Source organism: Nomascus leucogenys, chromosome 15, assembly GCF_006542625.1.
Source record: "Nomascus leucogenys isolate Asia chromosome 15, Asia_NLE_v1, whole genome shotgun sequence".
Classification (NCBI taxonomy): Eukaryota; Metazoa; Chordata; class Mammalia; order Primates; family Hylobatidae; genus Nomascus; species Nomascus leucogenys.
The window spans coordinates 67,783,164-67,855,252 of NC_044395.1; the positions used below are offsets into that span (position 1 = coordinate 67,783,164).

The following is a 72,089-nucleotide window of genomic DNA, read 5'->3' on the forward strand; positions in this document are numbered from 1 at the left end:
CTACAAAATTGTCCTTTGATGTGAATTATCCCCTCAAAAGAAAAGCTCTAACTTTATGTCCAGCTCTTAACTTTATGTCCAGTAAAAGCATGCAACTTTATTATAACAACACATTTAAAGCCTTCATTGTCATGTTGATATTAGGACGGTGCTAACCAAATTATACTCCACTATGTAAGGTGGTCACACAGCACTCAAACAATCATGAACTAAAATGAAAGCACAAGGCCTGAAATCAAGTTGGATTAGTCAATTAGAAAGTCAGCATCCAGGTGATCCAAAACCTGCTCATTTTCATTTTTATTTAATTACCATATAAAGAAAGACACAAGTTTGAAAACTTATGAACACCTGAGAATATATCTGTTGATGCCATTTTAAATGACAATGGTGTAAGGTTTGGAAGAAGGGTAAGTATGATTTAGAAACTTTAGTCTGTGGTTTCAAACATAATGCAAAGTGCCCCCCCAAGGTGTCTCAGAGGATGGAAAAAGGTAATAAAGTTGAGGGTTTTAAAAGCTCCAGGGAATGCCCTGTTGACATAATTCTCAGGACCTCACTTTTAATTATTTTCTCAAGGGAAAATACGTTGTTCAGAAGTGGAACCTAGGTAAATTAGAATTTGTACCTTGAGTAAAGTAAAAAGGCTTGGAATGAAGTCAGACTCCTAGGATGACTCTAGCACAGGCCTTGGGAGGAATTGCTCAGGAGCCACCCTACAAACAGACTGTCCTTGAAGTGTGGATCTGCAGACACAGAAGTTGCTCCCTTCCATACAAGATCCTTGGTTCCTTCACCAGTGACCTCACAGTGCTGTTCCTGTTTTGTCTCTGCCCTCAGGTGAGAGAGAAGAAGCCACTGATAGGCCTCAAACTGTAGGATTCTGCAATACTGACTGGGGGTTGGAAGCGGGCAAGGTATTGGGAAGGTGAACTTTGTTATTTTATCTCTTACACATCAATTTTTCCCTTGCTAGATTCCCAGAGACAATTCAATTCCCACTCTTTTCCTCCAGAATCCCAGCCTGAAAACCCTCCTCCAGATCTTCTCCTTCATGGATAAGACTGTTTTCAGAGAGATCACAGAGGCTGTACCCTCCTACATTACTTTCCTCTTACTGTTGAAAAGTACCTCTGCCTGATTCTCCTCTGCCCTTGGCTGTCAGCCCTTCGGTCTTCATTGCCTCCCTCAGTTTGCATTTGTTCCACCATCTTCCCTAGTGGATGGCCCACTAAATAGGCAAAGAGCTGGAAGGACACTAGGAGTCATGCTTTCAGAAGCTTCATCAAGAGCTTGGTCATGCCCTGGGTCTAAGAGATATGAAAGAACCAAGATTGCATGAATACACTGTTGTAAGAATGCTGGCACGGCTGGCTCCAATCCCCTGGTGGTCTAAGGCACATAGAGGAGAGTAGGTCCAATTACAATCAGTGCTGCCCTCCCAGCATGGGTAAGGATACCCACTACAGGTGCCATCACACATATATGCAATACGCAAATATGCTTCCCATACAAGTCAGACAGAATAAGTTCCCACGTGACTCAGCGTTGGTCAGTATCCAGTTGGCTCAGTACTTCCTCTGATACTGTTTATTATGTGGAAGATTTGGTAGCCATGGGGATGCATAAAAAGAATATAAAATAATTGTGTGAGAGTATCTTGAATATCTGCATGTTATGTGAGATATTAAGTTTGTAAAGCTGAGAGGAAGTCCATGTGGCTTGGGATGTGTGTGTGTGTGTGTGACAAGGAAGAATTCCCTTGTGTGCAGCTCTGTGCCTGTGTGAGACTCTTAAGATATCCAGCAAGGACATATTAATTAAAATGTTGTTAGGGCCTCAGAGAGATAACAGATCCATTGCTTGTCCTTTCAGTTTGGGGAAACAACCTGCCTTCCATATCTCTTCCTGTACTCCCTTTCCTCTTTCTGCCTTCTCCCTACATCTCTGAATTCCTGACTTCTGTGTTCAGCTTCCCTTCCCTGATTTCTTCTAAAGTCTATTCTCTTTATTCTATTTTTACCAGTTATTTTTTCTTCTTCATTTTCTCTCTGCATTAGATAAAGAGATACTTTTGTTGAATTAATTGGGAAAGTTTACAAAGTTACATGAAATCTTCAGAGTGTGAAAGTATAATTATCCCTGGTCTTCCTTGGAATATGAATGAGACTAAATTTCATCTTAGTCCTTTTGATTTATTTGACTCCTTTCCTGTTTTGAGATTAAGCTACATTCTTTCCAATCCACATATACACACACATCCTGTCTTTGAGATATAGATAACCATCCCCTATATACTCTACCTGAATTCTAAGTTTTTATTGTGTTTTAAGAATTATTAATGTGGTAAAGATTTTTTTTAACAGTCATCTCTCGCACACACACTCTCATTCTCTTTCTCTATACACACACATGAACACACACACACACACACACGCACCACATATATATAAATCATACCCATACATGCAATTTTGTAACCTACTTTTTAAATTCAACAGTATGTCAAACATCTTTCCATGGAAAATACATACCTACTTAAATTTTTAATGACATAAATTTATCATATTATCATCATAATAATAACCATCAACATTGCAGTCATTTCTTTACTGCAGTTTCCAGGCATAATGCAAATTTTCCACTAAGTTCTTAATTTAGTCTTTACATCTATATTATGAAGTTGTGGTTTTACGTTCATTTTACAAATTAGGAAACAGACAAAAAGGAGTTAAATTGTCTAAAGTTACAGAGCTAGGAAATGGGGAACAAAGATTCAACCAGGTATGTGTGATTAAGACATCTGCACTCTTACCCACTTCTCTATACTGTATAGGTTCTATTATATAGGAAAACTATAATTTATTTAACCCAACACTTATTATTTGACTGTGGGTTGATTTAGTCTGGAAATAATTCTGTGTGTGAGTATCCTCTGAAACAAAGCTTTGTGCATACCTGTAATTATTTCCAAAATATAAAGTCCTGAAACCTGAGCTGTTCACGAAAAAAGAAAAGTTCATTTTATAATTTTTAAATATCTTCAAGTTGACTTGCAGAGAGATTTTATAAATGTACATGCCTACATTTTTCATATCTGTTTGTTCTACTCTCACAAATATAGTGGATGATTTCAACCTATTTCATCTTTTCTAAAATGATGAGAAAGAAACAGTAACTACTTGTTTTATTTTACATTTCTCTGATTCTGAGTGAGGATGAACATTCTTTACAAAGTTAGCTTTTTGGATATTTGAATTTCTTTTATGAATTGCTCATTAACATTTCTTTTTCCATCCTTTCCATTGAGAAGTTCTTCGTATTCTTGATTTTTAAAAGCTCTTTGATGTGGTAGTTTTTCTATTAGTTACTTGCGTTTTACATATATGTGTTCTTTAACCATTCATTTAAAATAGTTGTATAATAAAATATACCAATCTTAAGTTAATGGTTATGGTTTTCATGATGTCCTTAGAAGGTCCTTTCCCACTCAAAGATTACAGAAAATAATTTAATCTTTACATCCATATTATGAAGTTGTGGTTTTACTTTCATTTTACAAATGGTTTTCATGATGTCCTTAGAAGGTCCTTTCACACTCAAAGATTACAGCAAATATTCACCTATTATTTCTCCTAGCAATATTAGGGGGTGTTTTTATTTTGTTTTGTTTTATATTGAGATATTTAATCCATCTAGATTTTGGAGAAGAACTGATGTGAGAATACTTTCCTTCTCAACAGATAACCAGATATTCTAACACCATTTTAAATAATACACCCTTCTATTGATTTAGATGATATCTTTATCATTTGTTCCCCTATATACTTGAGTTTGAGTCATTTCTCTATTTTATTCCATTGAGGCATTGATATCCACACTAGTACAATGCATGTAAATTATCCTAATGGTAAATCATAATATTGGATAGGTTAAATCTCCCCACCCTCCCCATGACCACAATTCTTTTTCATACTTTTCAGATTTTTTTTCTCTGAATATTTTTACATGTATTCATCTGGGTAAACCTTAAAATTATTTTGTTAAGTTTCCCATCAGAGATTGTTTATTGGCTTTGATTATAACTGCAGTTATTTTTTAGATAATTACTGGGGAATATTTCTCAAAATATGATTTATGGAATACTCATATCAAAATCACCAAATGGAGTTGTTAAAAGGCAAATTTAATTGTTCAACCATAAACCTACTGAGATTCTCTAGAACTCAGGAGCTTTTATTTTTAACAACCTCTCACAAAGAGAATTATTAGGGACGTTAATATATGAGAATCAATAATTTGTTAATGATATCTTTATAATATTTAAATCTTACATCTAAAAATTAGGTTTATTTACCTATTTACGCATGTTGACTTTTCCTGTATTCCTTCTGAACATATTCACGTTAAATTCACACCTACACATTTTGGCAAAATATCTATATCTATATATATAGATATTTTTTTGAGACAGAATCTCACTCTATCACCCAGGCTGGAGTGCGTTGGTGTGCTCTCAGCTCACTGTAACCTCTGCCTCCCGGGTTCAAGTGATTTTTCTGCCTCAGCCTCCTGAGTAGCTGGGACTACAGGCATGTGCCACCATGGGCAGCTAATTTTTGCAGAGACAGAGTTTCACCATATTGGCTGGGCTGGTCTCGAACTCCTGACCTCGTGATCCACCTGCCTCAGCCTCCCAAAGTGCTGAGATTACAGGCGTGAGCCACTGTGCCTGGTCATTAATTATATATTTTTAAAATTAATTTTATAATTAGTTCTGATTAATATATAAGAAAACCATGCACATAGTTACATATATATAACTTACCTGTTTACAGATTTTTTATTCTAATCAGTTTTCAGATTATATTAAAATTTACAAACAGAAAATCAACCTACAAGTAGTGATAAATTTACCCTCTCCTTTCCAATAATTATACCTGTCGTTTCTAGTTTATATTTCTAATTTTTATTTCATTAGCTAACTCTTGGCAAATAAAGACACCTTTTTTGTAACTCAGAATTTAATGTGAATATTTCTAGTATTTCACCATTAAGCATGATGCTAGCATTTTGTTTCAAATATCTATTATTATACAAAAGAAGAAATACTCAGATTTCTTCTTTAAAAAGTATACTTAAGTTCCTGTTTGACTCAAAGTACTTATCATGAATGAAATATGAACTTTATCAAGTATCTTTTGAGGCATTTACTAAGATATCTTTCCCATTCTAATCTATTAATATGAAGAATTGTTTTAATAAATTTACTAATGTTGGCCTAAATGAGCACTTATGGTAAAAGCTCACTCAATCACAATGCTTTATTTCAATGGAATACTGTTGTTATCTATACACTTTCATTTTATTTTGACTTTGCATCTATTTTATATGTATTCATTTAATGTCAACTTCATTAAAAAATTGACTTTCTTTTTTCTCTACAAATGAAGTAAATGAAATAGTAATCACCATTCCTTAAAAGTTCAAAAGAATTCTGAATTTGTTAAAACGTTATTTTTATTATAATGCAGTTTAAAATATTTTACAATTTCACTTGATTTCCTCTTTGACTGATGTGTTATTTAGAATTGTATTGATTAATTTCCAAATGCTTGAGGATTTTCTAGATATTCTTTTGTTATTGGTTTATAATGTAATTCTGTCATGGTCAGGGAAATATGCCCTATGTAATTTCAATCCTGTGTTATTGAGACTTGATTTACTGCCTAGCATATATAGTCTAACTTTGGTGAACATTCCCTTTGCATTTGAAAACAATACATATGCTGTACTTATTGGGTAGAGTAATCTATAAACGTCCTTTAGGCCAAGTTGGTTGTTCATGTTGTTCAAGTCTTCTGTATCCCCATGGATTTTCTATTTGTTCTGTCAGGAAGACTGTTGAAATCTTCAAATATTTCTCTGTTTTTTTTGCTAATTATCCTTTCAGTTACATTAATTTTTCTTTGTACATTTTGAAGTTTCATTGAGTGCATTCATATTAAGTATGGTTTTGTCTTTGTGGTGAATGATACTTTTATCATTATGAAATGTCTTTCTTTGTTTCTGGTAATACTTCACATTCATATATTCCAGTTTTTCTATGACTAGTGTTTTTGTGGTATATTCTTTTCCATCCTTTTATTTTCACACAACTGTTTTTATGTTTAAAAATGAATCCCTTGCAGACAAAACATTTTCTTCTTTTTTGTCCAATCTGACAATCACTGCCTTTAATTAGAATGTTTAGTCCATTTATTTGTTTATTTATTTATTTATTTATTTGAGATGGAGTCTCTCTCTGTCACCCAGGCTGGAGTGCAGTGGCACGATCTTGGCTCACTGCAAGTTCTGCCTACTGGATTCACGCCATTCTCCTGCCTCAGCCTCTCCAGTAGCTGGATCTACAGGCGCCTGCCATCATGCCCGGCTAACTTTTTGTTTTTTTTTTTTTCTTTAGTAGAGATGGCATTTCACTGTGTTAGCCAGGATGATCTAGATCTCCTGACCTTGTGATCCACCCGCCTCGGCCTCCCAAAGTGCTGGGATTACAGGCCTGAGCCACCGTGCCCAGCCGCCCATTTATTTTTCATATAATTATGGATACAATTTAAGTCTACCATCTTACTTGCTTTGTAATATTCCTATCTATTCTTTGTTCTTTTATCCTCCTTTCTTGCTTTCTTCTTGAGTACTTAAACATTATTCCATTTTTAGTTTTATTTTTAACTATAACTCTTATTTTATATTTTAATGGTTATTCCAGGGGTTACATTATGTATCCTTGACTCATCACGATCCTCTCTTACTGCCTACCCTCTCTGAGGTATCACCTTAGTGCCAGGGGTTTTCAATGAAGGTTCTTTACTCTGGCAGAGTGAAATTCCAAAATCTTGTAGGCTTCCATGAGCCCCCTGGCAGTTGCTGTTTTGGGACCTGGCAGTTCTATCCTGTGTATGTACAGCTTAATATTCAGCCAAGACTCAGAGAGATTCCTGAAGTCCCTATCTGCAGCTTCTTCCATTCTGCTATTCACTTCCATAATTCAAACTATCAATTATGGATCTCCATCTCTTCAGTTCAGCAAGGGTCTCATGCTCTCCTTAGGTTCCCACTCCATGGACCACAGTCCTGAAAGTGTCTCCAGGCATAAAGCTAGTGTGATCATAGGACTTACCTTGTTTGTTTCCTTGCTATATGGCATTATTTTCTGAGTTGGCTGTTTGTTGTTCAAGGTCTGAAAATAGCTGTTTCACATATTTTGTTTTATATTTGCTTTCTGCAAGAGGGCTAGTCCTATAACAGTTACTTTATCAAGACTTCTTATCAAGCAGAAGTAAAGAAGTGACTTTAGAGCATCCTCAATTAGGTGCTACTACATTTTTCCATTTTTATTTTTTTCTTATATTGGTAATATAGGGCTTTTTAAAGTATCAACACATTAGAAAAGAATAAAAGTAACCTACCCATAATTACAATACCCAGGGTCAACCACTCTCAACATTTTGGAAACTTTTTTCTTCCAGTCTTTTCTGTGCATTTTGAAAACATATATTAGCATTGGTCTCTAAGACAACAGCAAAACCACTTTTGGTAAGTACCAATGGGAGGTGATTCTCATTATTATTGATAATTATACTAATAATCATTATCTGTAGGATCCAAAGGAAATAGTAGTGATCATATAGACCTAGACAACCAGGGAAGGGGAAAAAGAAAATGACAGGTCCCAACTATTCTGGAGGCTGAGGTAGAAGGTTGGCTTGACCCCAGGAGTTTGAGGCTGTTGTGAGCTACAATAGCACTGCTGCACTCCAGCCTGGGTGACAGAGCAAGACCCTGCCTCCAAAAAAATAAAATAAAATAAAAAGAAAAGAAAGAAAGAGAAAAAGAAAAGGAAAAAAGGAAATGACAGACATTACTCTGGGGCTAACAGTGATATGTTCCTAAGAACACGTAAGTTATTCTCTGTGGAATTTCAGAAATAATTGCAGGAGAAGAGGTGGTTCTTCGAATAGGCTGTTTCACTAATTTTGATAACTCCAATTATAGCTAGATAAATAGATACTGTGCCCTTATAGTGTTGATATTTTGCCCATATTGTGCCATTTTGCAGCTACATATATTTGAAAACATGCTGTAAGTAAATTTTTGAGACTAAATTTTGAGTATGGGGCAGATTTTTCCCTGCTACATTCTATTCAGAACTGGGTCAAAACACATGAATATTTAAGACTTTTACTGTAATTGGCAAAATTACTTTCCAGAGAGAGTAATACAAATTTTCCTAACCACTTGCTTTTGCAAATGTGTCCTGTTTTTGTACCTTCATTATACAGCTAATTAATTCTATACTTGTTAATTGTATAATTTGGGGACAGTAACTTAACCTTTCTGTGCCTCAGTTTCCTTATGTACAAGACAAAATTCATAGTATTTTAATTTACCTCATAATGTTATTGGAAAGATATAATAATATAAAACCCTAAAATTAATGCTGTTATGGGTTCAATGCTTAATGAATATACTAGTTATTTTTTGTTAAGGTTTTGGTGTTAAAATCTTAGGTAATTACCCAAGTGAAAATTTATCTTTCATTGTTTTAATTATTGGGTTATAATAATATTGAATATTTTTATTATATTTAGTAGCTATTTGTATTTCTTCTTTGTAAATAGTCTGTTCATATCCTTGGCCCATTATTTATTGGACTTCACAATTTGTATATAGCTTTATACAAACTCTTAATGTAATCAGGTCATTTAATTTGACTTCTTTTCCTATTTGGATGCCTTTCATTTTTTTTCTCTTCTAGTACCATGTTGAATATGAGTGGTGAGAGTGGGTATCCTTATCTTGTTCCAGTTCTCAATCAGAATGGTTCCAGCTTTTGCCCATTCAGTAAGGTGGCTGTGGGTTTGTTACAGATATACCATCTTTCACCAGTCAGAATGGCTTTCATCAAAAAGTCAAGAAATAACAGATGATTGTGAGGCTGCAGAAAAAAGCGAACACTAATACACTGTTAGTAGAAGGTAAATTAGTGCAGTCACTGTGGAGAGCAGTTTGGGGACTTCTCAAGGAACTAAGAATTAAAGTAATATTTGACCCAACAATCCCATTGCTGTATATACACCCAAAGGAAAATAAATCATTCCACCAAAAAGACACACACAATTATATGTTCATCACAGCACTATTCACAATAAAAAAAGACATGGAATCAACCCAGGTGCCCACCAGTGGTGGACTGGATAAAGAAAATGTGGAACATATACACAATGGAATATTATGCAGCCATGAAAAAGAATGAAATCATGTTCTTCACAGCAACATGAATGCAGCTCAAAGCCATTATCCTAAGCGAACTAATACAGGAACAGAAAACCAAATACCACATGTTCTTACTTGTAAGTGGGAGCTAAACATTGGGTACACAGTGACATAAAGATAGGAACAACAGACACTGGGGACGACTAGAGTGGGGAGAGTGAGGGGGGTAAACGGCTGAAAAACTACTTCTTGGATACTATGCTTACTACTTGGGTGGCAGATTGATTTGTACACCAAACCTTAGCATTTGTACTCCAAACTTTGTAACAAACCTGTACATGTACCTTAATTCTAAAATAAAAGTTGAAGAAAAATAAAATTATTTAAATTTTTTTTCTGACGTCTCCCTCCAACATTTTTCTCAGTTTGTGGCTTATCTTATGATACTATTATCTCACAGAAGTCTTTCCATTTGTGTGGCAAATTCTGCACATATTTTTCTCCATGGCTTCTTAGAAAGTATTTGTGTTTTTCAAGTCTGGTCCTATCCAAGTATCACAACAATTTTAACTTATTTTTTCTTTTTGTATTGCTTTAATTTTATATCTTATTTCTTAATCCAAATAGTTTGGCCTTTAGTGTAGTATAGCTAAGGCTTTACTTTTAAACCCAGCAAAAGTCTGTTGCTTCTTAATAGGTCAAATTAAGTTTGATTCCTGAAAACTGCTTCACAGTTTTGAAGTATGTGTTATAATTAAATATGTGGTATTTTAAATAGTTAGTGGTAGAGTTTTCTGCATAAGGATAGTCCTAACAGTGTATACAGTCATTTCCTAACAGTATATTTATAGCCAGTTAGTAAAATCCACATGAACTCTAACATCCTTACATCAGAACTAGCCAAGAGGGCTTTCACAGTATCATACTTTATCTATTAAAAAGCGGCACTGTGGATAGAGGACTTGGAAAATAACTAAGTTGGTTTAAATTGCAAGCAACTAATAATAATAAATATATACATTTATTGTTAATTAGAACAAGCTGGATAGCAAAGAGCTAGAAATACTCAACTAGGTGTCAGTTTTAACATGACCCTCTTCTACAAGACTTGATGTCATAGACCCAACAAAAATGTGTTCTTTTTTCTTGTGCCAAACAGGTAAACAGGCAAAAATATCAATGGGAGAAGAAAACCAAACCTTTGTGTCCAAGTTTATCTTCCTGGGCCTTTCACAGGACTTGCAGACCCAGATCCTGCTATTTATCCTTTTCCTCATCATTTATCTGCTGACCGTGCTTGGAAACCTGCTAATCATCGTTCTCATCTTCCCGGATTCTCGCCTTCACACTCCCATGTATTTTTTTCTTAGAAATCTCTCCTTTGCAGATCTTTTTCTCTACTAGCATTGTCCCTCAAGTGTTGGTTCACTTCCTGGTGAAGAGGAAAACCATTTCTTTTTATGGGTGTATGACACAGATAATTGTCTTTCTTCTGGTTGGGTGTACAGAGTGTGCGCTGCTGGCCGTGATGTCCTATGACTGGTATGTGGCTGTCTGCAAGCCCCTGTACTACTCTACCATCATGACCCAACGGGTGTGTCTCTGGCTGTCCTTCGGGTCCTGGGCCAGTGGGGCACTAGTGCCTTTAGTAGATATCAGCTTTACTTTCCATCTTCCCTACTGGGGACAGAATATAATCAATCACTACTTTTGTGAACCTCCTGCCCTCCTGAAGCTGGCTTCTGCAGACACTTACAGCACAGAAATGGCCATCTTTTCAATGGGTGTGGTAATCCTCCTGGCTCCTGTCTCCCTGATTCTTGTTTCTTATTGGAATATTATCTCCACTGTTATCCAGATGCAGTCTGGGGAAGGCAGGCCCAAGGCTTTTTCCACCTGTGGCTCCCATCTTATTGTTGTTGTCCCCTTCTATGGGTCAGGAATATTCACCTACATGCGACCAAACTCCAAGACTACAAAAGAACTGGATAAAATGATATCTGTGTTCTATACAGTGGTGACTCCAATGCAGAACCCCATAATTTATAGCCTGAGGAACAAAGATGTCAAAGGGGCTCTCAGGAAACTAGTTGGGAGAAAGTGCTTCTCTCATAGGCAGTGACCTCTGAGTCTGACTTTTAGAGCTATGGTAACATCCTTTAAAAAGGAGCAAGATTTCAGTAGGCAATTATGAGTTAGGTTATGTCAGGAAAAAGTGTGAAAACATGTTCTAAAAACTGTGAATACTACGATCTAAACTAGAACATAGGGAAAAAATAAAAGCATGAAAAGTTAGGTCATTTCCTGATTGTAAAAGGTGTCGGGTGCTACTGTGAGGAGTTTGTAGTTAATTCAGCTTCTATGGCATGTTTTAAGCACAGTCACAATTGAATCTAGGAGGTTTCAACCAGATTATTCTGAAATAACAGCTAATACAAATTGCAAGCATAATTCTAACATCAAAGACATCTCAAGTTTGCATGTCTTCAGCATACAAACCTTAGAATAGGCTCTGATTAAAACAATTAAAATATCTGTAACAGTCTTTAATACGGGGTTCATTAGATCCTAGAGCATTTCAGCTTGTGAAAAGGTACCAGAGGAAATAATACTTCCTAGTTCTTCATGTTCTCTCCTGAAAACCCCCCAAAATTTTATATAATCACCTCAAATTTCATGTAAGCACAGACTATCAGAGTAAAAAGGGAATTCAATAGTAAAATAATCCAACCACATATTTGAGGCTTAAATTATTCCATAATATTGCTATCAAATAATTGTTCAGCATTTGCCTAACCAGGAATGATACAGCTCCTTACTTGGTTGGGCCACTCTCTTTCATATAAAGGTAGTTTTTACTATTATAGAGATCTTCCTCATGATAAGTCAAAATAAATTTTCCGGTATCTTCAACCTAGTTTCTCTAGTTTTAGTCCTAGAGCAATTGTCATTATTCTTCAATACTAGAACACACTGAGGTCAATTTCTGTATTTGCCCAAATTCAATTGTCTCTGCCAACTGTCCACTAGTTTCTTTACAATTTCTTTATCTAATATGCTTTGGTACTCTGTATTATCTTGGTCATCCTCTTTTGAATGAGCCCAATTTACCTAATGAGTATTTCTTTAAAAAACAAAAGAGAAATTAGAATTTGGGGTGACCCCTCCATAGGCTTCAATACCTGCACACCATGTCACATTGTGGCCCAATTTCTCTAAAATAGTCAATTCCAGAGTCTACTTCAGTTCCTCATAAACCCATAATACAAATAAACTGGCTGGTAGCCTCTTTGCTCTTTCACTTAAAACTTCTAACATTCACATATTTAGAGGAGATTCTAAGTCACATGTTTAGAGGTGGTTTTCCATGGTAACTATTCTACAGCCATCATGCACATGGGGTCCAGAAACCACAGACCTCAGATTGACTGTGTAGAAGTCCCCTCCAGTGGAGAGCTATTCAATAGCTGTACTTATTTTTTTCTTCTTTAATTCATGTATACATGTGTCCATTTTAAAACCAGCTATTGATCTCTTATTTCATTTTATCTTATCCAACTCTGAGTGTATTTGATATACTCAGAGTAATGACTGAGGCAATGTATATTAATACACATTTTTTTACTATCTTTTTAAAATTTACTGGAACTGTACCACAATAGGCAAACTTTAATCTGGGGTATGATAATCACTGAAGACCTTCATTCAAATGATATGTGTTAGTTGAGGTGATATAGAGAAGGATAGGAAATTTTTAGTTGAATTTGGTAACTTTGGCTGCTGGTTATTATCTAGATGAGATCTATTTCAGTGAATAGAGGAAAAATAGGAAAATGTAAACAGACATTTGGAGATGTTTATCATGAGGGAGAAGGAGGAAATGAGGTATGGTTAGGAAAGTGGGATTGTGGGGATTTTATTCGTTTTATTTTATTTTAGATGCTTAGGCTACTCCCCCACCCATTCCTTGCAGATTCTAGCCCCTGACTCACTGCCACTCTCCTGAAGATACTGCTCCTGTGTTATAGTTGTTGGTTATTTTAATTTTCCCATAGAATTAAATATTCAAATAGTTTGCATTCTGAGATTCCTTAATCCTTGCCTCTCCAATGATTTCAGCTACTCATTCCCATGGTCATATCTTAAATATTGGCATTAATGATAACTGCCATCCCCTCTGACCAAATTTCAAACACACTCCTGAGTAAAATAAAATGATTGCTATTTTAAAGCACTAAATTTTGAAATGGTCTGTATGCAGCGATGGATTACTGACACACTGAGAATTATGTTCCCACTCATTCCACCAAAATCGATGCCAATGGGACTTCTTCACAAAGGTGTCTGCATGAAACCACTATATGCTAGGGAGGGAAGGGGAAAATAAAGACACAAAAAAAATTCTAATGAAAACATATTTAATACATACACCTAGAAATCATCATAATGATGACGTATTAGTCAGGGCTTTTAGTTTCAAGTAACAGAAACGAAGCATGATTTAAACTAAAAGTAAAAATATTGAAATAATATTCGAGTCATGTAGCCAGAACCACAGACCAAAATTGTACCACAGAATTGGTTCTATGAGGACAAAACTTCCATTCAGCACTAGAAGCATGATTTACCTGCCAACACCATCAGGACAGGACACTGCTGCCGGAGCTGCTGATTCTGGAAACTGAATATTGCTGCATCCATTGCCACTGTCGGAAAGAAAAAAAAATGTCTTCTGACAAACACAACCTGAGCCAGGTGATCAAATTGAACACCAACAATGATAAGTCATGTTGATAGTATGTACCTGTGATATGATGTAATAAAAATGGTACTCTATCTCTGTGACCTTCATCTCCAGTCTAATCATAGAAAAAACATCAGAAAACTCCCAATAGAGGGAGATCATACAAAATACTTGACAAGTACTCCTCAACACTGCCAAGGTTATGAAACACAAGGAAAGTATGAGAAACCGTCACAGTCCAGAAGAGCCTAAAGAGACATGACAACTAAATGTAATGTGATATTCCAGTTGGGATCATGCATCAGAGAAAAGAAAAAAGATAAAAACAAAACAAATAAACAAACTAAAGAAGTCTGGTCCTTACCAGCCTAGACAACATGGCAAAAACCCATCTCTACAGAAAATACAAAAAAAAAAAAAATTAGCCAGGCATGGTGGCAAGCACCTGTAGTTCCAGCTACTTGGGAAGCTGAGATGGGAGAATCACATGAGCTCAGAGAGGTCCAGGCTGCAGTGAGCTGTCACACTACTGCACTCCAGCCTGGCAGCCTGGGTGACAGAGTAAGACCCAGTCAAAAAAAGAAGAAAGAAAGAAAAGAAGCAAGCGAGCAAGAGAAAAAGAAAGAAAGAAAGAAGCAAAGAAAAAAGCAAAGAAAATAAAGAAGAAATCTGAATAAAGTATTGTGGACTTAATGTATCAATGTTATTTTATTTTTTATTTTTATATTTTATTTTTATTTTCTTAGTTGTAACAAATATACCATAATAATGTAAGAGGGTAATAACAGGGAAAACTAGTTGTGGAGTAAAAGGTAACTGTATATTACCTTCTCAATTTTTCCAAAACTGTAAACCCAAAACTGCTCTAAAAAATTAAGTCTATTTAAAAATAAATAAAAGAAACTATATGGTGTGTCCTTGCTTTTTTGTGTCACCAGCTGTTCAAAGTTGCCATCTTGTTTTACCTTAGTCCACTCCTGGCCTAGATATAAAGCTCTCTCTGGTTTAAGTTCTTTCACTCTGCTCCTACAGCACTGTCTACATGCCTCTAGGCAAGCACTAATCATATTATCATGTACTTAATGCCACCGAGCATTCTCTCCTTTGTGACACACACATCCCTTCCCTCTGTGTCTCCACACCCACCAGATTTCCTCCTACCTCTCAGGCTGATCCTCCTCTCTCTTTTTTGCAGGTCCGCCTTCCTGACTCAACCAATGGTGTTGGTGTTCCCTGGGCCAATCTCAGCCCATTTCCTTCTATTCTATTTTCTCTCTTCCTCTCCGTCCCTCTCTCTGCAATCCTATTCCAATGGATAGCATCAATCACCATCTACCCAGATTGACCCAAATTTTACAGGTCTAGCCCCAGACATCTCTAAATTCCCAAATGCCTACATCCAAATGCCTAATTGACAATGCTTCTCAGATGCCACAAAGTACCTCAGTCTTAACAAGCCGAAACTGAACGAACTGCAAGACCTCTCACTTCCATACAAAACTGAATGAATGAATCTGCGAACCAATAAACCAATAAAGACCATGTAAGAGACAGACAATGTCTTGTCGAAATTGTCATTGTTTTTTGATTCCAGACAAATGGGGTGTGGGGAACAGAAAGGCGATTTGGACTAGTTTTCCCGGAAGGGATGAGGAAGCGCCGGAAGTACGACGCTCATTTCTTTTTTTTTTTTTTTTTTTTTTTTTTTTTTTGAGACGGAGTCTTGCTCTGTCACCCAGGCTGGAGTGCAGTGGCGCAATCTTGGCTCACTGCAAGCTCCGCCTCCCGGGTTCACGCCATTCTCCTGCCTCAGCCTCTCCGAGTAGCTGGGACTACAGGCGCCCGCCACCACGCCCGGCTAATTTTTTTTGTATTTTTTAGTAGAGACGGGGTTTCACCGTGGTCTCGATCTCCTGACCTCGTGATCCGTCCGCCTCGGCCTCCCAAAGTGTGAGCGTGAGCCACCGCGCCCGCACCAGAAGCGCATCGTGAGTCCATTCGCGCCAGAGTTCCAAGTGTGCGGAGTGGGCGGGGCCTGCAGAAAGGGACGCGGCTTGAGAAGGCCTGGTCTACCTTAGCGATCCGGGTCGCGGGGGCTCCTGGGGGTTCCTTCCACAGCTGGTGCGCGTGCGCAAGAGTGCGTCGAGGTTGTTCCGTGGCAATTTATGAAACTCGGAGCCGGCAGTGAGTTGAGGGTTCGGCGAGGTCAGGGGTTCCTAGTTGCAACGTGATTACCAACGCCAGCTCCCTTCACTGTACAAGATAGCGATTCCGCGGCTCTTCTCAGAACTGGCGTTTGTGAGTGACTGAACGGGCCCCTGGAGAGGAGCGGCGCTCACAGGTATCATCCTCGTCAGCGGGCGGTGGGTACGCGGGGTCTTGGAATTGGGAATCACGCTTGAGGGCGTCCATGCGGAACGTGCAGCTCACCTCAGCTTGCTTGCAGTTACCCAGTTTCCACGCTGCCCTCCAAGCTCTGTGCCGGAAAACCTGGAGGAGGGCGCGAGCTGACGGAAGAGATGGAAACGTGGGCTGCGGAAGTCAGACAAGCGTTGAGAGCAGTGACAGAGGGCTAGGGGGTGGGCGGCGGGACGGCTGGGGTCAGGATCCAGCTCCGCTAAAGCAAGGATTTAACCACACTCCTGTCGCCTCTTCCATTCTGTAATAGGGGCAGTCTCCAGACGCGCAAAGTGGTTAGTATGTTATGATCAGCTGGTTTGGGAATGGCTGGTATTGATGCCTTATGGAAAAACCAAGTGTGACTGGATCAATCAACTGGGAAAGACAATGGAGTTTTAATTAATTCATATTGCCTTGTTTTCCCAGTCATTCCTGGCCACCTCCCTAAAACATTAAAACCTCCAAGTATCGTACTTATTTTAAAATAATTCTTTCTCCATTTAACATAAATGACTTACATTCAGTCACTTATTTGCAAACTGTTTGCTGTTCCTCTTTATCTGAGCTAATCTCGCCAGGTGGTTCTTACCTCAAGCAGCTATCCTACCTACAACCTGTTTGATTAGAAATAACCCTCTTCACAGTACCTTTTTTCCATGATTAGCAGCTGTTCAAGTTCCTTGCGGCCATAAAACCGTAGAACTGGTGCCACCTGGTTGTATTAGTCTACCCCCCCCACTCCACTTCGACTTCAGGTCCGTCCGTCACAGTGGTACTACTGGCTCCGTGTCTTAATCCTGAATCCCACCTTTATATCAGAGGCGTCTATTCAGTACTTTAGAGTTTAACCGTTATATTTCTTGGCTGTGTATATTCCAGTGTTCATCACTTACCATTTAAGCTACTTGCAGTCACGTCACACCTTGGATCTCTATCAAAACTATCCCACCTCGGAAATCCTACTTACATGCAGCATGCCATCCTGAACGTCTCTCCCCGTCCTAGCTCTGTAACTGTTTACAGTGAGTAATTCATTAATTTGTGTTTTTCACCTACAAACCTCCCAGTATATTTGTTGCTTTTTTTATTTCCTGAGTTGTATATTTAATGCATCTCATTCTTGTTTAATTATATGTAAGGCTTTTCCATTGCCTATCAGGAGCTTCAACTGTGCTCTTTAGATTTTGACGTACAGTGTTTTTACTGTTTTTAGATACTTTGCAGTTGTACTTTTGATTCTCTTTTATGTTTTTTTTTAGAAGCAAACATTTGAATTTTAAAGTAGGTGAAATTGTTTTTTCTATGTGGTGTTAATTTCTGGTTTTGCATTCTAGTAATAAATGTGGTTTCCACCAATCTTGTTTACCATTTATCAAGGATTTTCTATTTGGTAGCCTAATAAGTTGCTTTTGTAAACATTCCCATAGGTGCTTGAATAGAAACTACATTTTATCTAGTTTTATTTATCTATTAGGCTAAGCATATTATTTATATCCACTATACTATTACTTTTTTGACTTTATCTGTCAAAGTCTAAGAAAGTTACCTAATATCCCATTTCTATTGTATCACTGTTGACTTCATTTCTTGTTTTCTGAGAATTTTGCCAAAAATGTTTCAAGTATGTTGTACATTTAATGACAGTTATATTTCATTATGAGTTATAATCATTTAGTTTCCTCTAATGTATTTGTGCTTTTAATTCATTATAATTTTAATTCACTAAACTCTTGAATATTTTTTGTTTGCCTGGTATTTTTAAAAATTCTTTTACATTCAGTTTTGGAGTTCTCGTTTCGGATGTCTTTTGAGTTTTATGTAGTTTGAGTTTAAATTTTTACCCGGTACATTTATTGTTGCAATTAACATCTTTGTTATTTTTACTTTTTAGCATAAAGCCTTTTCTGTTTTGTCTTTGACATATGGCCTGTGAGCTTTTATTTTTTCTTTCTCCATTTATGTTACTTTCAAAGTATCTGGGCCCATAGTTCATTTTTTTGTTGGACTCAATTATACTACTTCAGGACTTTTCCACCAGTCATATTTAAGAGATCTCTTGGCTGGTGGCTCAAAAGTGGAGCTAATGAGGCCAGATCAGGAGGGTCGTGGATGTCAACAGTTGTGGCAGGTTTTCAGTCTGTTGTATTAACAGTGGGCCTTGGCAGATGCGAATGAGGAGAAAGATGGACTTTTGTTACGAGTTTGGGGAGATGTCAAGGAGTACTCCAGAGGGATTCATTACAGGAAGCGCTTGTTTCAGGGCAACTGGAAGCAATTTTCTATCCAGTGAGACCCAGGAATAGCCCATGAAAGGCACCATTACCCTTTTCCTCCCCTGGCCATGACAACCTAGATGGGATCTTTCAAGCCAGAAGGCACCTGCCTCTGTGGCTTTCTACTTGCTGTGGGAAATCCTCTGGGGAGCTTGCATTCACAGAGAAAAAAAATTTCTAAATAAATTGGATAAAGTTACGGGAAAATACAGAAGATAGTACAACAGAGTGTCCATATATCCCTCCACTAATTTTTCCTATTAGTAACATTTTATATTAGTATAGAACATTTGTTACAATTAATAATACTACATTAACTAAAGTCCATGCTTTATCCAAGTTTAATTTTTACCTAATGTCTCTTTTACTGATCTAGAATCCATCCAGTATACCACATTACATTCTGTTGTCATGCCTCCTTAGGCTTCTCTTGGCTGTGACAGTTTCTCAGACATTCCTTGTTTCTGATCATGCTGACAGTTACGAGGAAGTATTGGTTATGGAGAACCATCTGTTGGAATTTGTTTTTCTCATTATTAGACTGGGGTTATGGGTTTAGAGCAGGAAGATCACAGAGGCAAAATGCCATTTTCATCACATTGTCTCGAGGCTACATACTGCCAACATGACATCGCTATTGATGTTAATCTTGATCACCTGGCTGAGATGGTATTTGTCAGGTTTTTCCACTGTAAATTTACCTTCCGACCACCCCCCCGCCACCGCCCGCCCGCCCCGCCCCCCCCCCCCACCGCATTTCCTCTTTGGCAGGGAATTCCTTTGCAGAGCCCATACTCAAGTATGCTCTACCTGGTGGATGGCTGAGGATTTGCATAAATTATTTGGAATTTTTCTGCATAGGAGATTTGTTTACTCTCCCCCATGTATTAATAAGTTGCCATTTATATCATTGTGGCTTATGAGTATTAATTTAATTGTTTGAATTCTCTAATATTCTGTTGCTCATATTGTTCCAGATTTGGCATAAGGAGCTCTTTCATTTGGCTCCTGTGTACCTTTGATATGCCCCAATAAATGTTTCAGTTTCTTTTTCTTTTTTTAATTTTTTGAGCATTTCTTTACTTTCTGGCACTATAAGATGCCCCATGCTTATGTTGTGTGAGCCTCAGTCCTAGAATCAACCATTTCTCCAAGAAATCCTGGTTCCTATTGGAGAATGGTATTAGAAACAAGATCTGGGAGCTAATTGTTCTTTTGCTGCTGGGCTGTTCTTGCTTCTAGACCTACTTAGCCAACAGAGCAAGGAAATATGTGTTTATACTAATCTATGTATATATACATATCTGTAAATATTTACGTAACCATCTTCATCTAATTCAGCCAAATACAAGTTCACACTTAGGTCTCCAACTCTAATCCATTATCACATGGATCATTCTAGTCTCCTTCCCTTGGTTTTCTGTAAATTTCTAGTCAAACATTGAGGAACCTGGCTCTCATCACCCATCTGCCACTAAACTGTCTTTTCATAGTTCTGTGTATCCTTCCCCTACTCTGTTCGCTGATACTTATTTGAATGTTGAATGGTCTATGCAGGCAGGCATTGCCATGGACAAGGTCACACAAACTTTTGGCCAATATGTAAGATCTAACATTGTAACATACATGTGTGCATATGATCTATTGAGAGCTTACTGTGTGTCAAGAACTGAGATGAGAGCTCTTTTAATCCCTATAATTTGATCAGATATTTTTATATCCATTTTACAGTTGAGAATGCAAACTTGGGTTAATATAATTTGCTCAGCTTTATACATATAGTAACTAGTACAGCTGGGATATAAACTCATGTATCTATGACTCCAAAGTATGTAGTCTCATTTATATATTGCCTATAGCAGAGTTTTTAAACCTTGGAATTATTGACAATTTGGACTGGGTAATTCTTTGCTATAGGGGGCTATCCTGTGTAGGATATTTAGCAACATCCCTGGCTTTGACTTCCTAGAGGCCAGGTACAATCTCTAGCTGTAACAGTCAAAACTGTCTCTAAACATTGCCAAATTTCCCCTGTTGGCAAAATCTTCTGATTGAGAACCACTGACCTTAGATGATCGTAATAAAAATGACACCTGAATATAAATTGCATCTGGACTTGGAGAACTGTAAATCAAATAGAAAGTTGTATCTGGACATCCCTGAATGTAGTGACTCCTATAATTTGGCAGGCTCTTTGAGACAACCCATTAAATTGTGCTCAGTTGTTATGAGAGATATTGGCTCCTGGGGGAATTCTTTTGAGTCAGAGTGTTTCCTACACCATGTTTATGGGTCTCATCTCTCTGTACTTGAACTAAACTCTGCAAAGACATTGAAGAAAAGTGCATATTATTCTTCTGCTAGCAAGTTGTTTTTTGCCTTCTGAGTAAATTGGTGCCAAATATGACCTATGGTAGTCTTGCGAGTCTAAATATTCAGTTGCGCCTAAGACATCCCTGGTGGGCATTGCATAATTGTCCATAGTAAGTCCTAACAAATATAAACTTTTCATTGTAGTCTGGGAATCCACTTTTTGATTTATTCCTAATAATAGTTTATGGATATTATTCTAGTATATTTTAAACAATTGTCTCTTACCTTAATTTCTAGTGCTATTTTCAGTTTTACTTATAGAATTTTATTGGCATTTAAAAGAGAACTTGGAGTAAGGTTTTTCAGTCATATCTATTCTGAAACCTTAATATCCTACCTGAAGATTTGTGTTGCTTAATTTTAAGGTAAAAAATGATTTGCTACCTGATATAGAATAAATTTAATTGCAATTCAATTACGAAGTTTTTTTAAATCAAAGGACTCTTCATCATTTGTTTTGGGATGTCTATTTGTGTGTGTTTCTCTGTCCTTTGGGAAACTGGTTAAGAGAAAAGGAAAGCATATTTTCTAGTTCTAAGAAAGGAAAATAAAAATAGGAGAATCCATAATATGCATTTTTCTTAGGCAATTTTAATAATATTTGTGTTTTAACACTATGCTAATAGATGTTTGTTCCCTGTGGGTTAATTTCTATCTTTTTTCAGTTGCTCAGGTACCTGAATATTGGCTTTGTGTCTAAAGTTCCTGGAACTTTCTTCCTTACTGTGAAATAACTTGGCTTAAATCACACTGCATATAGTACACAGGTGCTTAGCTCAAGCCTGAGAACTACTGCAATCTAGTAAGGCGGATTTGAACTACTGTGGGAGTTCTATTTAGGAAGATGCAGCCTCTGAGCAAGTTGATGGCTATCTCAAAACCTCAAAACCTGTCTCTACATGAACAAAGAGAGGTTCTGAGAGCACATATGTCTTGGCAGCAGGAAACCATCCCCGTCATGGAGACACATGACTCTGAGGCATCTCGTCAAAAGTTCAGGCATTTCCAGTATTTGAAAGTGTCTGGGCCCCATGAAGCCCTGAGCCAACTCTGGGAGCTCTGTCTTCAATGGCTGAGACCAGAGATTCATACAAAGAAGCAGATTATAGAACTGTTGGTGCTGGAACAATTCCTGGCAATCTTGCCTGAAGAAGTCAGGACTTGGGTGAATTTACAACATCCAAACAACAGTAAAGATACGGTGACCCTCATAGAAGATGTGATTGAAATGCTTGAAGATGAAGGTAAGAATGTAAAACAATTAGAGGTAAAATACTTGACCTTTCCCATGTAAAGAGAAATTATCTTTTTTTGAGGCCAGAGGGTATCAAGTGCCAGATCTTGAAGGACTTTATATTACTCTATTAGGAAGCCTTGACTTTATTCTGTAGGTAATAGAAATAGAGAATTAGATCTCACAGATTGGGTAGGGGAGTGAGACAGTTTGATTTGCCAGTTAAAAATATTATGTTGACACCAATTTAGAGTAGGAGTTAGCAAAATATGGCACACAGGCCAAATATTTTTTAAAATAAAGTATTATTGGAACATAGCTATGTCCATTTTCACTTTGTCTATGATTGCTTTTGTGCTATGACCAGAGTTGGGTACTTGTAGCAGAGACTGTATTGTCTGCAAAGTCTAAAATATTTGTTATCTGCTCCTTTACAGAAAAAGTTTACCGACATCTCCTGTAAAGGAGAGAGATCTGAGGGTTCTGAAAATAGGAAAACCAGTTAGACTATTGTGATAGATTAGGTGCTAGAGAATGAGCTTTGGGAAAGCAGGAGTTTGAACCTAGAGGAATTATAAACGTATAAATAGGATACCTTTTGACATAAATTCACATGTACTGGCCTGCATGAGTGGAATTTGGGAGTGGGGGAGAAGGTGTAATACTTTAATTGTGTGGGCAAGTTTTATTTGAGGTCCCTGTGGGACTTTCACAATGAATAAACCAATATATAGTTAACAAGCTTCAGTGTTCAGAAAGAGAAGATTTGGAAGCTTATATGTATGAACAGAGAAGTAGGAGAAATACAAATCCTTAGTGAGCATCAATATTTAAGAGCTGGTCTAGGCCGGGCGCGGTGGATCACGCCTGTAATCCTAGCACTTTGGGAGGCCGAGGCGGGCAGATCATGAGGTCAGGAGATCGAGACCATCCTGGCTAACACGGTGAAATCCTGTCTCCACTAAAAATACAAAAAAAAATTAGCCGGGCGTGGTGGCCGGCGGGCGCCTGTAGTCCCAGCTACTAGGGAGGCTGAGGCAGGAGAATGGCGTGAACCCGGGAGGCAGAGCTTGTGGTGAGCCGAGAAGGCGCCACTGCACTCCAGCCTGAGCGACAGTGCGAGACTCCCTCTCAGAAAAAAAAAAAAAGAAAAAAAAAGCTGGTCTAAATGTAACTCTCAGTTACAGGAAATACAGAGGATAGTGGAACATGTTAAACTATGCTGTGATAATACCATGTGTAAAATCCAGACTGGGAAACTATAAGACAGTCCAGTTTTTAAGGGAATAGGGAGGAGTATAGCAAAGTGATATAGAGATTAGTTATGCATATTTTAAGTTTTTAAAATCGTGAATGTGTGGACCTTATAAGACATGAGGCCATGAACTGGATATTTGATGAGGAATTATTGATTGGGGACAGTGATTATGTTGATATTGTGGTTATATTTAGTCTTTGTCTAAAAATTTTCTTAATGAACAAGAGAAGAGAAGCCTGATAAGCAGCCTAGAAAGTAATAATGTAGGAAATCAGAGAACCAGAAAAGATTGGTATCTGAGTTAAGAAAGGAGAAATTTTCAAGAAGTGAATGTTCAACAATGATATAACAAAAAGGTCCTATTAAGATGAATATTAAAAATAATTCATTGAAATTGTTGATTAGGAGGAATTTTGAGGTTTAGTTTGAGCAGTTTTAGCGGATTTGAGGGGTGCTTATTTGTAGTGAGTTGTATTAGTTTTCTATTGCTACTATAATAAATTACCACAAACTCGGTGGCTTAAAACAACATGAATGTATTCTACAAGTCTGTAGATCAGAGATCCAACATGGGTCTCCCTCAGCTAAAATCAAGGTAATAGTGGTACCGTTTTCTTTCTGGGGCTTATGTTCCCCTTCCCCTGTCTTCAGAGCTAGCAACAATGGGCCAAGTCCTTTTCACACTGCCACATCTCTAACACTTTATTCTGTTGTCATAGCTCTTGCTCACTCATGGTGCTTCTCACTGTCTCACCACACTGGAAAAGGTTCCTCACTTTTCAGAATTCATGTAATTAGGTTGTGATCACCTGAATAATTCAGGATGATCTCCCTCATTTTAAGGTCCTTGACTTTAATCACATCTGCAGTCTCTCTTGCTATGTATCCAAGGACTAAGACATGGGTATCTTTGTGGGCTGCTATTCTGCCCATCATGTGGATTTAAAAAAATAGGTATGAGGTGGGAATTTGATCATTATAGACTATTCTTGAGAAATCTAGCAGAAAAGGCAAATGAGAGGTTGCAGGGTAATACAGAACTGAAGAAAGGCTTTTGGTTGTTTCTTTGGTTTGTCTGGTGGCTCTCTGAAAAACCTGCTCATAGGGCTTGCCCTTATTTTACCTAGTTCAAAAGTCACTCAGAACTGAGGTGGCTACCTGGGGGTATTTTTCAAAAACATTTCATGGAAAATGTATTAGCTACTGCTGTCTGAGATAATAAATAACAGTTGGGATGCTGGAGAATGATATGCTTTGAGGGAATAAGGGATTTTGAAAGCTCGCACATATATCTGAAAATCTGGAAGACTGAAGACATGTTCAGAAAGACCTGAGAAAGCCCTAACTCTTATCTCTAGCTGATCTTCAAGTGCTACACAAGAAAGAAGTGAAGAATAACATAGAGTTAAAAGTGTCTGAGTGAGTGTGTCCTAATACACACAATGCATCTGCAGAGACCAGGTGATGGTTTTTGTTTTTGATATTGTTTTTATGTTTCAAGGCATTTAAGAAAATCTCTGTGGTATCAGAAGCTGACCAGTAAGCTGAGGGAACAGATTCATGCAGGTAAACATAACATAGAATATAGAGTTTACAAAATTAGTTCAAAAGTTACTAAATGAGCAATAACTACAACAGTTAGAGCCTCAAAATATATGAAGCAAATACAGAACTGAAAGAGAAATAGATCAAGAATAATAATTGGAGATTTCACCCCACTTTTATTAATAGGAATACTAGAAAAAAGATTAAAAAGGACACAGAAGACTTGAGAAACACTATAAACTGACTTGAACTAACAAATATACAGAGCGTTCTACCCAAAAAACAACAGAAGATACATTTTCAAGTATACATGCAATAGTCTCCAGGATAGGCCAAATGTTAGACTAAAAAACATGTTTCAGTACATTTAAGTAGATTGATATCTCATGAAGTATCTTTTCCAACTATAGCAGAATTAGAAATCAGTAACAGAAGGAAATCTGGATAATTCACAGATAAGTGGAAATTAACAGTCACATAATCAATGGGTCAAAAAGGAAAGCACAAAGGAAATGAAAAAATATTTTGAGAAATGGAAACAAAAATACAACATACCAAAACTTATACAGTGAAGGCATGGCTCAAATTATAGCTATAAATGCCTACATTAAAAAGATCTCAATCCTCCACCTGAAGGAACTAGAAAAAGAAAACCTAAAAGCCAGATGAAGAAAGAAAAAAAATACTAAAACAAAGATAAATGATGTGGAGCACACAAAAATGATAGAACCAACAAAACTGAAAGTTGGTACTTTGAAAAGATCAGCAAAATTGACAAAGGTATAGCTACACTGATTAAGAAAAGAAGGACTCAAATTACTAAAATCAGGAAAAGTGGGGACAATACTACTGACTTTGCATAAAATGAAAGGGCTCATAAGAGAATACTAGGAGCAATTAAATGCCAACAAATTAGATGCACCTCGATGAAATTCACAAATTCCAAAAACAAATGACCAAAACTGACTGAAGAAGAAACAGAAAATCTGAACTCAACTCACCAATAACAAAAGACTGGATTAGTTATTTTTAAACTTTCAACAAAGAAAACTCATGATATGGCTTCACTGGTGAATTCTACTAAACTTTTGAAAAATTAACACCAGTATTCTCAAACTATTCCAGAAAATAGGAGGAACACTTCTTAACTTATCCTGTGAGGCAAGTATTAATCTGATGCCAAAGGCAGACAAAGACATCACAACAAAAGAAAAATGGCAAACCAAATCAACAGCATTTTAAGAGGACTATACAAAATGACTTAGTGGGATTGATCCCAGAAATGCAAGTATGGTTCAACAAATGAAAATATATCAGTGCTGTACATCATATTAATACAGTGAAAAGGGAAAAATTACATGATTATCTCAATTGATGCAGAAAAAGCATCTGACAAAATCCAGTGCCCTTTTATGACCAAAAAAAAAAAAAAAAAGGACTAGACGTGAACTCACTCAACCTGACAAAGGGCATTTATGAAAAACCCACAGTTAACATTGTACTTGATAAACTTGATGAAAAAGTGAAAGCTTTGTTCTTAGAATCAGGAACAAGACAAGAATGTCCACTCTTGCCACTTCTATTCAATGTCATACTAAACGTTCTAGCTAGTGCAATTAGGCAAGAAAAAAAGAAAAGATATCATGACTGGAAAAGAAGAAGTAAAACTGTCTCTACTGGCAGATGTTATACTCTTATATAGCCAAAATTCTAAAGAACCCAGTAAAAAACTATTAGACCTAATAAATTCAAAGTTGCAGGATGCAAAATCAACAAAAATAGGTTATGTGCCTATAGCAATGAACAACCCTTAAAAGAAACCAAGAAAATAATTTCATTTATAATATGTGAAAAATAAAAGAGAAGTGTAGGACTTGTCTGCTGAAAACTACAAACCATTGTTGAAGTTAAAGACCTAAGTAAATCCTGCATTCATGTATTGGAAAACTTAATATCATAAAGATAATACTTCCCCAAAGCAATCTACAGATTCAAATGCAATCCCTATCAAAATCTCAGCTGCTTTTTTTTTTTTTTTTGTCAGAAATGGACAAGCTGATCCTAAAATTCATATGGAATTGGAAAGGACCCAAGATAGTCAAACTGCCTTCATAAAGAAGATAGTTTTAGAATGTATACTTCTCAATTTCAAAACTCACTAAAAAGCTGCAATAATCAAAGCTATGTCATACTGGAATAGAATTAAGAGTCCAGAAATAAACTTATACATCTATGTCCAATTAATTTTTGACAAGGGTGCCAAGGCATTAAATGAGAAGATAATAGTTTTTCAACAAACGTTGCTGGGACCACTTGATTTCCATATGCAAAAGATTGGAGTAGGGGCCTTACCTCATATCATGTACAAAAATTAACTCAAAATGGGTCAATTGTCTAAATATAAGAGCCAAAATCATAAAATTCTGAGAAGAAAATATAGAAATGACTCTTTATCATCTTAAATTTGGTAATCAGTGCTTAGCTATGACACCAAAGATACAAGCAACAAAAGAAAAAATAGACCATCAAAATTAACACTTTTGTGCATCAAAAGACACCATGGAGGCAGCGAAAAACCTACAGAATAAGAAAAAACATTTTGAAAATCATATATCTGATAAGGGTCCAATATCAGGAAAATATAAAGAACTCTTACAATTCAATAACAAGATAAGCAACAGTTTTTTAAATGGACAAAGGACTTGAATAGATATTTCTCCAAAGAAGATATACAAATGGCCAAAAAGTATAGGAATAAATGTTCAGGATCATTAGTCATTAGAGAATTGCAACTCAAAACCATAATAACACCCACTGGAATGGCTATAATAATTACAAAAGGAAAAAGAATAGGGTTAGCTAGGTTGTGGAGAAATTGTTTGGAATTGTGTATCGTTGTTGGGAATATAAAGTGGTTCAGCCACTGTGAAAAACAGTTTGGTGGTTCCTCAAAAAATTAAACAGAATTACCATATACCCCAGAAAATTGAAGACACATATTCACATTAAAAAGTGGAAACAACCCAGATGTCCATCAACTAATGAATGGATAAACTTTGCTATATACATACAATGGAGTATTATTCTGCCATAAAAAAGAATGAAGTACTGATACATGTTAAAAAAAAAATGGATGGACCTCCAAAACATGCTAAGTGAGAGAAGTCAGACACAAAAGGTCACATACTATATGATTCAATTTATGTGGAATGTCCAGAATAGGCAAATTCGTAGAGACAGTATGAGGAAAGGGAGTGTATGGGAATGACTCCTAAATTAATATGGGGCTCTTTCTTGGTAATGAAAATGTTCTGGAATTAGATGGTGGTGATCATTGCACAACATTATGAATGTATTAAAAACCACTGGATTGCATTCTTTAAAATAGCTAATATGGTGAATTTTATATTATGTGAATTTTACCTTTTTTAAAACTTAAATTCTAAGCTTAACAGAGAATGAAGTGACTTCACTAGAGCCATGATAGAATGGGAGAAAATTAAAGAATCAATGTAGTGTAATGGGACTCTGATAAAAGTTGGAGAATATACAAAAAGCAAGGAAGTAAAAATTGAAAGGATAGGAAGATGCATTTAGCTATTGATTTATCCAATTTTATACTCATGGCAGGATAGTTCTAAGTAATAAAGACCAGAGTATGAGCAAGGAAGTAGATTGGTTGCTGATGGTCATTAGAGATAAGAAAGTCAAAGGTCTATCAGTCTGGATTGCTGGAAGGGGTGTCTGTGTCTGTGTTGAAGTAACCTATTAAAAGACTGTCAGGATTTGGGGTGAAAAGCAACAATGTGAAGCAAGTAACCAAAGTTTTTATTGGCCTAGTACAATTACTTTAGTGTTGGTCATTAACAATACACTAGGCTCTCTGAGGGCAGGTATTTGTATATCTCGCACATAGGAGATAGTAAATATGTGTTGAAAAAATGAATGTGCAATAGCTTAATATATTACAACATCATTTATGCTAAATGGCATAAACCAGTAAGAAATATTTTTGCATGAGAGAAAATACTAGGAAGTGGAAGGGAGGTACAAGTAGATCAGAATAATTTCCAAGATCGTAGTGCTTAGAGGACAGAAAAAGGTGCCTTTGATGATGCCAAGTCCATTTAGCAAGGAAGAAGGAAAAGTCTGTAAAGAACTTGAGAATGTATATAGATTTTTCTTTGAATGGAATGAGGGTTTCAGAGAACATGATGGTAAAAGTTCAAGAAGGGGAGGTCAGCAGGGAAAAAGTAAGGGAAGAAAAGGATATTCAGAGAGAGCAATAAATAAGAGGATAGCTGATTGGAGGGATTTGCACCTTTCCAAGATACCTCAAGTATTTCCAAGAATGTCAAGAACAAGGAACAACATTGTATTGACTGTCCTAAAGATTATGGAATTGAGCAGATTGACATTCCACAAAGTGTTATAGACCTGAGTAAGGTTAACAGATCTCAGGACCAGGCACACACTTGTAATCCCAACTCTTCGGGAGGCTGAGGCAGGAGGATCACTTGAGGCCAAGAGTTCAACATCAGCCTGCACAGCATTGAAAGACCCTATCTCTAAAGGAAAAAAAAAACAAAACCATTATCCAAGCATGGTGGCACATGCCTGTAGTCCTTGCTATTCAGGAGGCTGAGGCAGGAGGATTGGTTGAGGCCAGGAGTTTGAGATTGTAGTGAGGTGTGATTGTGCCATACTGCACTCCAGCCTGGACTGAGCAAGACCCTCTTTAAAAAAAAAAAAAAAAAAGTTAACAGACCATAATATTTGCAGCATTCACATGGTATGTTGCGAGAAATTTGGATTTTTGTTTGCTTTTATTCAGACAGGGTCTCATTCTGTCACCAGGGCTGGAGTGTGGTGGTGCGAACACCACTCACTGCAGCCTCTACCTCCTAGGCTCAGGTAATCCTCCTGCCTCAGCTCCCAAGTAGATGAGACCACAGGCACACACCACCACACCTGGCTAATTTATTACGATTATTATTTGCAGAGAAGGAATCTCCCTATGTTGCTTAGGCTGGTGTTGGATGCTAGGCTCAAGCATTCCTCCCACCATGGCCTCCCAAAGTGTTGGGATTGCAAGTGTGAGCCACCAGGACTGACTGCCCTGATGTGTTGTAAGAAGTCCCCATGCAGTTGTTTAAATTGTTGAACCCAATTATACATTTATAATGGAGAATTAATGCTGATTATTATGTAACTGCATGGTTTTAAGATTTTTGGGGGGTTTCAAAGGTCATTAAAAGTTTCAAAAATGGGGGTGGAGATGATAGAGATTTGCCAACTCTTTTTAAGTAAAAACATGTTTTAAATCAATAACATATTAGAAGACATTTTAACATCAAAATAAAGTCTTTTATATTGAATAAATGTAATGTTTTAACAAACTTACTACATTGTTTCTACTCTTTTCATTTCACCCTGAATCAGTGAAAACTTCACAGACCAGTGTGACACTGATCACTGATGTAACTCATGAATCTTCCAGAGTGGCCCTTGGATAAATTTCTCACTGAATGGCTGGATAAGACAATTGGTTGTCCCTCACAATTTTATGTTTTGAAAGAAGCAATAGTTCAAGGTGGACAGGTTGCTTAGGTCTATGTATAGTAAGCACAGAGCAACTTACAGGAAAACAATCCTTGAATAGAATTCTCTCTGGCGTGTTTGAAGAAGGGATTGGTTGGATAAAATATTATAAGCTCCAAGTAGAATTACAGCCTCTGATGGCTATGCTGTAGTTAGGCTTTAGTTATGACAGAATTAGTTATTTTTTGGAATCTGCTATAAGCATAGATGAGGTCTGAAAATATTATTTTGTCCCTCTTTCTGATTCAGTAGATCTCAACCCCTGGTAGCATATCAGAATCACATTTAAAATATTTTAAAAATACAAGATCTAAGCCTGACCTTTGAAGATTGTGATTGCTGGTAGGGCCTGACATTATTTTTTTCAAAGTTCTGTGGATAATTCCTGTGAATATCATATTAAAACAACTACAATTATTAGAAGTTGCTCCAGGGCAAAACTTGTCTCCCTAATATTTTCCTTCATCTTCCTCAGATATGCCCTGCAAGGACTCTGCCCCGCAGATGGGGAGCATCAAGGAGAAAATGAAAGCTGGCTCACGAACAGGCAAACCACAGGTGAATTAGGATTCTAGTCTTTTCTGAACATATATGCTCATTTTTAGTATAACCTGCTTTCAATTTTTTGATCTTTGAACTTTTGCCAAACATGGTTCCATCCAAGAACACGAGACTTTTATTTTCGCACAGGGCACTGGACCTATTTTAGTTGGTGATACACTCTTAGCCATATAGTCTCTCTGTGTATCTGTTCCCTCAAGAATATAGTTTCTATTTTATCTGTAGACGCTATAGATGTAGAGTCTACTCAGAAAATGTTGAGAATTAAGCCTCAAGAGTAGAATCCAGAGCAATGTCACTTACTAGGCAAGAGTAGAAGAAACCTCAAAGCATACTAAAAAGACAGGACCAAAAGATGTAGAGGAAAACCAGGAAAATGATGTCACTGAGGCCAAGGGGTAAGAATATTTAAGGGAGAAATGCTTTAAAGGGTCAAAATAATACAGCCCAAGTAGTGTCTATTCACTTAAGGAGATACTAAAATGCATCGGAACCTAATCCAGATTGTGGTGTGTTGAGGAAAGAGGAAGTGAGGAAGCAGACAAAATTAATGCAGACAACTTATTCATAAAGACTGGCTTGAAGGAGATGAAAGGAAGATGTTTATATATTTCAGTGTGATTAAAGGTGCCAGTAAAGACAAGGTTGAGGATGCTGGAGAGAGAAGTGGAATAATTGATGGTGTGATACAGGAGGGAATTTATTTATTAGCCAATATTTATGTAGTGCATAATATGCCAGATACTATTCTGAGGGCTGAAAATATGATTGATAAATAAAACGAAATCCCAGCCTTGTGGAGATCACATTCTAGTAGAGGTATACAGGCAAATACAAGCAAATAAGGTAATTGTAGATAGTAATAATTATTACACAGAAAATAATGTAGTAGTAACTGATTAGTAGGGAAGCTACTTTGGGCAGTCAGGCAATCTTGCCCATTTGATGAGTGACATTAAACTGTGAGTCCCAAATGATAAGAGTTATCCAGGCAGCATTTCTTTTTTTTTTTTTTTTTTTTTTTTTTTTGAGACGGAGTCTTGCTCTGTCGCCCAGGCTGGAGTGCAGTGGCGGAATCTCGGCTCACTGCAAGCTCCCAGGCAGCATTTCTTAATTAAAATGCCCTACCTCTCCTTCCAGCAGAGCCTACATTTTCGTTACAAATTTCTCTCAGAACTACCACAAACTCTTCCTGTTTTGAACTCCTTTTAGGTAAATTATTTGTATGGCATAGTAATTTTTTGTTCCATAGTTATTTCAGTTGTCTTTTTTCCCCCTCAACCATAATGTAAGCTACTTTAGAATAAGGACTGCACTTCACTTTCCTTTTGTATCCCTAACAGAGTATATATAGTACCAATTTGTTTGGACCTTACTAAAATTTGATCTTTATCATTTAGAACCTCAAACATTGTCCTCAAATATTGTCCTATCAATTTCTGGTGTATTCTGGCTCCTACCCTATTCCTTCAAATGCATTCCTTCTCTGATAGTGTTTTGGGGAGTGACACCTTTGATTAAAAAGGAACTTAATGTTTTAGGAACCAGTGACATTCAAAGATGTGGTTGTGGAATTCAGCAAGGAAGAGTGGGGGCAACTGGACTCTGCTGTAAAGAACCTGTACAGGAGTGTGATGCTGGAAAACTTTAGGAACCTGAATTCATTGCGTAAAGGTGGTTTCTGTATGTTTACCTAATCTGTCCATTTATTAGTCTCTTCCTGCTGTTAAAAGCTATAGGACTGCTGAAGTGGCTAAGTTCACTTTTGGGTCTGGGTTCAGGTTTGCTAATATCCTTTGGACACAGTAGCAGATTTTCTGACTCATCTGGATGAAAGTCCTTTCTGATACTGAGCCAGAGATACACAAGTCTATGGTACTCTTCTGGCCTTACCCTTCAGCAGCTTAGATTACTGTGTCGGGATAGAATTATCTTCTCTATAAAAATGTCTGAAGTGTCATATATGTTTGTTGTTGTTCTTTTTATTTTCTCCACCAACAGCACATCTACTTTCCAAACCATTTGAGAGCCTTAAGTTGGAGAGTAAGAAAAAAAGATGGATAATGGAGAAAGAAATACCAAGGAAGATTATTTTTGGTAAGAACCAGGTAGATATGAGGCCATAATAAGAAGCTTCTGTTTCTTAAATATACAGATAATGTGCAACCGAATCTTTGAATTGTTAGTTGGGAAGGAGATAGCAAAACCTAAACTTTGAGGGGGGGGAAGACATCATTGGCTTTTGTTCACAGGTTCTTTTTCTTATGTGGTAAAATAGTCACATAAGGTTAGGGACAGGACCACAGACACTTAAAGCTGTGTGACCTGAGAGAGCCTTTCTGCCAGTTTCCTCATCTGTAACATAGAGTTAATAATAGTATCTACCTCCAGGTTACTGTGAGGACTAAATGAGTTGGTGTGCCTAGTACACTTAGAACAGTGCATGGTGTGGCCGGGCGCGGTGGCTCACACCTGTAATCCCAGTACTTTGGAAGGCCGAGGCGGGCGGATCACGAGGTCAGGAGATTGAGACCATCCTGGCTAACACGGCTAAGCCCCATCTCTACTAAAAAATACAAAAAATTAGCTGGGTGTGGTGGCAGGCACCTGTAGTCCCAGCTACTAGGGAGGCTGAGGCAGGAGAATGGTGTGAACCTGGAAGGCGGAGCTTGCAGTGAGCCAAGATCATGCCACTGCACTCTAGCCTGGGCGACAGAGAACAGTGCATGCATGGTACATGGTAAGTGCTACATCAGTGAAAATTAGCCCACCTAACTTTGAATGTTATTCTTTATTTTAAAGAAAATAAGTCAACTTTATACTAGAGTGATTTCTAGTAATTTTCCATTTTCCCTTTTTTTTTTTTTTAAACTGTATCACTTATTTTATTTTCTGGAAATGGAGTTCTCACTGTGTTGCCCAGGCTGGCCTCAAACTCCTGAGCTCGTGATCCTCCTGCCTCAGCTTCCACCTGGAGAATTTCTTAACTTTTGCCTTAACTCCCTATCTTCTTTATTTTTGTTTATTCCTCATTCTTGTTAATACTTTGTAAGAGAAAATAAAATTGTGATATTAATATAAGTTCTAGTAAGTATAGGCCGGGCGCGGTGGCTCATGCCTATAATCCCAGCACTTTGGGAGGCCGAGGCGGGTGGATCACGAGGTCAGGAGATCGAGACCACGGTGAAACCCCATCTCTACTAAAAATACAAAAAATTAGATGGGCGCAGTGGCAGGCGCCTGTAGTCCCAGCTACTCGGGAGGCTGAGGCAGGAGAATGGCGTGAACCTGGGAGGCAGAGCTTGCAGTGAGCCGAGATCGTGCCACTGCACTCCAGCCTGGGCGACAGCGAGACTCCGTCTCAAAAAAAAAAAAAAAAAAAAAAGTTCTAGTAAGTATAGAAAAATAAAACAAGGAATATAACTTGCTCATTACTTCAGTATCCAGAGCTATGCAGTATTAACATTTTTTTAAGCCATTTTCTTTGTAATGTTGTATCTCTGTGGTTTCTGAATATTTCTTTTCTGAAATTGTGGAACAATTTTCAAAATTTTTCCAGAATTCATCAGGAATACATCATTTTATATCCTCTTTTCATGTAACATACCATCGTGATTACCTATTTCACTAATCTTTGAAAATGTGGTTTCTAATTCCCATAAAATATTCAATTATATCATAATATATTTAACCATTCCCCCCGCCCCTCCACTGTTGGACATTTAGATTGTTGTCAATTTTTCAGGCATGTCTGATAACTTCCATAGGATACCCTATTAGAAGAGGAACTTGACATTAAAGAGTATAAATATATTTAATTGTCTTATATTATGCTAAATTGTCTTCAGAAAGGTTATACCAATTCATACTCTCACTAATAATAGAGTATTATTATCTCTTTATCATCATCCTAGCAAACACTGGGTATTATTTACCTGAATTCTTTATTAATTTGATAGGCAAATTACTCTTTTCTTCCTTTCTAAGGTAAATACCCTCTGTCCCCACTCCCATTGTGCTTTGGACCTCATTTGCCCCTACCTTTTCTCACTTATATTTTCACCATTTCTGTCTAATTTTTCCATCAGCTTTTTAACCTTTTCTGGTCATTACTGATTTTTTAGTTTTCTTTCAACCCTACATCCTCCTCTAGCTATTACTCTCTTTCTTACCTCCTCTTTGTAGCCAAACTTCTCAAAGTACTTTATACTTGTTTTTCTCATTTCCTCACCTCCTATTCCATACCCCATTTCAATTTAGCTCTTACCCCAGATATTCACCTGAAACAGTTGTTGCTGAAGTTTTTAATGACTTCATGTAGCTAACTCCAGTAGATATTTTTGAGACATTCCTTATCTCACTTGAATTCTCAGCAGCAAGTTACACTGTTAACTATGCCTCTTTCTTAAAACATGTTTAGATTCTCGTAATACTTCTGATTTTCCTCTTTGGTTGGCTATTCTATCTCTGTCTTTTTCAGACTTAGCTTTCTCTAGCTATCTGATAAATTTCAGAGTTTGTCAACATTTAGTCTTGTTTTGTCTTCTCTTCTTGCTCTTTTCTTCCCTAGTTTATTACATCCACAACTAAAACTTAAATTATTTCACATATATAGGGATTTACAGATGTATATCCTTAGCTCAGACTTTTTCTCTGGAGATTTATATATGCTATGACATTTCTCTGGGATATCTTAAAGATGCCTTAAATTCCATGAAACCAAAGTCTGATTTTTTTTTCCCTTTCTACTCTTCTATTATTCCCTGAGTAAATGACACTGCCCTCTACCTAGTTACACAAGATACAGTTTAACTATTCTTGACACAACTTCTTCTCCTTCACTTCTCTAATATTTGTTCCTATTTTACTTCTCCATTATCTCTTGAATGTCTCCACTTTTGTCCAACTGCAGTGCTGCTTTGCTAGTCTAGGTACCATCATCTCTCACCTGAACCACCACCTTGGCATACTTCTTAGCTCTATTATTATTGCCGCAACTCCAATCTTGGAACCATACTGCAACCAAGGAGATCAGATTTTGTGATCTGCATTTTTCAAATACTATATTGATTTCAGTATTGTTTATTTCACAACGTTCTATTCTCTGCCTACTTCTCCAATTTCATCTTGCACCACATCCTCCCCTCATTCTTTATACTCAAGCCACACCTATCTACTTTCAGCAAATCAACATCAAATATATATTAAGCATCTATATACTGTGTCCTAAGCACTCTCACAGGTGTTGGTGTGCAGCAGAGAAAAGATGATTCTAAGAGAACACATTCTGGTTGTCCCTGGAATGTGGCTTACTGTCTTCCATCCCAGCTTTTGACATAGAACACTCTTTCCCCCGTTCTTTACCTAATTGACCCTTATTCCTCAGATCCCAAATAAGTGCACATTTCCTTAAGGAAGTCTTTCCTGACTTCCTGTTTTTCTGTTGTACGCTTGTACAGCACCTTACTCTTCCTTTTAGCAGTTATCACAACTATATTTTACATGTATCTCTGTGAATATTTGTCTCCCACATTAGGCTGTATGTTACTTGAGGGTAGGCATAATGTTTCTTTTTACCCTACCTTTACATCTCCAGCCCATGGTGCATATAGGAATCAGAGAAAAAAGGATAGATGGATAGATATTAAATAAGAAAGGTAAAAATTACTTTTTGGGGCCGGGCGCGGTGGCTCACGCTTGTAATCCCAGCACTTTGGGAGGCCGAGGCGGGCGGATCACGAGGTCAGGAGCTCGAGACCACAGTGAAACCCCGTCTCTACTAAAAAATACAAAAAAATTAGCCGGGCGTGGTGGCGGGCGACTGTAGTCCCAGCTACTCGGAGAGGCTGAGGCAGGAGAATGGCGTGAACCCGGGAGGCGGAGCTTGCAGTGAGCCGAGATTGCGCCACTGCACTCCAGCCTGGGCGACAGAGCGAGACTCCGTCAAAAAAAAAAAAAAAAAAATTCCTTTTGGGTTGTCATTTAGTAAAGGGCTGTTTATGTGGTTTATTGATTAAAACTGTAGGGGTTTTTAATGTATTAACATCTTACATAAATTCTGTGGATCACAGTTGTGGCAAATGGGATATCTCAGAGTTTTGTTTTTTACTTTTATTCATGGTGTCTGCCACAAGTTTTTAAAATTTATGTAACTCTGTATTTCCCCATTGTTTTATATCTGTTCATTTTATACATGTTCTTCCATCCTAAAACTAGGAAACATTTTCTGATTATATTCTACTTTCATCTATCTCCTCATCTAAACATAATAAATTAATCTAGAATTTACTTCAATAAATGTAACTTATTTTCTCAAATAGTTAATTTGGATTAAAGATGACCACAAGATCTGTGTCATTGTCTCCATCATGATGTAGACTTTGCCAAGGCAGGAGGATTTCTTGAAGCCAGGAATTCAAGACCAGACTGGGCACCATGGCAAGACTCCATCTCTACAAAAAATAAGCTGGGCATGGTGGTGCATACCTGTAATTGTAGCTGCTTGGAGGATTGCTTGAGTTCAGGAGTTGGAGGCTGCAGTGAGCTATGATTGTATCACTGCATCCCATCCTGGGCAACAGAGCAAGACCCTGTCTCTAAAATAAATAAATAAATAACAAAATAAAAAAGAGTGAGGAAGTTATATGAAAAATGAGTTGTACAAACATGAGTAACAAAGATTTAATTAGGGAAATGCAATTGGAAATTCTGCTATTACATAAATACTACTAGAACACTGTTTTTGGTTATCTGTTGCTTTTAACAGATTACCCAAAACTTAGTGACTTAAAAGAGCAATCATTTTATTCTCAAATTTTGTGAGTTGACTGAGGAGTTCTTATGTTCCATATGATGTTAGCTGGGAATGCAGCGTTCCAGGGCTCAAATGGGATGGAATGTCCAAGATGGCACATCACATGGGTGGAAGTTAATGCTGGCTGTTTCTCGGAACTTAACTGTTCTTATGGGCCAGAGCACCTACATGTGGCCTGTCTTTGAGGCTTGGGCTTCTCACAGCAAGGTGGCTGGGTTCTAAGAGGCAACATCCTGAGAGAAATCAGAAGCTGTCACCTTAAAGGCTAGGTCCAGAAGTGGCATAGTATCACTTCTGCCACATTCTGTTGGCCTAGCAATCATTGGATCTGCCCAGATTGAAGGAGAAGCAGAATAAACTCTACTTCAGGATGGGGAGTGTGGCAAAGGATGTGCAGCCATTTTGATCTACTGTAATCTGTCCTCTGGCTATAAAATATTTGTGTTCTTCCCCCTTGCAAAATATATTTACTCTCTTCTAAGACCCCCAGAGTCTCACCTACTATGGCATCAAAGTTGAAGTCTAGGATCTCATCTAAATTAGGTCCAGGTTTGGAAGACATTTCTCTCTCTGAAGACTTGTGAATTAAAGGAACAAGCTATCTGCTCCCACACACCCAGTGTACACTGGTGAGGCAGAGACAGGAAATTTTATAAAATAATAGAACCAAAGCACAGATTTGATATGGGAGATGAAGGACAATGGTTATTCAGTTTTTTTATGGACTCCAGTATAAATATTAGAAAAGCAATGACTCAAAAATGAAGACTTTGAGGTTTTTTCAACATGGAAGATTACTTCAGTCTCTCATTTGTTAAGCTACAGGACTATGATAGTCAAGTGGAGATGTCCTAGAGAGTGATGAAAACAAGGAAGAGTAATGTATGTGAGTGCAAAGCTGACATGATTTGGTCACCAATAAATGTTGCAGAATAAAATTATTAGGCATACTTGAAGTTACAAGAAAAAAGTCAGTGAAATTTAATTTTTAAAAATTGCTAGAATATAGAGTACACAGAGTATATAGAAGCTAAGTGAGAGGAATTTTGAGAAAGGAAGTAGAACATAAATAAAACAGAAATGAGGACAGGTGAAAGGAAGGGACCCAATCTTAATTAGAACAGTAAAGTTTTGAGTTCTAGGAAGTACAGTAGAAAAGTATCAAAGTGCTAATGTTGGAATCGGGAGTTATTTTGAGCCCAGAAAAAGGACTTCTGCGACCTTATATTAAAATTCTTTTTGCCTTTGTTATATGTAGGGAGTAATTGAGTGGGCACTATGATTGCAAGTTTGCTTTTAGCTGGTTAAGGTTTGGTGCCTGGGAATACAGACATGTTCTTAAAATTATTAAATTGGCATTTTATAGAAAGGAATGTTTATTGGTAAACAGCTTGGGATAAACAAGATGCTAGAAGAAGGAATATTAGGCAGAGCCTTCATACACTAGTTATGAACCAGCGATAACTTGAATTATGATATGATATGCCACCCCCCATCCTTGTTCATGTAATGATATTTTACTCGAGCCCTATATCTTTTTTTAGTATTCCAGAATAGCTGTCCTATTTTATTTACTAACCTGCTTTTAACATTTTTGTACCATTTATTTCTTTTATAAGTATTTTTTTCTAACCTTGCCTCACATTTCTATTCTGTATTTAAGACTTGTGATATATGCATATACCTTATACCGTTCAGCCTCCATTTCCTAATGAAGCAGTTTCCATTCTAGTTCATGGCATTTTTTATTTCTCTTTAGACATGAAGAGTATTTCTGGAGAAGAATCATCCCATGGAGTGATTATGACAAGGCTTACCGAAAGTGGACACCCTTCTTCAGATGTCTGGAAAGGTGAGAATTGGTTATATAGGAACCAGAAAAAATGGGACATAAATTTTCCACAAGAGGCTTTCATTCCTGAGACAATTTACACTGAGGAGGAAGATTTTGCATGTAGTGAAAATAAGGAAACCTTTGATATTAATTCAGTTAGCTCAGTTTGTGCTATACAACAGGGAATTCCTTCAAGAACGGGGTCTCCAAAATGTGGTAAGTTTAAAACTCACTTCAAATTTAATTTAGACTCAGTAGGTAAGCAACATTCAGAATATGAATATGGGAATGACTTGAGTTTCAGTACAGATATTCAACACCAAAAAAGTCATACTACAATGAATTCCTATGAATGTTATCAATGTGGGAAAGCCTTCTGCCGAAGTTCATCCCTTATTCGACATCAGATCATTCACACAGGAGAGAAACCCTATAAATGCAGTGAATGTGGGAGATTCTTCAACCGACGTACAAACCTTACTAAGCATCAAAAACTTCATGCTGAAGTAAAGGCCTGCACAAGCAATAAATGTGGAAAGGCCTTCAGTAAAAGTGAAGACAGTAATAATCCAACACTCCATTTTGGAAACAATTTCTATGAATGTGTTAACTGTGGAAAATCCTTCAACCGGAGCTCCTCTCTTATTCGACACCAAATGATTCATACGGGAGAGAAACCATTCAAATGTAAGGAATGTAATAAAGCCTTCAACAGGAGTTCAACCCTTGTTAAGCATCAAAAACTGCATACTCGAGATAAGTCCTGAAAAAAGAAAACATATTACCTTCAGTCAGAATGCAGAACTCATTCAACATCATGAATTTATGCTGGATAAAATCTCATGAATGTAATGTAAGAAAACATTTGTCAGATTATTCTTTAAATGATATCACAGAATTAATATTGGATAGAAATATTATTGGATAGAAATCTATTTGAAGGAAGTTTCCTGGTTTTCAGATGAAGCCATAAGGCTTTGGAGTTAAACACTATCACCATACAAGTGTTTGTGTATCATTATTTTGATATCCATTACCCTCACCTATCCCTAGTTCATAAATAGGTCTATAGCATACTAATATCCACCTGATTTATTGATGAAGTAGACATCAGGCAAAGCCAAACAATACTCTTGGAGTTGATATTTAATAAAACTCAGCCCTTTTAAGAAGGTGACAAGAAATCAGGAGCTCATGTGAATATAAGAGAATACTTCTAAGGACAGAAATCTCTGAATCAATGGCTAAGACAACAGTAACAGCCATTTACTCCACTCCTGACAATACCCTTTGCTGTCTTGCTGCTGAACGGAGACTGGAGTTGGGAGAGGGTTATCAACTGCAATGGGAGAAGTATGTATTGCTGTTAATCTATACGTATTCTTAAAATCTGCATTTGTTTAAAGTACAGCAGGTCCTTGAAAAACGTTTTTGTTTTGTTATAATGTTATAATTGTTATGATATTGATGAGAAAAATATCGATTCCCAGCCAGGGACACTGTGTGGAGTTTACACACTCTCCCCATGTCTCCAGGTGCTCCAGTTTCAAACCCCAAAGATGTATACATTAGGTTAACTGACATATCTAAATTATCTCAGTCTGAGTTTGTGAGGGAGTGTGCCCTGCAGTGGAATGGCTCCTAATCAGGGTTGGTTCCCACCGTTGCCCTGAGCTGCTAGGATACGCTCTGTCCACCCATGGCCCTGTACTGGAATAATGGGGTAAATAATTATCTTGTTTTTATTAATCCTTCTTAACTGTGTATATAGCTCAGATTTATTTTAATGTCTGATATTGGAAGCATTTGGGGTCTTTAGAAGTTCGATGATGTTATGACCAGACATTTGCCGTAGGAACTTAACTCTTGTTTGTATCCATTAGTCTATGGTAAAATTGGTTTTGTTATACATCATTTCACTTAAAGTTGCAGTTCCAAAGAACCTATTGATGTTCAGTGCAGACTTACTGTACCTTTGGGAACTTAGGCTGGAGAGACATCCATAGCCTTAGGTATATCATTTATACCAGACATTATGAAGTTATTAAAGTCTCCTAATACTCTGTATACCAGAACTGTGTCTTCTGTAAACTGCCTCAGGATCCCATCTGGTACTTGAGCCAAGAAGTATGACTTAATCTGCCCCAAAAAATTCACACTGGAGACATTCCCAATTAATGATGATGGTAGCTTTTTGTGAAAGTTCATACCTTATTCAAAGGCAGAAAATGTATACTGGAGTGAACTCCTATGATTAAATAATGTCAAAATCTATGTTTGTTTATCCTTTGTATTGCAACACAAGTTTTATTAGGACAAAGCCCTACATAAGTAATTGATATAGAAATTCATATAAAGAAGAGGTAACTTGTAGAGAAGCCTAAAACAAGAGAAAAGCACTCTGAATGTAAAAAATTCTCGAGGTATAGTTCATTCATCAAAGTACTTACATTAAATACAATGGATTCTGACTTTTTAATTTCAGGTATTCCAAGTCCAATATTTCAGTTTTTGAAAATAAGCTGTGATTTTCTTTTGGACGGTTGAAAGATAGAAGTACTATTTTCATTCTTTATCTCTTCTTTGAACAACTAGCTATTTGAGCCTAAGTAAAATACTTATTTTTTTCTCCTAAATCTCCAAGCTTTCTTTAAAAAGTGTTTACTACATTCACTAAGTTTAACATAACATAGTTTCAAATGATAATTTTTGGAGTGCATTTAAAGCTCTTGCAGAACATTTATAGCCAATTAACATCTTCTTGCAGCCTTGTTCCACAAGCCTACTATTTATTTAGCACATTATATTAGCGTTCTCTAGAGGGACAGAACCAATAGGATAGATGTATATATAAAGGGGAGTTTATTAAGGAGTATTGATTTACACTGTCACAAAGTGAGGTCCCACAATAGGCTGTCTGCAAGCTGAGGAGCAAGGAAGCCAAGTCCCAAAACCTCAAAAATAGGGAAGCTGACAGTGCAGCCTTCAGTCTGTGGTTGAAGGTCCAAGAGTCCCAAAGCTGAAGAACTTGGAGTCTGATGTTCGAGGGTAGGAAGCATCCAGAACTGGAGAAAGATGTAGGCCGGCAGACTAAGCCATTCTAGTCATTCCAATTTCTCTTGCCTTTTATTCTGGCCACACTGGCAGCTGATTAGATTGTGTCCACCCAGATTGAGGGTCGGTCTGCCTTTCCCAGTCTACTGACTCAAATGTTAATCTCCTTTGGCAACACCCTCACAGACACACTCGGGAACAATACTTTGCATCCTTCAATCCAATCAAGTTGGCACTCAATATTAATCATCACATATTTGAGTTTTACTATATACCATCAAAGGTAGATACCTAAGCTGAAACATGAGGAGTGTAGATTAGCCAGATTGTGTCTGGCAAGTGTGGAAATGTTAGGAGAGATGATAAACGAAAAACAAGGGGCACAAAGCTATAAAGGGATGAGGGCATGGCATGTTCAGGAAACAGGTTCATCTACTAGAATACAGCATTGGGAAAGAATGGAGCTTTCATTTCACATAGTGGTAAAGCTACAGAGAGACTCAAGGGGCACATCATGAGAGGTCTTGTAAGCCACTTTAGAAGTTTGAGCTTCAGCCTAAAGGTAATAGTGAGATAAAATTGTTATTACCTCCATGTTTAGTACTCTGAAAATGCTAATTGAAGTAACAAGATGAAACTTGAGAAAATTATTTGCTGCTGATATGGTTGACCATCATGACAACCTAATAAAATTCGTTGAAAAACTGTTAGATTTAATAAATGAATTTAGATAAGGTAAATATACCAACTTTGCTCAAAAATAATCTTGAATAAGTGGAAAGCTGTGTCTGGATGGGAAGACTACTATAGAGATTTTGAGTCTCCACACATTAAACTACAAATGAAAAATTCTAATCAGATATTCAATGGGGAGGATTTATTTCACAAAGTGATTATAAAGTTTACTTTGTAGAAGTAAGAAAATAGCTGTGACCATTTTTTTAAAAGCAAGGTAATGAAAACATTACTAATAACATAGTGTGATACTAGTCTATTGACATGTGTGAGACAATTGTTTATAACTAGACCTAGGTGTTTATAAGAATTTAGCATATCATAAATTGTCACTTCAAATTAGAGTGGAAACAATTCAGTATTTACACATATATCATATACAGGTGTATACATATATGAATATATATGATATATGTTGATACATTTTTTGAAAATTTGACCATGCTGTGGAAAACTGGTCTAAAAAGTTAAATGCCAATCTCAACCAATAAACAAGGGAAATGTTCTATTTTCACTATTACTAAAAAACTTAAAGATCACATATTGGGCTGATAGACAACATATAAAAGGAATAATAACACTCAGTTTTAGTGGGACTCTCAAGAAACGTAACTCACATGCCACTGTGGGAATGCAAATAATTACTAACTTTCTGGAGGGCCAACTTGACGATATATATTGAGAGCATTTAAAAAGTCAAGTTACAGGAGGGAACAGCACAAGTTAGGATTCAAAAAATCACAAGACCGCATGAGCTCCAGAGAGTGACAAAGAATGCACAGTCTGCACAAAGGAAGAGCAATGGGAGTTGAAGAAAAGACCAGCATCTAGCCTACAAAGAGAGGAAGAAAGGAGCTGCAGAACTCAGCCTGAGCAAGTGAAAACAAGTATGAATCAAGAACCACCAGATTCACACTCAGCAGCATCAACAATCACCGAGAGGTGAGGCCAAAGATGAGGTTGATAGGGGTAAAGCGAGTGCTTCACCCAGGCTCTCTTCCTTCTACTTAAATACATCATAAGCACCTTACTAGGCTATCCAGCTATTTCATTTTTAGAGAGTTGTAACCCAGGTGTCATTGCCATAGATTGCCCTGGATCAATACTCTGATTACTTCACTCATGTCACTCTGGCACTGTGGAATTAAATGATTAAGAGCAAGAAACCCATTTCCAGGGCAACAGCTTTCACCATCATCTCCAGCCTTCAGAAAAGTCACTACAGAGCCCTTCAGGGATGCCTTTGCTTCTTTTTCAAAACATCTTTAAATCTTTGGTGAAGAGAGTACGAAATTGATTCCAATATTCTATCACCCTGGACCTTCGGATTCTTTTCTCTATGGTATGCCAGAGAAGTTATGTTATTAGCTGTAGGTCAAATTTGACTCTAGGCTTTAATTAGCCAACTTACCAGAATAGGTTGCTCTTTCTGGTGTTTTCATTAGATGTCAGAATTAACAGAATAGGTTACTCTTCTGGGGATTTCATTAAATCCCAGGCTTCAGATGTTTGCATCTGTGACAATAAATCCAACCCAAATGTAACTTACATTTGGTCCATCGTAGAATTTGCTCCCACACATATTCTCCAGGCTTTTTGCTAACAGAATTGCCAAGCCTGTAACTCTTACAATAACAGGTATTTCCTTCTGTAGGAACAAAGAATGCTTGTATTTTCTGTCACAGTTGTATTCAGATCTAAGTCTCATTATGACCCTGGAGCCAATGACAAGTGGTAGGGGTGGGAGCTGAAGAGAATTGGTATCAGCTTGTAAGGCAAATGTAAGGTGTAGTCAAGAATATGCTTTAATGGAGAGAAGGTCTGATACCCTCAAGTGGATAAGAAGTACCATTTCATTGGTGAGATATTCAAAAGAATGGGGCGGCCAAATTCTCAGCTTCGTCAGTGTCTGCCCAAATACCTTATGTAATATTCCTCACCAGTTCTCTTACCTTCACTGTCACCAGGATATGCATTTAATTGGTGCAGCAATTCTGCAGCACTTTCTGTTGAGTAGGGTTTGTCAGTCATATCTACCTTAGAGCCACTGGGTTTCAGAGTGCCATCAGGCCTTTTGGTTATCCTCTTTTGATTCTTAATTGTGTATTCATAGCTTTTAGTTGCTTTTCTTCCATATGTTCATTCCCTATTAAAAATCATTTTTTCCACCATAACTAATGCCACAACTACTTGCACTCTCGACACCTTGTCCTTTACCTGCACTTCTAACAGTGATAATCTGAGAAATCTTGATGTCCTCAAATGCCAATTTTTCACCCAACAGAAAGGTTATCTCTGTGCTTTTCTGCAGCCTAATGCTGAATCCTGCTTAGAGGATCTATTTTGTAGAGCCGCTTTGGTCCCAATCTTCATTTTCCTCTGGGTCAGCAGGAAACAGATGTCATTCTCAATTTTAGAATAATAATAGTTTAATATTATGGGACTATTTCTAAAGGTGGGGGCAAAGTTTAGGGAAACCACAAGAAATAGGAAAATACCTAAAAGCTAGTAATAAGGTTTTTGGTTTTTTTTTTTTTTTTGGTTTGTTTTTGTTTTTGTTTTTCCTTAGGCCTGAAAAGGCAAGACAAAGGAGTCATCACCAGAAGCTAGGAGTCATGTAAAGAGGGCACTTTGGTAAGAGCTGCAACCTGAGGTCTAGGAAAGCGGCAGTCAAAATCAACCCTCCTGTCTCCTGCCAGGGACTCCCATTGGCTATAGCCATGGAGTTAAAGAGCCCATTGATGTCATCCATTTAGGGCAGCCTCCCAGAAAGGAGAAAAGTAGAGAGTGGATCTAGAAGGGAAAATAGAGGATATCTGGTATGGGATCCAAATTGATCTGATAAGGGACTTAGAGTGAACCTCAGCCCTTTTATATATATTCTATGATTCACATCCTTGGAAGTCCAACTCCTTCTTGGACTGGTTTCTGTACCCTATTATGTTATCTACAGCAAGTGGAAGTGTATTTTTTAAAGTTTGACACTTCATCTCACTTGGTAATGCTTGGTGTCTTCACCTTGTAATGTAGTGTAAGTGGTTCTTACAGGGTGGTCTCCAGACCAGCAGCATCAACATCTCTTGGGATTTGTTAGAAATACCAGTCCTTGGGCCCCACTGCAGACCTAATCAGACAGAAATTTTGGAAAATGGACAGTAATTTTTCTTGTAACAGGCCCGCTAATTCTGATGCAAGTTTGCAAACCTCTGATCTAAGGTTGACATCAGGGCCTAATCTTACCAATGACGCTGATTGTAAGTTTCAGTGATATTTCTAAAATTGGCCTTGCATCAGCTATCACCTATGTTTTTCCTGTGTCATATTGCATGTCATAAGTCCTTGTTTCAGAAGGGCCCTTGTATTCTAAGTTTCTCTTCAGTATATTCAATATATTCAGAAACTATCAATTCTCAAGCAAATTAACAGCTCTACCCATTTTCTTAGTGCCCTTTATTTCTAGTCTACTCATCCATCTTTCCTGGGCATGGGCATTTAATTAGTGAATTCAATTGAATTAATCACACAGTCATGTAACTACCACCATAATCCGTATATAGAACAGTTCCACCACTACAGAAAATTCTCTCCTGTTCTTTTATAGTCAAGCTGTTCCCCCAACCCCAGCCGTCATGACCACTGATCTGGCCTCTCTATATATAATTTTGCCTTTTCCAGAATGTGATATAGGTGGTTTCATATAGTATATAGGTTTCTTAGTCTGGCATCTTTCCCTTAGCTTACCTAATTGAGAGTCAAACATGTTATTGCATCTTATTTATTGCTTGAGTAGCAATAAAATAAAATTGCTACTAAAATATGGTTACATATATTCCACGCTATATATGAAACATCTGAGTTATTTATATATATGTGTGTTATTTTAAATTTTGTTATTCATATATATAGGAATAACTCAGTTATTCACCAGTTGAGAGACATTTAGATTGTTGCCAGTTGGAGTTAAATATAAAAAAAATTACGTAAGAGTTTGTGTTAAGATATGTTTTCATTTATCTTGGTATATACCTAGCTGTGAGATTGTTGGGTCCTATGGTAAGTGTATGTTTATCTTGATAAGAAACTGTCAAACTATTTTACAAAAAGACTGTATCACTTGGCATTCTGACCGTAATGGATGAGAGTACCTGATTTCCCACATACTAACATTGGATATTCCCAGTTTTGCTTTGCTTTAGCTATGGTATACTAGAGTAAGCTCACATTGGCTCACAAAAAGTAACTGTTAAATTATCAGGAATTTTGTGAGCTAAGTGAAATTATGTTATAGCTTGGAATCAACCAAGATTTACACCACAGAAGCAAATGCTATTAATCTGGGGTTTTCAAATGTTTTTTGGAGACCTAGCTAAACATTTGCCATTACCACTATGTTAGCAACTGTAATAAGTATGTAATAGTACCTCATTATCACTTCAATTTGCATTTTCTGAGTGACTATATTATATTTTCATGGGCTTATTTGTCATACATATATTTTTGATAAAATGTCTTCTTAAATCTTTTGGCTATTTTAAAACCTAGTTGTTTCCTTAAGTTTTGACAGTTTTTTATATATTCTAGATGGAAGTCCTTTATTGGATATGTATTTTGTATAAATATTTTTTGCACAGTCTATGGCTTGTCCTTTCATTTTAAACAGTGTCTTTCAAAAAAGTTTATGATGTCGATGAAGTTCATTTTATCAATTGTTTCTCTCAGTGGTTGTGCTTTCACTGTCATACCTAAAATATTTATCCTGTTTTCTTCTAGAAGTTTTAGAGTTTTAGGTTTTACATTGAGGTTTATGATCTATTCTTAGTTAACATTTGCATATTATGTGAGGCATGGGTCAAGCTTTATTTGCTTATGGATATCCAGCAGTTTCAGTACTATTTATAGAAGACTGTAGATTGAATTACCTTTGAACGTGTGTCAAAAGTCAACAGTTATGTCAGTCCATTTCTGGAGTCTGATCTTTGTGCCTGTCCTTTCAGTAGTACGTTAGTTTCTTGATTAATGAATATTTAGCCTTGAAATCAGATCATGTAAGTCGTCTTCTTTTTTTTTTTTTTTTTTCAAGGTAAGACATATTCAACATCTCCCTTTATTGGGACACCAAAAACAGAGGTCCCTCCCTCCCTCTGTCTTCCTCCCTTCCTCTCTCTCTCCTTTCTTTCTCCCATTTCTTTTCTTTCTTCCCTTTCTCTCTCTTTCTTTCCTTTCTTTCTCTTTTCCTTCCTTCCTTCTTTTTTCTTTCTTCCTCCTTTCTTTTCTTTCTTTCTCCCCTTTACTCTCTCTTTTCCTTCTTTCTTTTCTCCCTCCCTCCCTTTCTCTTTTTATTTTATTATTATACTTTAGGTTTTAGGGTACGTGTGCACAATGTGCAGGTTTGTTACATATGTATCCATGTGCCATGTTGGTTTGCTGCACCTATTAACTCGTCATTTAGCACTAGGTATATCTCCTAATGCTGCCCTCCCCCCCCCCACCCCACAACAGTCCCTGGAGTGTGATGTTCCCCTTCCTGTGTCCATGAGTTCTCATTGTTCAATTCCCACCTATGAGTGAGAACATGTGGTGTTTGGTTTTTTGTCCTTGTGATAGTTTACTGAGAATGATGGTTTCCAGTTTCATCCATGTCCCTACAAAGGACATGAACTCATCATTTTTTATGGCTGCATAGTATTCCATGGTGTATATGTGCCACATTTTCTTAATCCAGTCTATTGTTGTTGGACATTAGGGTTGGTTCCAAGTCTTTGCTATTGTGAATAGTGCCGCAATAAACATACGTGTGCATGTTTCTTTATAGCAGCATGATTGATAGTCCTTTGGGTACATACCCAGTAATGGGATGGCTGGGTCAAATGGTATTTCTAGTTCTAGATCCCTGAGGAATCGCCACACTGACTTCCACAATGGTTGAACTAGTTTACAGTCCCACCAACAGTGTAAAAGTGTTCCTATTTCTCCACATCCTCTTCAGCACCTGTTGTTCCCTGACTTTTTAATGATGGCCATTCTAACTGGTGTGAGATGGTATCTCATTGTGGTTTTGATTTGCATTTCTCTGATGGCCAGTGATGATGAGCATTTGTTCATGTGTTTTTTGGCTGCATAAATGTCTTCTTTTGAGAAGTGTCTGTTCATGTCCTTTGCCCACTTTTTGATGGGGTTGTTTGTTTTTTTCTTGTAAATTTGTTTGAGTTCATTGTAGATTCTGGATATTAGCCCTTTGTCAGATGAGTAGGTTGCAAAAATTTTCTCCCATTCTGTAGGTTGCCTGTTCACTCTGATGGTAGTTTCTTTTGCTGTGCAGAAGCGCTTTAGTTTAATTAGATCCCATTTGTCAATTTTGGCTTTTGTTGCCATTGCTTTTAGACATGAAGTCCTTGCCCATGCCTATGTCCTGAATGGTATTGCCTAGGTTTTCTTCTAGGGTTTTTATGGTTTTAGGTCTAACATGTAAGTCTTTAATCCATCTTGAATTAATTTTTGTATAAGGTGTAAGGAAGGGATCCAGTTTCAGCTTTCTACATATGGCTAGCCAGTTTTCCCAGTACCATTTATTAAATAGGGAATCCTTTCCCCATTGCTTGTTTTTGTCAGGTTTGTCAAAGATCAGATAGTTGTAGATATGCGGCATTATTTCTGAGGGCTCTGTTCTGTTCCATTGATCTATGTCTCTGTTGTGGTACCAGTACCATGCTGTTTTGGTTACTGTAGCCTTATAGTATAGTTTGAAGTCAGGTAGTGTGATGCCTCCAGCTTTGTTCTTTTGGCTTAGGATTGGCTTGGCTTCTTAGTTCTTTTTTTTTTTTTAAATGTCTTTGGCTTTCTTGTTCCTTTGCAGTTCCATATAAATTTTTAGACTTAGCTTATTTCTACAGAATAATCAAGATGAGTTTTTATTAGGGTTGCATTAAATCTAAAGACCTCCTTTTTTTGTATATGTGTCTTTTAACACTGTTTTACGTACATTAGTGTGTGTATTCACTCACAGAAATAACATTCTCAAAGGAGTGCCCAAGTAACATTCTAAGAAACTCTTTTATACATTTATATTTAAACAAAGTTTTACATGCATTACATCATAGTGAATACATCCATTTACTGAAATAATACTACCAACAAGCTGTACAAGTAGAACTCCTACATCACCTTTTATACATGGGTCTTCACATGCATCATTTGTGGTGAACTCAGATGTGGCCACCACATTAATGTGAGTAAACAGTGTTGAAAGACAAAGATACAGAAGAAATATCTGAGTGAAACTTCCACACCAAATTAAGAACAGTGTTATTTCAGTAAAGGTATATTGAACACTGTAATACATGTTATACAGAGTTTAAAGTCACACATGTAAAAGTGTTTCTGAGAGTGCCACTTGTGTACCAGGCTGAGAATGGTGTTATTTCAGTGATTGGATGTATTCACTACTATGGAATGATGTAAAACTTGTTTTTGAACACATGTATAAAAGATGTTTCCAAAGTGCTATACGGACATCAATTTGAGAAACATGTTTTTAGTGTATAAATGTGTTCACTCTATTCAAACAAGGTTTAAAGATACCTAAATAAAAGATGTTTCTAGAACTGTTATTTACAGACAAATCTGAAGATCAATTTTGGGAAATTTCACATCTTAAAAATACTGTGTCTTGCAATATGTAAACATGGTGTGTCTTAAGGTTTTTTATTTCTTTTATCAGTCTTCTGTAGGTTTCAGCATACAGAACTTACAAAGATTTTGTTAGATATACTTCCATGTAATTAACATTTTTAGTACATTATAAATAGTACTGTTTTTATAACTTGAATTTCCATTTGTTCATTCCAGTGTATACGAATAAAATCATTTCATATTAATTTAGCTTCCTATGAGGGTGCTAAATTCATTCTAGTAGTTTTTGTGATCTCATTGAGATTTTTTATATGGACAGTCATGTCATCTGTGACTATTTTTTAGTATTTTAGTTCTGTCTTCAGGGATGATACTGGTCTTTTTCTTGTATGCCTTGGTCTAGTTTGGATTAGACTAATGGTGGTATAATTAGGTGAGTTGGAAAGTTGTTCCTTATTTTCTATTTTCTGGAAGAATTTCGGTAAAACTGGTATTATTTCTTCCTTAAATATCCGATAGAATTCTCCAGTGAAGTCTTTAGGCTTTCAGCTTCCTTTGTTGGAAAGTTTTAAATTATGAAGTCTATTTTTTAAGAGGTATAGAGCTATTCAGGTTGTTTCTTCTTGAGTGAGCCTTAGCACTTGGTGCCTTTCAAAAAGATATTGTTAAATATTACACAGCCATAAAAAAGAATGAAATCATGTCCTTTGCAGCGGCATGGATGGAGCTGGAGGCCATTAATTAATGCAAGAACAGAAGACCACATACCGCATGTTCTCACTTATAAGTAGGAGCTAAACATTGAGTACACATGTGCAAAAAGTAGAGCACAATAGACATTGGGCCTAGTTGAGGGTGGAGGGTGGGATGAGGATGAGGATTGAAAAACTACCCATCAGGTACTATGCTTATTATCTCGGCGATGAAATAATTTGTACATCAAACCCCGGTGACACACAATTTACCCATATAACAAACCTGTACATATCCCCCCCAAAACTAAAATAAAAAATAAAAGTTGGAAAGAAAAAGTTTATATCATCTAAGTTGTGGAATCTATAGGCATAATATTCTATGGACAGAATTGTTCACAGTATTACCTTGTTTTCCTTTTAATATCTATAGGATCTGTAGTCCCTTCTTTCCTGATAGCATAACTTGTATTCTCCATTTATCTCTTAGTCTGGCTAGTGGTTTATCATTTTGATTGATTATTTTTCTATTTTTAATTTCATTTTTGTAATTTTGTTCCTTCTGCTTGATTTGGGTGTACTTTTTTGTTTCTTAAGGTAGATGCTTATTTTTTTAAGTATATGGGAAGTTGACATTTCTTTTATTATTTATTACACTTTAAGTTCTGGGTTCCATGTGCAGAACGGGCAGGTTTGTTACATAGGTATACATGTGCCATGGTGGTTTGCTGCATCCATCAACCCATCATCTGCATTAGGTATTTCTGCTAATGCTATCCCTCCCCTTTCTCCCTACCCACTGACAGGTCCTGGTGTGTGATGTTCCCCTCCCTGTGTCCATGTGTTCTCTTTGGTCAACTCCTACTTATGAGTGAGAACATGCAGCGTTTGATTTTCTGTTCTTGTGTTAGTTTGCTGAGAATGATGGTTTTCAGCTTCATCCATGTCCCTGCAAATGACATAAACTCATCCTTTTTTATGGCTGCATAGTATTCCACGGTGTATATGTGCCACAATTTCTTTATCCAGTCTTTCATTGATGGGCATTTGGGTTGGTTCCAAGTCTTTGCTATTGTGAATAGTGCTGCAATAAACACACATGTCCATGTGTCTTTATAGTAGAATGATTTATAATCCTTTGGGTACCCAGTAATGGGATTGCTGGTCAAATGGTATTTCTGGTTCTAGATCCTTGAGGAATCTCCACACTGTCTTCCACAATGGTTGAACTAATTTACACTCCCATCAACAGTTAAAAGCATTCCTATTTCTCCACATCTTCTCCAGCATCTGTTGTTTCCTGACTTTTTAATGATTGCCATTCTAACTGGCATGAGATGATATCTCATTGTGGTTTTGATTTGCATTTCTCTAAAGACCAGTGATGGCAAGCTTTTTTTCATATGCTTTTTGACCACATAAATGTCTTATTTTGAGAAGTGTCCGTTCATATGCTTTTGTTTGTTTTTTTTTCTTGTGAATTTGTTTAAGTTCTTTGAAGATTCTGGATATTAGCCCTTTTTCAGATGAATAGATTACAAAAATGTTCTCTCATTCTGTAGGTTGCCTGTTCACTCTGATGATCGTTAATTTTGCTGTGTAGAAGCTCTTTAGTTTAATTAGATCCCAGTTTGTCTATTTTGGCTTTTGTTGCCATTGCTTTTGGTGTTTTAGTCCTGAAGTCTTTGGCCATGCCTATGTCCTGAATGGATTGCCTAGGTTTTCTTGTAGGTTTTGATGGTTTTAGATCTTGCGTTTAAGTCTTTAATCCATCTTGAGTTAATTTTTGTATAAGGTGTAAGGAAGGGGTCCAGTTTCAGTTTTCTGCATATGGCTAGCCACTTTTCCCAACACCATTTATTTAATAGGGAATCCTTTCCGCATTACTTGTTTTTATCAGGTTTGCCAAGGATCAGATGGTTGTACAAGTGGCAATATTTCTGAGTCCTCTGTTCTGTTCCATTGGTCTATATATCTGTTTTGGTACTAGTACCATGCTGTTTTGGTTACTGTAGCCTTGTAGTATAGTTTGAAGTCAGCAGCCTGATGCCTCCAGCTTTGTTCTTTTTGCTTGGGATTGTCCTGGCTATATGGGCTCTTTTGTGGTTCCATATGAAATTTAAAGTAGTTTTTTCTAATTCTGTGAAGAAAGTCAGTGGTAGCTTCATGAGGATAGCATTGAATCTATAAATTACTTTGGGCGGTATGGCCATTTTCACAATATTGGTTCTTCCTATCCATGAGCTTGGAATCTTTTTCCATTTGTTTGTGTCTTCTCTTATTACACATTTCATCTCCTGATTGCTCTGAATTGCATTTTAAGCTCTCAGTGTGGTTCACATATATGGAGCCTTTTTTTTTTTTTTTTTTTTTTTGGAACAGGCACTCTGGTATGTAACAAAGTTTGAAATCAAATTTAAGCCTGGGCACAGTGGCTCACACTTGTAATCCCAGCACTTTGCGAGGCCAAGGTGGGTGGATCACTTGAGCCCAGGAGTTCAAGACTAGCCTGGGCAAAAGGGCAAAATCCCATCTTTACAAAAAACACAAAAGTTAGCTAGGCCTGGTGTCACGTGCTTGTAATCCCAGCTACCAAGGAGGCTGAGGTGGGAGGATCACCTCAGCCCAGCAGGTTGAGGCTGCAGTGAGCCATGAGCCTACCATTGAACTCCAGCCTGGGCAACAGAGTGAGACCCTGTCTCAAAAAAAAAAAAATTACTTATATTCATGTCCCTTTTTTCTGGGTAAATGTTTTAATAAAACAAGGCTTGAATAAAACAAGCTGCTTCTGGTTTTCCAAATGCCTCTCTAATCATTCATTACATTCTGTGATTTCTTTGCATGGGAATTAGTCACTGGCCATATCTTTCCATTATTATGCCATGTGCTGATTCTTCCTAATAAACTGGGTACTTCAGTGTTGAATCACTGGATTTTATTCAGGTTTCCATTTCTAAATGAAATCTAAAATGTGAATTTATTCCATGTCCTTATGCTTTTAAGAAAGAAAGAGCCCTCATATTGACAGTTAGAATCTCAGTAACAGTGACTTTGCTTCTAAGGATAAACTTGTAAGCTGTGAAAGAACATGTCAAGTATATTGTCACTTTAAGTCCATTGCAATTTCCATTTACTTTCCTGTATCAAATTTTCTCCAAATATACATTTGAGCTACTCCTTGTGGAATTAAGAAAACTCACATTTCTCCTGATTATCTTAATCTCTGATTACTGAGGTATGATTGCCACCACAGAGAAAAGCTCTACTAAAAAGATATACTTTTTTCCAAAAGCAAACAAGAAAATTTTCAACCTATGTGTACAAATAACTTGAATGTACTCCATTTTAAATTTTGACTTTGGAATCATATGTTTTATATAATTAAACATAATTGCATCAGTGAAGTGAAAATAGCTAAAAAAAAAAAAATTAGTTAAAACAAATGAACCCAACTGTATATTGGTAGCAAAAGCACAGAATTATCTCAAGATTTGAAATATAGTATACTTATTAAACACGATGGATTATATCCTAAGAAAAAAAATTGCAAAGAACTTTAAACTACATACTAAGGCTCTCATCTTTTCATAACTAATATTAGCATTGGTAGTCTGTTATTTTTTATTTTTTGAGACGGAGTCTTACTTCGTTGCCCAGGCTGGAGTTCAGTGGTGCAATCTTGGCTCACTGCAATCTCCACCTCCTGGGCTCAAGCAATTCTCCTGCCTCAGCCTCCTGGGTAGCTGGGATTACAGGCACCTGCCACCATGCCTGGTTAATTTTTTGTATTTTTAGTAGAGACGGGGTTTCACCATGTTGGCTAGGCTGGTCTCGAACTCAAGACCTCAAGTGACCCACCCGTCTTGGCCTCCCATAGTGCTCGGATTACAAGCGTGAGCCACTGCGCCTGGCCAGCATTGGTATTTTGAAGTATATATCACCCCCATGACATATTCTTGTTAAAACAATTAAACCTCAATCTATTCAAGCTTCTAGATTTACAAGTGCAGAAAAATATGGAAATACGAATAATACAGGATGATGATAACACTACAAAAATGCAATCAGTGAAATAAAAATATAAAAATTTGTACAGAAAAAATGATCCAATTCTTTAACAAAATGTATGAGAACAAGTTATAGATGACAAGCGACTTAAGAGGCATATTAGCCAAGTCCAATGTCTTGCCTTTGTTTAGATCCTGATCTGAACAAATCTACTGTAAAAAGACATTCTTGTAACAATTGGGGAAAATTGAACATGGACTAAGTGTTAGAAAATATTTGGGATTTACTGCTATTAACTTTGTTAGGTGATAAAATGTATTTTGGTTATTTTTTAATCCTTGTGTATTAACAGTACACACTAAAGTGTTCATGGGTGAAGTAATGCCTAGGATTTGCTTGAAAATACAGAGAAAAACAAGGGATAATTTAAACAAGAATGACAAATTATTGACATTATTTGAAGCTTGGTGATGAATAAGTGGGCATTCATTATACTGTTCTCCCTATTTTTGTGTATTTTTGAAATTTTCCACCTGAAAAGTTTTAAAAATAACTTACCCTCTCTATCTCACCTGTGTCAATGTGCAGGTACCTACTACAACATATGCTCTGCTTCTTACTGAGCACAAAACTAGATATTCCGAGACTTTCTTCCTTGCAGGTACATGTATACATGTGTTAGTTCTAAACAATGGAATGTGCACCAAACATGACAAATGAAGCTTTCAGATCTGCCCCATACAACCCTGTGGGGGAACTCTATCATGCTCTTTTCTTCCTTGCAAGTGACTGGTAGAACAATGACCAGAGCAATCTTGAAAGCCAGGTGTTGCAGATGACAGAGTGCAGACATCCAGAGTAACCTGACAGAGTGCAGACATCCAGAGTAACCTGAAGGGTCATGTGGAGCAAATACTCCTTCAGCCAACTTTAAATATTAGCCCTGGACTGTCACATGAAAAAAAAATTTTGATTAAGTTTGGATCATTACATTTGAGTGTATTTCTTAGAGAAGTCTGCCTCCTTAACTAATAAGGATCATCTCTTATTCTTGCCTGAATCCTCACTGCCTAGGACAGTGTCTGAACATAGCAGATTTTTAAAAATGTGTAAGTATAATAATCCTAAATCCTTTCCATCACATCTGTCAACAGTGAATTAATCATATCTCCTTCTATGAGAGATGATTATTCCTCCGTGGCAGAGTTGCTGCTGCTGCTCTGCATTTACATAGCTCTTTGGGCCAGCTTGCATTACAGTCTTTTCATTGCAGTTTGGTAATACCTTCTCCTCTATCTCCCTGAAGATAGGAATAAATTTTTCTGTACTATTTTGTATCCCATTACCAATCAGAACGCCAGGAAGATAGTAGATGCTCAATAAATGCTGACTAAAAATTGCCTATCATAGAGAAAACATAAAATGGATAGATTAAATGGGGTGGGGGCAGGGGGGAGGGATAGCATTAGGAGATATACCTAATGCTAAATGATGAGTTAATGGGTGCAACATAACAACATGGCACATGTATACATATGTAACAAACCTGCACATTGTGCACATGTACCCTAAAACTTAAAGTATAATAATAATAAAATTTTAAAAAACATGAAAATCTTTGAGTTCTTTGAGTACATATCTTTAGAAAGGAGCAGAGAAGAAAAGTGAAAATTATTAGATTTTTGTTTAAGAGGAGAAGCCAAGAAATAGAGATATAGAAAATTGTTAGGAAGAAATCTATGAAATGATACTATAAGTTCACACATTCTGATTCAGCCTTAGTTAAAATTGTCATAGAAACCATAGACATAAAGTTAAAACAACATTTAGCAAGAACTCAAGCTGGGAAGAGAAGGTTGATAGAGGTGTTTTTGAGTACATAAAGCAGGGTTAGCCATTGTCTTTTAGGAATAAACTGAAAAATAGTAGAGTACTTACAGAATAGCTAACAAATTTTAAATTAAAGTCATTTTAAAACTACATATTGTCACTGTAAGGTTGTTTTTGCCAAGTCTATTTACTAAAGGAAATTTTTTTTCCCTGTACTACTCAGAGATTTGTTTTAATAGTTGTCCTCCCGAGACTACTCATCTGGAACCTTGAGACTGCCTACTATTATCTGGGAAACTACATTAAATGTTTGAGTGAGATAATTATATTTGTTAATTTAAAATTATAGACCAGGCATCAGTAACCTTTTGTTTTTTTGGTTTTTTGTAAAGAATGAGATAGTAAATATTTTAGGCTTTATAGGTTATATAGTCACTCTTTGTCAAAACTACTCAATTTTTTACAAAAGCAGCCATAAACAATACATAATGAATGGGTATGACTGTGTTAAAATAAGACTTTATTTACGAAACAGGTGACAGGCCAAATTTGGCCCACATAATTCATTAGCCCCCTTTAGACTAAGTTTATCCTAGGAGACTTTTTTTTTTTTTTTACCATTATTGTAGCAGTTTACTTCCTATAAATTCACAGATTGTTTTTTATATTTAACTCAATAACTATTGAATAAATAGAAACACTGTACACTGTCCTACTAAATTGGGAGTGTATCTTTAAGCTTTTCTCCTTGCAAGAGATTTTTGCAAGTAAAATTCATGAGTGATTTTAATAAATGGATTTTAGAGTGGAAGATCTTTTACTTTCATAAATTCCAAAACTCATATAAATCAGTGGAAGGTGGAATTTCAAGGAAAGCAGAAATCTTCCCTGGCAAATGCGAAAGAAATTTTGACAGAGATGAAACTAAAATAATTCCATTGTATTTTCCTATAAAATGATTAACAAATTCAATGGGAATGCTTCCAGTTTTTGCCCACTCAGTATGATATTGGCCGTGGGTCTGTCATAAATAGCTCTTATTATTTTGAGATACGTCCCATCAATACCTAATTTATTGAGTGTTTTTAGCATGAAGGGCTGTTGAATTTTGTCAAAGGCCTTTTCTGCACCTATTGAGATAATCATGTGGTTTTTGTCTTTGGTTCTGTTTGTATGCTGGATTACATTTATTGATTTGTTTATGTTGAACTAGCTTTGCATCCCAGGGATGAAGCCCACTTGATAATTTTTGTGGGTACATAGTAGGTATATATATTTATGGGATACATGAGATATTTTGATACAGGTATGCCATGTAAAATCACATCATGGAGAGTAGGGTATCCATCCCCTCAAGCATTTATCCTTTGTTATGATCCAATTACACACTTAGTTATTTTTAAATGTACAATTATTGACTACAGTCCCATTGTGCTATCCAATAGTAGGTCTTATTATTCTATTTTTTTGTTCCTATTAACCATCCCCACCTGCCTCCCAGCCCCCAACTACCCTTTCAGCCTCTGATAACCATTCTTCTATTCTCTATGTCCATGAGTTCAATTGTTTTAACTTTTAGATCCCACAAATAAATGAAAACATGTGATGTTTGTCTTTCTGTGCCTGACTTATTTCACTTAACATAGTGATCCCCAGTTCTATCAACACTGTTGCAAATGACTGGATCTGATTCTTTTTTATGGCTGTATAGTACTCCATTGTGTATATGTACCACATTTTCTTTATCCGTTCCTCTGTTGATGGACACTTAGGTTGATTCCAAATCTTAGCTGTTGTGAACAGTGCTGCAACAAGCATGAAAGTGCAGGTATTTCTTTGATATACTGATTTCCTTCTTTTGGATACATACCCAACAGTAGGATTGCTGGATCAGATGGTAGCTCTATTTTTACTTTTTTGAGAAACCTCCAAACTGTTCTCCATAGTGGCTGTACGAATTTACATTCCCATTAACAGTATACAAGGGTTCCCTTTTCTCTAAATCCTCACCAAATGTTATTGCCTGTCCTTTGGGTATAAGCTGTTTTAACTGGGGTGAAAATGATATCTCATTGTAGTTTTGATTTGGATTTCTCTGATCAATGATGTTGAGCACCTTTTCATATGCCTGTTTGCCATTTGTATGTCATCTTCTGATAAATGTTTATTCAAATCATTTGCTGAGTTTTTGACTGGATTATTAGATATTTTCTTATAGAGTTGTTTGAGCTCCTTAAAAGGAATTATTTCTTAGAAGGAAAAACAAAACAAATCTCATGTAAAAGTGGCCTGAGTATCATAAAATTGATTTATTTTCCAAAAAATCCAATTAATGTCTTAAAATATGAAATGTTGAAACGGAGACTAAGGATGCTAAAAATAATATCTTATGATGAAAATAAGGGCCCAGTAGAGGTTACATGAGAATAAATCCAGAGAACTGGCAGCGTTTAATTGATGAAGAAGCACCTACATTGAGTCCAGAAGATCATATCAGCTAATGAATATATAGAAAATATGTGAAAATGATGTTGCAGTATTGAGGGAACTTAACTGACTTTAGTCTTATCCTCAGACAAAGGAAATGTGGAGGAGTTTTTGTTGTTGTTTTATTTAATAATTCTATTTAAGAAGAAATTGCTTCCTCTTTGACTACTAGCAAATACTTTTTGGTTCTCACCTGGAGAGGTAACTTACAGATTATTTTATTCTCCACTAGTCATCACTCTTGCCCATGCTCCAGCTAAGTGATTACAATTGGCTTGAAAAATCCATATCTCGTTTGTGGAGAGAAATAGACATGTATATGTTTTCTATTTCTTCTATCAGTTTCCTGTGGCTGCTATAGCAAATTACCACAAACTTAATGGCTTAAAACAACACATCTTTATGTTCTTAAAGTTCTAGATATCAGATGTCTGAAATCAATTTCAATGAGCAAAAAGTCAAGATGTTGGCAGCATCGTGCTCTCTCTCAAGGGTCTGGGCAGAATCTGTTCTTCACCTTCTCTAGCTGGCATTCCTGGGCTTGTAGCTACATCACTTCAATCTCTGTCTTTGTGGTCGTATCACCTTCTCTTCTGTGTGAAGTTGATAGGGACTGAATTGTGTCCTCCAAAATTGATGTGTTGAAGCCCTAATTCCAAATACCTCAAATGTGACTGCACAGTAGTCCCCCCTTTTCCATGGTTTCACTTTCTGTGTGGTCAATTACAGTCTGAAAATATTAAATGGAAAATTCCAGAAATAAATAATTCATAAGTTTTAAATTGTGAGCCATTCTGAGTAGTGTGATGAAATTTTGCTCTCCTGCTCTGCCCCACCCTGTCCAGCACAGGATGTGAATGATCCCTTTGTCCAGCATATCTGTACTATATACTCTACCTGACTGTTAGTCACTTAGCAGTTACCTTGGTTATTAGATTTTTTAAAATATAGATGTATATAAGGCTCTGTACTATCCGAGGTTTCAGGCATCCACTGGGGTGTTGGAATGCATCCCCTGTGGATAAGGAGAAACCATTATATTTGGAGACAGGGCCTTTAAAGAGATGATTAAGTTAAAATAAGACCATCAGAGTGGGCCATAATCCAATCTGTCTGGTATCATTATAAGAAGAGGAGATTTGGACCCACAGAGAGACCCAGGTATGCATGCAAATAGAGAAGAAACATGTGAAGACAGATGGAGGCCTCAGAAAAAACCAAACCTGCTTACACCTTTATCTTGGAATTTTAGCTTCCAAAATTGTGAGAAAATAAATTTCTGTTGTCTATGCCATCCAGTCTGTGATCTTTTGTGATAATGAATACACTCTTGTGACAACAAACCCACTCCCAAGATAACATTAACTCATTAATGCGGGCAGAGCCCTAACGACCTAATCACTCATAAAATTGAAATATATATACTTAACACTGTTGCACTGAGTTTTAAGTTTCCAAAACATGAACTTTGAGGGACACATCTAAGCCACAGCAAAAGGAAACCATAAAGATCAGAGACTCGAATCTGGGAAAAGGCAATAGCTCACTCTGTTGGTGAATTTCAACCCCATCAGTGTAATGCCTCTTTTTTCCAACTAACATTACTAAGCATTTACTACTCAGAAACTGATTCAAAAAGAATGTTATCTCCCATTTATATGAAATGTCTAATATAGATAAAACAGTGTTCAGTTAGTGAACCCAAGTGTTCATCAGTAGGAGAATGGATAAATTTACTATGATATATTCATAAAAATAATACTCAGCCATAAAAAGGAATGTGCCCCTATACATGCAACATGAATAAATGAATGTCAAAAATATGCTGAGTGAATGAAGCCTTAGAAGAGAAAATAATCTATGGTTTCATTTACATGAAGTTCTTGAACAGGCAAAACTGATCTATGGTGGAAAACATTCAGAACAGAGATTACCTCCGGTGGATGGTGTTGGGGACTGATTAGAAAAGGGCATTTGACAAAGCTCAGTGAATAGACATTTAGGAGCCAAGTTGAAAACAGATATTGAACTCTGATTAATATGTATGCTGCAATATGTAGGAGACAGCATACTGATGTCTCTAGTTTCACTTGAAATGATTGAAAAATATGGATTGATGGATGACAGAAAAATAGATGGACAGGTATGATAAATCCAATATGGTAGAAGGTGAATAGAAGGTCAGGTGTAGTGGCTCACACCTGTTCTTCCAGTGCTTTGGGAAGCTGATGCAGGAGGATCACTTGAGGTCAGGAGTTCAAGACTAGCCTGGGCAACATAGCAAGGCTCCACCTCTACCAAAAAAATGTATTCACTGTAAAATTCTTTCAACTTTATGCTTGAAAATGTTCATAATAAAAGGTTAGAAACATGGTTAATATAATCCACCTATATACTTAATTTTAAAACATTAATTGGAATTAGTTGAATTATAAGATGAATAAAAATGAGGAATGTAAACTCATAAAATTGAAATATGTTTTCCAGCTCTATCACCGCTAAGATAGTGTTGCTGCCTAACAGCAGTACTTCTGCTCACTATTATAATAAAATTACCGTATCCCCTATTGCCTAAATTTTATACTATTTTAAAGCTCTTATCCACCAAAAGGAACAAGCACACCTTGCCATGTAATGGAATACAAATCTTGGATCAGTACAGCATAGGGATATATGTGCCAATTACCAATTTATTGTCTCAGCTCCCAGTCCACCTTTCTTTGTCCAACTCTATGATACTGTACTCTGGGTGACATAGTAGCAATACTGTTTCCAAGAATATCAGGGACAATGTTGAAAGGATAAAGGAATAAATCTAAAGGGACTCCTGCTAGCAAATTTTACAATTTGCTTATTGAATAACACAGTAATAATAATAATAACAATTGTGGTATATTAGAACAAGCTGAGTCTCTGAAAAACCATAGATTTATAATAACTTGATTTTTAAGCTTTTAAAAGAAGAGTTTCTCTATATGGACATTGTGTTTCTTCTGTTATTTATATCTGTTTATAAGTACTTGCTCTTTCTGTCTGTGTAAGCAGGAAAGACAAATACTGTGAATAAGCCAAATAGTCCAATTAAAAGGAGGAACTATTTTAGGAACAGTAATGAATAATCAGTGCTGTGATTTCCACATAACATTCAAGTAGAAGAAGGAGGTTAAGTAGCATGTTTAAATGTCCTAAAGAGGAGAAGTAACTTGGCCGAATTGATTCTTCATCTCCTAACAGGTAGCTCTATTAATTATAATAAAATACTAATAAAAATTTGTTGCTTTTAAATGTTATTAACAGACTAAGTCAAAATATAATGACATAATGGCTTATAAAGTATTGACTAAGAAAATAATTTTAAAATATATTGCTGAGAGGACTGGGGATAGGGGGCAAGAAAATAAAACCTACATGACAGCTATAAACGTGATAGACTTACAGATGTAAAATGTATTTTTTAAAAGCTTATTTTGTTTTTCAGCCAACTTCCTGAAACATAACCTAGAAAATTATGTCAATTATTAACATTAAAAAGCAACAAGTACACATGCACGCGCGTGCACACACACACACAACAAAATTTAAATGCTAAAAATAAAGTTCAGCCCAGTGATCGGTGGTTCAGGGTCATATTATTTTGGAAGAAGTGTTAAGTTCCTTTGTCAACAATCAGTTAACAAATCCCAGAAGCTATGTATGTATGCCTTTTGTGTTTGTTAAAATTACTGCAGTCATTGGAAGAAATCAAAATAATAAACTCCAAGAAAAATTAAAAATATAGCTTATTTTGCTACAAAAATTATATAAAATTTAAAATAAATGAATTAAACATATGTTATTTTAGAACAGGTTTATGTGTAACTATAGCAATGTTCTGTAATCATAAATATCAGTTTGATATTTAATGGTTTGGAAGTGATTCAAAAGTCTACAATACTAAATTCAGTTGCAGTCGTTTAAAATACTTCAAAGTTTTAATAAGTCAGTGCTCTAGAAAAATTAGTTTTCAATGTTTGAATTATTAAACAGTTTAATAAACTAAGTGTACAAATAGTTGCAGTTTTCCTTTTTGTTCTTGAGTATTAAGTAATCTATCAAAATCAGCCAGTCATTTGAAAAATGAAATGAAACTGATCTTAGTTTACTTTTTATAAGAATATAAATTCCAAATGTATCAGTTTTAAATATGAGAAATAAAATAATTTTTAAAAACTAGAACATAGATATATCTTTTTAAAAATATTATGAAGTGGAAATAGCAAACTCAGAGACATTGTTTTAAACCTGTTAAAGTTTTTATAATTAGAAAATACGAATAAAACAAAAAATAAACTGGGAGAAATAGTTTCACTACATACGGCAAATGAAGTGCTAACATCTCTAACATAAAAAGCAGATAAAAATAAGGAAAAAAAGGAAAAGACAAAGCATCAAGTAGAAATCTGGCAAAGAATATAATCCAAAATGCTACAGAAAAAGTCCAAATGAATGATAAATACATATAAAGGTGATAGGCTTATCTAATATTTAAAGAATCATAAAGTTTAGCACCAATACAGCATTTTTTCTCTTACACGACTAAAAGCCTAAAACATGATAGTACTCAGTATTGGTAAAGGATATAATAATTAACATACTCTCAAACGCTATCTTTAGGGGTATGAAGTGGTAAAATATTTCAGGAAGATAATTTGACAATGTCTCTTAAAATTTTTTTTTTTTTTTTTTTTTTTCACATAGAGTTTCCCTCTTGTTGCCCAGGCTGGAGTGTAATGATGCCGTCTCGGTTCACTGCAACCTCCACCTCTGGGTTCAAGTGATTCTCCTGCCTCAGCCTCCTGAGTAGCTGGGATTACAGGCACCCACCACCATGCCTAGCTAATTTTTTGTGTTTCTAGTAGAGATGGGTTTTCACCATGTTGGCCAGGCTGGTCTTGAACTCCTGACCTCAAGTGATCCGCCCACCTCAGCCTCCTAAAGTGCTGGGATTACAGGCGTCAGTCACCACGCCCAGCTGTCCCTTAACATTTTAAATGTGTATATCACCTCATTTAGCTATTCTATTTCTAGAAACTTATTTTTACAAAAAAAAATTCACAAATGCACACAAAAATGTATGCATGAAGATATTTGTCACAGCATTGGTTGTAATAATATGGAATTAGGTCAAATATTTATCAGTAAAAGACTAAGTCATATTGTGCATATATTGAAATATGTGATAAACCTAAATTTACTGACAATCTGCCCATGATTTACTTTTATGGGAAAAAAGGAAGGTGAAATTTATTGTATATGGTATGATTCCATAGTTTGAAAACTAAAATATAAATTGGTATGTTGCTACCTGCACAAAGAGGGAAAAATTACATAAACTAACTTTTTAGAAGCCATTTTATCCAGATAGTAAGATTAAATTGGGTTTTCACAATCTTTTACATTTCTCTTATAGAAGTAAAAAATAGTTAAAAAGAGAACAGACCAGTAATAGGTTCCAAAATTGTATCAGTAATAAAAACCCTACCAACCAAAAAACTGCACTGGTCCAGATGGATTCACAGCTGAATTCCACCAGATATACAAAGAAGACATAGTATCAATCCTACTGAAACCATTCCAAAAAATTGAGGAGGGTGGCTCCTCTATAACTCATTCTCTAAAGGCAGCATCACCCTGAGACCAAAACTGGCAAAGACACAATGAGAAAAGAAAACTTCAGACCAATGTCCCTGATGAACATAGACACACCAATTCTCAACAAAATACTAACAAACCAAATCCAGCAGCACACCAAAAAGATAACGCACCATGATGAAGTAGGCTTTATTCCTGGAATGCAAGGTTGATTCAACAAATGCAAGTCAATAAATGTGATGCATCACAAAAACATAATTAAGAGGAAAAAAACTAATCTCAATATTTACATTAAAAGCTTTTGATAACATCCAATGTCCCATCATGATAAAAAGCCCCAACACAATAGACACCTAAGGAACATACCTCAAAATAATAAGAGCCATCTATGACAAACCCACAGCCAACATACTAAACAGGCAAAATCTAGAACCATTCCCCTTGATAACTAGAACAAGACAAAGATGGCCACGCTCACCACTCCTATTCAACTTAGTACCGGAAGTCCTAGCTGGAGCAATCAGGTAAGAGAAAGAAATGCATCCAAATAGGAAAAGAAGTCAAGCTATTTATCTTCACTGATGATATGATTCTATACTTAGAAAACACTAAAGACTCTGCAAAAAGGCTCCTAGAGCTTATAAACAATTTCAGCAAAGTTTCAGGATACAAAATCAATGTACAGAAATCAGTAGCATTTCTATATACCAATAACATTTAAGCTGAGAGCCAAATCAAGAATGCAATCCTGTTTACAGTAGCCTCAAAAAGAATAAAATACCTAAGAATACAGAAAGCCAAGGAAGTGAAGAATCTCTACAAGGAGAATTACAAAACACTGTTAAAAGAAATCAAAAATGACACAAAAAGAAAAAGGTCCCATGCTCATGTATTGGAAGAATCAATATCATTTAAATGGCCATACTGCCTAAAGCAATTCACAATTCAACACTATTCCTATCAAACTATCAACATAATTTTTCACAGAATTAGAAAAAAACTATTCTAAAATTAATGGAACCAAAAAAGAGCTCGAATATCCAAAGCAATCCTAAGTAAAAAAGAACAAAGCCAGAGGCATCACATGACCCAACTTCAAACTATATACTACAATGCTACAGTAACCAGAATAGCATGATTCTGGTATAAAAACAGACACATAGACCAATAGAACAGAATAGAGAATCCAGAAATAAAGCCACATGCCCACAACCATCTTATCTTCGACAAAGTCAACAACAATAAGCAATGGTGAAAAAACGTCCTATTCAATAAATGATGCTGGGATAACTGGCTAGTCATATGCAAAAAAATGAAACTAGACCCCTACCTAACACCATAAACCAAAACTAACTCAAGATGTATTAAAGACTTAAATATAAAGCCTCAAACTACAAAAATCCTAGATGAAAACCTAGGAAATACCCTTCTTGATATTGGCCTTGGGAAATAATTTATGGCTAAGTCCTCTTGCAACAAAACCAAAAATTGACAAGTGGAACCTAATTAAAGAGCTTCTGCACAGCAAGAGAGATCATCAAAGGAGTAAACAGACAACCTAGAGAATGGTAGAAAATATTTGTAAACTATGCATCCAACAAAGGTAATATCCAGAATCTATAAGGAACTTAACAAAAACCCCATTAAAATTGAGCAAAGGACATGAACAGACACTTTTCAAAAGAAGATATACAAGCAGTCAACAAATATATGAAAAAATGCTCATCATCACTAACAGAAAAATGCAAATCAAAACCCCAATGGAATACCATCTCACACCAGTTAAAATGACTTTTGTTAGAAAGTCAAAAAAATAACAGATGTTGGTGAGGCAGCATCTGTTTCTCTGTTTCCCTGCAGAGAAAAGGGAATACTTACACATTGTTTGTGGGGATGTAAACTAGTTCAGCCAACCGTGGAGAGCAGTTTGGAGATTTCTCAAATAACTGAGGGTTGAACTACCATTTGACCCAGCAATATGACTTCTGGGTACATACACAAAAGAAAATAAATCATTTTACCAAAAAAAAACACATGCACCCATATGTTCATTGCAGAACTATTCACAATAGCAAAGACATGGTGACCATCAATGGTGGATTGTATAAAGAAAATGTGGTACATATATACCAAGGAATACTATGAAGCCATAAAAACGAATGATATTATGTCTTTCACAGCAACATGATACAGCCAGAAACCATTACCTAAGCAAAATAACACAGAAACAGAAAACCAAATACCACTGGTTCTCATTTATACCACGGAGCTAAACATTGGGTACACATGATCATAAAAATGGGAAAAATACACACTGGGGAATACAAGAGGTGGGAGGAAAGCAGTGGGGAAGAGTTGAAATAAACTACCTTTGGGTACTATACCCACTAACTGGATGACACATTAATTTGTACTCCAAACTTCAGCATCATGTAACATACATTTGTAACAAACTTACACATGTACCCCCTGACTGTAAGATAAAAGTTGAAAAAAGAAAAAAGCAAAAGAAGTAAAGAAATAAAAAGAAATCCACACATAGGCATCTGGTATGTATATCTATCTTTTGTTATCTTTTCAAGAATTTGTTTAGAATGAGCCAGTTGCCCTGCAGCTTATTAACTCAGAGAAACTAGTCACAGTCAAGTTTCTGAAAATGCAAAGATGCAGGTAGATGATAAAGCACTTACCAAAGTAATAACATCCATTGTAGTCTCTAGTAACCAGTCAGTTGTTCTTCTGCTATAAACCTTGACATCACAATATGTCTTCTTTCAAATGGCACCCCACTAACCCCACCTCTGATAAATTACATGGCATTTCAGCATGGAGGGAGGAAGGACTTACCTGGGATTTGGCCATTTCTTCTTCTTAGGAAAGTGGAGAACTGGAAAAAAAAAGAAAGAAAGAAAAGTAATTATAATCAGAGCTTGCCTTACAGCTCCAAATTAATCACTTTTAAAACTTCACTTATCAACTATATCTAAGAACCTTCTGTAGGAGACTGAATCCCTGTGTCCTATGTAAGGGAGAACCATGTTGAAGTAGTGTGACCTGTCACATTAAATGTTAAGTAAAAATTTGGAGCAACAGCAATTCATAATCATAACCAATGCATAATCTGTTCAATTACCTTGTAGAGAATATACCCATGACTTCTTCCTCACATCAACAGGGAGAACACACTGAAGGAAGGAGAATGAGGGGCACTAAGCACTGCAGTAGAAGATGGGGATGGCAGACTCAGCTTGACCAAAGAAATCAATCACATCTTGGTAAAGTAAGCCACTCTCAGTTGTGTCTGGATTAGAGTAGGATGAACATCAGAAAAGGGCTCTGTAATCAGCCTCCTAAATTTACTGGGCTTTAATGTAACTGATTTTCCATTTATTATCTCCTAAACTCCTAATTTAGAACAGCATATAATAAAGCCTTTTTGTGCAGCTTTCTATCCAGGCACCAAGAGGGGAAACCAGCTCTTATATGCAGAACTGACATACAATGCCTTCCTCCAAAATGCTAGCAACAAACATCTCTGTACCCTCAAAAGTGAACTTGTTGAGGGCAAGACTTACGTGTCCTATCACCCTGAATCCCAGAGAAAGCAAACAAGATAGAATTAAACTGGCCTGTGTTTGTTTTTCAGCCTCCCCATTAGAGCTGAACTAGAGATGACTCAAACACAAAATCATTAGGGTTCTTGGGGTTTGTGGTAAAATGGAATATGAGATATGCTAAAGATGTTTTCACTACAAAACACTCAAAATAACCAAATAAATATAACATCTTGATAATTTTGAACTTTACCTGAGCCATGTGATCCTATAATCCTCTTAAGAATCTAGGGTGTGGTGGCTCATGCCTACAATCCCAGCACTTTGGGAGGCCAAGGCGGGCAGATCACAAGGTCAGGAATTTGAGACCAGCCTGGCCAACATGGTGAAACCGCATCTCTATTAAAAATACAAAAATTAGCCAGGCATGGTGGCGGGTGCCTGTAATCCCAACTACTCGGTAGGCTGAGGCAGGAGAATTGCTTGAAGCTGGGAGGCAGAGCTTGCAGTGAGCCCAGATTGTGCCAATGCACTCCAGCCTGGGTGACAGAGTGAGATCTGTCACACACACACACACAAAAAAAGGTATTATGTTGGTGCAAAAGTAATTGCAGTTTTTACAATAAAAGTAATGGTAAAAACTTTTGCACCAAGTGAATGAAATTGACCTCTGGGAAAAAACATCAGCAGTCTGATCAAACATCCCACTTTCCCAAACCTACTTCTTTCTAGCCATGTTTACACCTCCCTATAAAAGAAGTAGACATGGGTTCTGGAGCAAAGGCCATTCTTTCTGGAGAAGGTAACTAGTCACCCTTTGAAAAGAAGCTTCTGACATACTACTAGGCCCTAGTGGACACTGAACACCTACCTGGAACATCAAATGACTAGATAGCCATACCCACTCATGAACTGAGTATTGTCAGATCAACCAAGTTATAAAATTGGATAGGTACTATAGCAGTCCATCATAGGAGGGAAATGGTATGTTTGAGATTGATTCAGAGGGCTAAAATTTCATGAATAGGTGGCCCAGACTCCCATGTTCCCTAGCTCTGCTGCACTCTTGGCTCTTCCTAAACTTGTATCCATGGCCCTAAAAGTAGCTTCCTGTGACCAGCTGACAGAGGAGGTGAAAACACAGGCCTGGGTCACAGAAGAGTTGGCTCAATATTGCAACCGCACCAGACAAATCTGGTTCAATTTTTATGTAACAAGGTTGTGAGTTATTTTTCAATTCCCATGGACCCTCAGGTCATGTAACCTGAGTATGCCCAGATAAACCAAGCCTGCAACCATAGGGAGAACCTAATGTTCAGACCTAGCAGCAGAAACTAAATTAAGAAGCAGACACTGCATGTCATAACCCAGGATCAAATCAAATTGAGCTCTGGCATCACCTCCGTGGCAGGATCCAATCAGATAATGCCTCCCAGCACTACCTTATTGCAAGATCCAATCAGAGCATGCTTCATTGCCCTATGCTTATAAAACCCAACCCTGCCCCTAGCTCAGGGTGACAGATTTGAGCCTTTCCTCCTGTCTCCTTGCAGGTCAGCTTGTAATTAAGCTTTTTCTATTTTTGAAAGCTTGTGCCAAAGTATTGGTCTCCATGTGTATCAGGCAGCAAGCCCATGGATTGCTTCGTAGCACTATGTTGGAGCTAAAATCATACTGCTGCTGTACCTCAGCCCCACTCAAGGATAGCCTTAACAATGGTGAAGGGAAATCTTTCCAGTGGCAAAGTCACAAAAAAATGGTGAAGAACCTCACCTCTTAAAGTATTATACACAGAGCTGTGTATGGAATATGCTACTATTTTTATTTTAAAAAACCAAAAAGGATATGCATGTCTGTGTGCCTGTGCATGTATTAAAAATGCTTTGAAAGAATTCATTAGACACCAGAAAAAAATGGCTGCCTCCAGAGCTAGGTACTGGATAGGTGAGACAAGTGAGAGGGAGACTTACACCTTACAACCTCTGTATCTTTTGTATTTACAGCCACATTAATGTATTATCTATTTTTTAAAGGAAAATTAATGTTCATTATACAATGGAATACTATCTTTCAAAAATTCTTAAGAATGTCTTTCTGTTGTCTTTATATGTATTAGGTGGATATTACCTAATTCTAATTTGTCAATTCCAGATCCCCAAAACACACACACACACACACACACACACACACACACACACACACACACACAAAGGGGACTTTGAAAAAGAAGGGTAATGAGAATATACTTATCCCTACCAGGTATATATTCACATTATAAAACCAAAGTCATTTAAATTAGTGTAGCACTCCTGCAAAAATTCAACAGACCAGGAAAAATGAGAATCAAGCAACAATTATAAGAGCTTGTTTATGAAAAAGAACCACAAACCAGTGACTGGAGAAGGCATTATAGAAATTGGCAAAATATGTAGGCATAGGCAGGAAATCAAGTTAGCATCACACCTGATATCACATACCAAAATTATATCCTCCTTTTCAAAGCTTTCCAGCCTCATCATGTGAGAAAAGTGTTTTCATCAACGCCCTGACTTTAAT

The 72,089-nt window shown here is 36.7% G+C and overlaps 2 protein-coding genes across 5 annotated transcripts; both read left to right on the forward strand.

The window, feature by feature from the left end:
* Window positions 1–10,407: 10,407 nt before the first annotated feature.
* On the forward strand, window positions 10,408–11,398 carry LOC100603816 (olfactory receptor 2D3). Its single transcript, XM_012503836.2, is given in 2 exon segments — window positions 10,408–10,667; window positions 10,669–11,398. Coding segments are annotated over 2 exon segments (990 nt in total).
* A 4,545-nt stretch (window positions 11,399–15,943) lies between these two features.
* On the forward strand, window positions 15,944–42,187 carry ZNF215 (zinc finger protein 215). 4 transcript variants are annotated; one of them, XM_030829345.1, is made up of 6 exons: window positions 15,944–16,361; window positions 21,732–22,310; window positions 31,180–31,262; window positions 32,807–32,939; window positions 33,267–33,362; window positions 39,839–42,187. In XM_030829345.1, the coding sequence occupies exons 2-6, from the start codon at window positions 21,911–21,913 to the stop codon at window positions 40,678–40,680; spliced, it is 1,554 nt and encodes a 517-aa protein (XP_030685205.1). In that variant the 5' UTR covers window positions 15,944–16,361; window positions 21,732–21,910; the 3' UTR covers window positions 40,681–42,187. The 4 variants fall into 4 exon arrangements, with proteins under 4 accessions (XP_030685205.1, XP_030685203.1, XP_030685206.1 ...); XM_030829343.1 differs by lacking the exon at window positions 15,944–16,361 and adding an exon at window positions 17,303–17,442; XM_030829346.1 differs by lacking the exons at window positions 15,944–16,361; window positions 32,807–32,939 and adding an exon at window positions 17,303–17,442.
* The last annotated feature ends 29,902 nt before the right edge of the window (window positions 42,188–72,089 follow it).

Bases quoted from the DNA above. Each gene is read 5' to 3' on its own strand.
- ZNF215 (XM_030829345.1), top strand. From the start codon at position 21,911: ATGCAGCCTCTGAGCAAGTTGATGGCTATCTCAAAACCTCAAAACCTG. The intron at 32,940-33,266 runs GTGGTTTCTGTA...CTCCACCAACAG, and splicing joins CCTGAATTCATTGCGTAAAG to CACATCTACTTTCCAAACCA. The intron at 33,363-39,838 runs GTAAGAACCAGG...ATTTCTCTTTAG, and splicing joins ACCAAGGAAGATTATTTTTG to ACATGAAGAGTATTTCTGGA.